We start from the raw sequence: 72,089 nt of genomic DNA on the forward strand, positions 1-72,089 counted from the left end.
AAGTTCGGCGAATCAGACTACGTCCAACGACTGTCTGCATTCATGCGAACACTGACTCCGGTGTCAACTCGTATACAACATCGACAGGTCGCTCTCCCTCGAGAGTTATCTACCTGTTCACATGTTTTCATACGAGTAGATTCGGTACGCAAACCTCTACAACAGCCTTACGAAGGACCTTTTCACGTGATTTCCTGTCACGAAAAGACCTTCAAGGTTGATCGACGTGGCCGCATCGAAACAGTCAGCATTGATCGTCTCAAGCCAGCACACGTCGATGACAGTGCTATACCTGATAAGCCGAGACCCAATGTTAGACCCATCAGAGCTTCTAGCGGGATTTCTACATCTACTTCGGATCCCACGCTAGATGCACCTGAGACCTCATTCTCACGTCCCAGTCAACAGCACGTGTCATCTGCCCCGTCTACGGACGAGACTTCCGTCTCACGTCCAGACCTACAGACCACACCGCCCTTGACTGCGGATGAGATTGCAGGCTCACGAGGTTCGAACGAGACTACCGTCTCACGTTCTGGTCGCCGAGTACGCTTACCCGTACGCTTTCTCGACTAACCTCATAACCAACTACGGATACAGTATAGGAATCTGCCCCTATACTACAAGAAAGCTACACTTTTCTCTTTTTCTATCATTTTTTTTGTTTACCCCGAGCCTACGCCTCCGACCATCGCTGTTACGGTATCGTCGACTTCAGTCAACTTTCGCGAAAGCTGGCCTGATCACCCACGCTCTGGTCAACGCACTCAGTCGACCTCTCTGGCTCCAAATACGTATGGTATACATTTGGTCCCGAACATGTTTATCCTGGTCGCATCTGGTTCCTTGGCTCAATCTGGTTTCGTCCTACGTCTGCAGCGTTTCTGGTCCGGACCTCTACGAACGCAACCTTCAGATTCTGGATACAAACCACTCTGGTGTAGCATGCTAATCCAAGCAATCAATACGGCACGTTCCTTCTGGTACCGTTCTACGTCAAAGACTTTTGGTGGCAACTCGAGGATCAACGATCACTCCCTGTTCTGCCAACGTTTTCGTCCTACAATTGCACGTTTCGCGATCAGTCCCACGAATGAAACCGCTACGTATCGAAAGTGTAAATCCTTTCTAGCGGGGGGCTCCTGTAGTGACCGGCCAGTCTCGATAAGAACACGATTGGAATAATAGAAACAATTATTATTATTGTAACCAATTGTACCAGAGATTGTTTTACTGTATTTGTTTAACTGTATCCGTTTCACTTCTTGTTCCATATACCGCCTGGTTTGGTTCGAGCTTGCTCATGCACTGCTTATTCGCTTGTACTCTTTGGCACGTCTCGGTATTATTTCGATACCACGAGATCGCCAATAATTATACTTGATCTGGACTAGTAAAGCCTTCTGATTTACGGGCTATCAAGGGAACCAAGTCATATTTGTACGCGTAATCGAATAGTAGTGGTGATCATAGTCCGCCCACGACTCGACATCCACTACAGTACCAAGGTCATCGTTTATGATACGATAAATCAATATTAGATCACCCCGTGTTCTACGGTAAGATGACGGAAATAAGTTAAGGTGTCTCAGTCTGTCTTTATAAGATAGACCAGATAGACCTTCTACCAATTTAGTCCCTCGGCGTTGGACTCGTTCCAGCATATCCGCCTCACATTTGAAACAAGGACTAGCTGCTTCAATCCCATATTTCAAATGTGGTCGCACGAAAGTCGGGTGCAATAATCTAAACATCTCCTCGTCCAAATACTGGAAAGATCTACGAATAGACCATAATACCCTATAGCATCTTGCAGTAGCAGCCTTACAATGACTGGTTGCATCACCACACTCTTGTTAGGATTCACTTCTAGTGACCACCCGTCCATCCATGCCACTAATGAGTTGAGATAATCCTGTAAAACTATTCCATCCGACATGCTGTATATGGGTCTCCAAATCTTAATGTCATCGGCGAAGAGGATGGGTGACTTAGCTACAGTTGATAATTCATTTACATAAAGTAAAAAGAGAAGAGAACCGAGGTTTGTGCCTTGGAGAACTCTACTTTTTACAGGTTCCCACGATGAGAGAGCTCCATTTACTCTTATCCTTTGTCTCCTGTCACGTAGAAAGTCACTTATTCAGTCTATGACCGTATAATGAATTCCAAAACTTTCCAGTTTTCATTTAAGACCAGAATGGGAGACTTTATGAAAGGCTTTACTTAGATCCATCAAAATCACATCTGCAGGAATATTTTGATCTTTTGCCTCAGCCCAATCTTCTCTTGCAATGAGAAGATTTGTCAAACATGATAGGCCTTTTCGAAAGCCATGTTGTTCCCTAGATAAAGGATTATGTCTTTCCACATAGTTTATAACAGCCATCCGAATAATTTTTTCCATTAGTTTTACAACTGCACTAGTAAAGCTAACGGGTCTATAGTTACTAACCAAATCTCTACTCCCAGCCTTATGCACCGGACTGATTATCGCGTCTTTCCAGTCTCTGGGTAATCTGGACTGCCTCAGGGACATATCAAACAGTATCGCTAAAGGTTCAGCAGTTACATCTGATAGGGCTTTCATAATCCTAGGATGAATATCATCAGTACCACTGGACTTTCAGGTTTGAGATGCCGAAGTACTCTTAGGACACTATCTTTCTTAATAACTACAGGGTCCATCAACAAGCCGCCACAATCACACTGAATAGTTGGTCCTTCCTCATTACTGATAGAAAAAATTTTACTGAAATATTCCGATAAAGCTTTAGCTTTTTCGATATCAATTCTTGCCAATATTAACGGATATTCTTGTACCAAATTTTATGGGATTCCATCACTCAGTTCAGTTAAACCTGTTCCCACTCGACCGCGATCAACTGATGTTTTCATCCAACCTGACCTACGATATGGCACACACGTCTTTGTACGTTGTGAATCACTTTGACAACCTCTCGAAATAGCATGCGAAGGATCCTTCAAAGTTCTCCAGTGTGAACTTAAGTACTATATAGTCGACAAGAACGGAATTAACGATAGCATCAGCATCAACTGAGTCAAAGCAGCGAATTTAGAAGGAAATCCTATTCACGTCGATTTTCCTTCGGTACCATCGAAAGACACAAGTTCTACATTTACGACACCCCATCCGATAGCCAACAACCACGATGACACTTTGGCGGTATCTGACAATAGGCTCAAAACAACACGTTCTGGAAAAACAGTAAGGTTTCCAGAACACCCAAGCGAGTACTGCACATAAGACGCTACATAAAATTTAGTTTCGTCTCGATTTTTCTTTGCACCACGTCGAAAGACAAATTATTTTCATATGCCTATACATATGTCAAAAAAAGAAATTTTTTGTTCGCTAATATGTTCGCTTATATGTGCATATCTATGTTTTCCTTTTAAAAAAACCGCAAAAAGCCATTCTGTAAAATTCGCTTTTACGCCATTTCATGTTTACGAAATGCATGTATATTAGTTTATTTTCCTTTTCTCTCCTGTTTCATGTCTTCACATACACTTATACATACTTTCTTTAAACTTTCCAGGCTGGCTGGAAAAGACGGGAAGAACGTCGACGTTTATAATGAATCGAAGTTTCCATTGTACATTGTTTCTTCGTTACTATATTTTACCATATACCCCCTTATACTAAGGAAAGACGACCAGATGCTGCCAAAGATAGCAAGCTATCGGATGAGTGTTTGCTAATAAAGACGCTAGACTGCTCATACCAGTTGAACGTCATTGATTTGGTACAGTGTTAAGGTTAGACAAGTCGTATTCCGACTGGCGGATAACTCTCGCGATAAACGCCGGACATAGATCATAACGAAGTGGCAACGGACTTCTTTTTTAAACTCATAACAGAAACGCTGTGCTCAACTTCTCCTGCGATCACTAGCCACTTTAGATCAGTCACTACTCGATATATCGACAGCTTATCAAATACATCTTCGAACCTCTCTATTTCTGACTTCTGATTTCACTGGGTAAGTACGTTTCGATTATAGGTGTTACCGGTCAAGGTGTTGTCAAACTCCAAATACTTGTGGCATCTTCGAGTTCAAATGGATGCGTAGCACGGTGTGCTCTCTTGTGATCTGGTGCTGATGCGTGATCGAGCACCCCCACCTAGGTGGGTTCAGTAAAACTAATGAGGCCATCATCAAATGCCGAGACTTTCAGAAATATTTATTTGGGTGGTTTATTTACCGCTATAAAGCCAAGTGATCTATGTTAATCCTTATGATACGTTGTGCCGCAAAGATCTAGTCTTGCCGTGGGTATATAGAATAAAAGTTTTGATACTGCATGTTGTGGCAGACCATTTTAAAATTTTGCATTTGATAAGCGAAACTAAACTAGAAACAGACGATGTATCTATGGTTTTCAAATATCTAACAATCCCCTTCCGGACAGATATATTTAAACCAAACCTACTGTTCACTAAACGATAAGCAAGTTGTAACAACTTGGGTTGAATTTCTAGGAGTTGACCAAAACGATCTAAGAAAACATTAAAACATCAAAGCCCAATTATTCATTCACTCCTTCATCTTGTATAGGGATTATATTTCCTATTATTTTACAGTGAACGTTCAAAAGCTATGTGTTTGTGAAAAGTAACCTCGTGCTCTACTATTCTCTGTCCCATGATCTAAATAAAGGCCTTTGTGCCGCTAGTCTAGTTCTTCTACCGAAAGAACGAGGGATATCCAATGGCACGAAGAAGCAAAACATCACCTCACAACCCACAGTAAGATGGAGGAAACAACTTGAGACGCCTACTTTCATGAGAAAGTTCAGTAAAACATCGTGTCGATTGAGTCCTCCTCCCCTGCACTATTAATTAAATAGTCGGTAGTCAGTAACATGTCTGTGCAATGATTGTGCTGAGGCTCTATGATATTTCACCGGTTCTAAACTAAAACCATCCGAAATTTTATCAAAGTATTTACAGTGGTCATGTAGACCATCTCGCCATTTGACTCGTAATAACTTATCCTTTCTCACTCTTATTTCTGATAATCATTTTTTTCAACACAGCCAAAACATTAGAATGTTCCTGTAGTCTTGTGTTATTGGTCAAAATATGTACGAGTGTGCACATTTAGATAGCATCCGTAGGCAAACGAAGGGGGGGAATTTTTTCATTCCTCGTAGAACAGCCACGCTCAGCAGCAAAGAAGGAAGAATCAATTAATAACGCTTGAGTTAAACGTCTTAAAACTAAATAATATTATTGTCATCCTTATTTTACTATCAATCGTAAAACTGCATCGGCTTCGTAGGTAAACGCATATAACCATCTCAACGATCCATGATGTTATGCTCATTCACCTTAAGGACAGACATGCGTTCATTGTTACCTTAGCAATTGACTGTACCATTTTATGTTTTCGTGCTAAAGCAGTAATTTAAGTGCTAGAAACAAATTATTTTGGTTAGGTATATCTATAGTTACGTTTCTAAACTGTAGTCCCGCTGAGACTTTGCACGACAGTATGTGGATTATTTATGGAGTTCGTCTTTAGGCAGATCAGACCTTGTAGTCACGGTGTTGACCTGAAAATGATGACGACTATCATGAATACCCAAATAAACTCATATTGTTCTTTTAAAAGCATCTGCCAGATATATGACGTGGTCGCCAGATGAGATGTTTCACCTGAAAATCGTTCCTATGTTCATGCATTTTCATTAGCCTTTAACTGTTATTAAACAAAAGATTAAGCGGCTGTAGTTAAAATCGTGGTGATCATTTTAATATATATATTACACCATCAATGTCCACCAGCAGTTCTAAAACTGAAGCTCCAGTGTTGAAATCATGAATGCCTTTTTACACTCAGATTTTCTTTTGAAAGGCCCAAAACAGACAATACTAAAGTCTACGCTATTATAGTTCTGAATGCTTTGAAAAATTGTGCGTCAACACCTAAAATGATAGTTAGCCATGAGGAGGACAACCAAATTCGGGACGAATAAAATATACACATTTTGACGTAGAAGCGAGTCTGTCAGATACAGTACAACAGTAGCAAAAGAGGCTAAAGTAAAATGAGGAGTTACGACCACAGATAAATCATCAACCCTTCAGCCTAAGAATTTTCAGGCCCATCATTACGACAAACATATTTTGGTCACAAGATGAACTAACTATTTTGGCAACCCATTATGCTCCAACAATTAGTCGGAAAATAAACGAAATGAAAATTTTTTTAGCAGCCTCATTTTATCAATTAACTCCTTTTTGGAAAACGTTTATGAATGAAACGCAACATTTTCCTGAGTAGCCACTGTAATTAATTAATGATTTCACAGTAACTTCACTTGCTTTTCGTGAGACTTGTTACATAGTCATACATATCTTGGTGGTAGAACCGTTTGTCTCCAGACGGTGAATTTACAGAAATATGGAAAAAGTCTTCTGCTGCGTTTTTGACATATATGTATTTGTTTTAGTTTAGTCTAGGTCACGCGCCAATTGTGTGGCGGTCATATCTGTTGCAAAAGTACTGTTCATGGTTTATGTCAACTTCGTTACATAACAGTACCGATTACCTGTTGAAAGTAAATCTCGCGCAGATATATATTCACGTCTTGCATCTCGGGTCTCCGTGAGTTTAATTTTTTATTGACTGATATAATCATGTTACTCTTTCCAAGCTTAACAAAGCTGCTAATATTTTGTTTGGTGCGAAAGCGAGACATTTTTTCAAAAAAATACGTTTTCATCACATAAATAGTAATTTATGTGTGCGTCTGCTTAAGAGATATGAATAACGTGGTGTTGTCATACTTTCGGTACTGTTACTTAAACCTTTCTTTTTATTCTCATTTTTCTTCATTACGAGATTCCTCTTTTCATTTCTTAAGGGTAAGTTCGCTTAGCGCTTTGAATACTGCTGACCAGGGCGTTCCTAACGATGGTGGTTCAGCTGTCAGTTGGAATTCTGCATTCATGTGCAAGAATCATTTGTATCCCAACCATTTGAACCATTTGCTAACTTTTTCACTGGCATTAGTAGTTACGTTACAATGTGTCCGTCAAATGATAAGAATACACTTAATTAGTTATTATGTTTTGAGGTACCAAACAAACGCAAGCCAACTCCTAGTAAAGTAATTCAACAAGTTTTCAAATTTATTATTTGCACATTCAAAACCTAGATTGTTTCTAAACTTTCCAGTCGTCAGGCTGGTATTTATTACTAGAAGTTATGGAAAAAACATGATAATGCTGCTACTCTTGCCCTGACCCTAACCCTCCAGTGCGGAGATTTTTGCTAGATTTTACTTTATATTTTACGTGTTACTGGCCTGCAATACGAATATTTCTTAGAATTATTTCCCTCTTTTACAGATTCTGCTGGACGAGTGAATTACCGTCACTTTCTACTCTCCCATTCTATGTGTCCCTGAATAGTGTTGTCAGTAAAAAAACAGCATAAATCATCCCATTAACTATAACAATTTCTTACTAAACGGAGCAGAAATTCAAAAATGGATTTCAGTGAACTTAATAAATAAGTATGCTCACTCCTCCAAAGAATGAATGAGTCGTCAAATCGTAACTCCCTAGTCGGTAGAAATACTGGATTGAATTCCAACGCGATGCGCGACAGTTTGCGTGTACTTAGCTCTCCGTGTGCTGTAACCACAGCTACTAATGTTCTTGAAAATCGATCAAATTATCCACCGAATACTTCAAATCACGGATTTTTATACTCCGAAAATGGTTTCAATAAGCCCATCTCCACTTTTTCCAATTGCTCGGTTGATTCCTGTTTTCCTGATCTCACTGTCTCAATGGAGCAGAATTTGGTTACGGATTATTCTCAGTGTCATTCATGTGGTAGCTCTCCGCCACCTCCAGCATTATCTCCTGTTAGTTCCTCTCCTACTCATGGGAGTAACAACCAAAATAACCAACCATCCTCCCCTTCTCCTCCAATTATAGTTGCCGAAATTCGAGGTCCTTCATCCATTTCATCTCATTCAGCTTCTGAGAAAAGCTCTCATCCCAGGGGTGCATTTAAAATGAATCAACATGCTTCTCAAATTCTGAGTAAACCACCGAATTCTAGTTGCCCACGGATAGCAAGCGATATGTTTATGTCTAGTTCGAGTAGTTCATCTTCGTCTACATCTTCCTCCTCAATTTTGAATGAGGCGAACCATGCTGCCAATGGTTTACCGATTCTGGAAAAAATTTCTATTGTTCTTGGTTCACCTAAACGACCAGTTGGCGAAAATTCAATAATTCGCGCAAACAACACTGATTCACCTTTAAAAAATGAAGATGCAAGACTTCCAAAGTTGGTTCTGGAGAATCATATCCATCCATCAAATAGTAAAGAAAACTCCCTAACAAAGCTTGATGAACCCCTCCAAGCTAACTCATCTGCTACAAATGAAGATGCTAAGTCAAATGTAATAAATGAGAAGTCTAAAGTAGCAACAAAACGAAAGGCATCAGCCCGGTCAAGACGTCGACCTAAATCACGCAAAATTCGAGGAGATTCTGATTCCGACTTCGAGCCATTTTCCCAGTCTCAAGCAGGTGGATCTCGTGGTAGAGCCGATGCTAGAGCTCTTATTCGTCGAGTTCAACAAAAAGTCATCAATAAAAAGTGAGCTTTTTTTACTCGTTTCAAACATATATGTGCATGGCTTTTTACATAAACATTCAATTCTATAATAATATATAGTATAATATATTTACACAGCGCTAGTGATGGCTTCTATTCTGTCAAGTTTAGCGTATTAGTTTGCCTTATTATTTTTGCTTACTGTTTTTTCATGTTCAATACTTTGTAGCCCACCATAGGGAAAATGTAAAATAATTTAAACACTAATCTTAGAACTTAAAGGTGAAGAATAAATGGACTTCATAAGATAACACAAACAATTTCAGACAGTACGTAATTAGAAATTTTCTTACTTCCATTACATCTACTTTATAAGGCTGATCTATGATAGTGGAATGACTTCAGCATGTATTTAAGTTCTTCTAGGTTTTGTCGAACCATTTAATTGGAAACCTGATGTGTCAACTGAAATAAAGCTGAAATATACACACTATAAATTCATCCATTGGATAACAAGAATTGATAAATACATTACAAATGTGATAGAATAGACTTGTCTGCATTATAACTATACTTTCATTCGTATGTTGCATCTCCTTAGTTTGAAGTTCATAGACATTTAATGTAATTAATGCCTTTATTTGTAAAGCAAGATCATCCAACAGTCAGAAACACTTCGTTTTGTAATATCTTAAGTTGAGTTCATTCTCAATCTTTTTTAGATCTATTTCTGGTGTTACATCTGACACTCCTGGTGGGACCAATGCAGATATTGCAATGCGCAGGAAGTATTTAGAATCACCCTTTTTATGTCTTTGTCAAGCTGGAGGAACAGTTTCTAGTCTTATGAAAACTTCAGACAACTTCACTAAATACAATTGTATTCCTTCTGGATCTAAAGTAGCCTGTAATAATTCAACAACTAATAATGAATTGATTGATATGAATTCGTCTTTATCTGCCCATATAATTAACCCAGCTTTACGTGATTTGTCTGTTCAACAAGTTAATGGGTACATCTCTCATTGTACCATGCCTGTTAGTTGTCCATTCAAAGCTAATGTAACTGGAAGTGCATCAATTAAAGTTGATAAACATGACGTCGGCATTGAATCTCGTAGTATCCTTGCAGGTAAGCATAAGTTTCATTTAGATAGTTTTCATAACAGTGTACGTAACTTGTGTACGTTACAACTTATGTCTGTATAAATTTTTCATCTTAGGTATTACATATAGACCTTCAGGACCTCTCCGGGTACGTGACTATCAGTTTCCAACCTCAGTAAATCCCAATAGTCTTTGGATATGTGCCTTCTGTGGTGAAGATAACAATTATACCGAAATTGGTTGTTTATATGGTCCCTATTGGCTTACAGAAGCAGATATGAAGCAATTACCTTCAGAGCTCATCTATGGTTCCACCAATGAATATCAATCTCCTGATACTGTGACTCAGTCTAATACACCTGTGACTCCTGTATCCAGACGTGCAAGAAGTATAGAAAAGGCTATTCGTTCTGGTGTAATTACTTCGACTACTACACGATCTGCAGCAGCCCAAGGACGTCCTACAGCTGCCAATACTGGTGTTCTTCGCCTAGTTATCAAAGCTTCAAATAGTATGATAAATAGTGATCACTCTTTGACAAAAAATTCACCCGATCTATCTAAGGTAAGAAACTCTTGCAGGCCTAGAGTAGGATCAAACGGTGAAGTCTGGTTTCATTTTGAATGTGTACTTTGGGCTCCTGGTACTTACGTGAATGGGAATGGTGCTGTTGGAGGTCTTGGTGATGCATTACAATTAGCCCTTAATGCAGTAAGTTTTATTTTTGCAACACTCAGTGCAATCTGTTTGGTCATATATGCCTAGAGTACTTCTTTGTAGCAGAATAAACATGTTTTTAATCGATACATAGAATTATCAAAATTTATAAACTGTCCTTTTTACTTCTGATAAGTCTTTTGATTGAACACTACTTTGTTATACCTGGTCGTCGCTAATTGTTATGTCGTAATCACTCATTACTTATACTTGTAAAAGCGAGGAAGCACCGCTATTCCTACGATGCGAAAACGACAACACAAAGACTGGTACAAATAAAGATTTATTAGCCCCAAACACAAAGACGACTCTAGTCGAAAATACACTCATTTATATATTGATTGTATACCCATTTTGACTAATAATTAGGATGAAATCACATATATGAAAAATATTTAGAGTTATAACAAACCACATAGTACATGTCATGCTGAGCATAGTCCATGTTAATTGAATACAAGAATATTGTATGTTATACAGAATAAAATATCATACGGGAAAACAAAACAAATACTACACAGAGTAATCATCACGTTGACTTAAAACGGAAGTAATGTTGAACAAAAATCATAATGAGTAAAGGAGTGTAATTTTGACTTTTCATCCCGTTATATCAAAATCCAATTGAAATTCCATCGTATTTTATTCAGTAGAACCGCTCTATATTTCTAACAAGAATAGTAGTGACATATCTACACCAATGTCACAAATTATTGTGATTAACCGCCTGTAGCTCTTCTGGAGTTACTGCCTGTTCCAAGCCCACACATAGGAGGAAGGTTAGGCATGGGGTCGGCAACCCCATCCCATAGAAAAAAATCTTGCCAAAAAACGCCGACCAGACTAAACAAATTAAACCATTTAAACACAGCCCTCCGCGTTGAAGGAAGAATTATGACGCCTCGGGGTGAAATCCGAGATTCCTCGGAAGTCACGAGGCCGATGCCCCCTTCTAACAACGGTTGCCTGTATACATCGGTTCAAGCTGCCATAACTCATTAGCACAGCGACATGAAATCCTTGGTGTAATTCCCAAAGTAGTAGAAGTAGTAACAGTATTAGCGGTAATTGAAAAGTTTAGGCATCGAAGATTCAGCTCCAGAACAAACTAACTCCGTTTAATTCTATCCTATAAAGTCAAGCTCTTTAATGCTGTTTAATTAATTTCATTTATTTTCAATTATTTAGCATTGTTCACATTGCCAAAAACCTGGAGCAATTCTAAGTTGTTGTAATCGAGGATGTAATTTGAGTTATCATTATCAATGCGCAATTAAAGCTGGTAAGAGAGTCAAGTTAGATGTTTAAACAAAATTCTAAGCAATGATAATTTCCGATAATTTTTTAAACCCTATAGTGCAGTATGCTAGGTTTTCCCATTTCTTTCAACCGGTATTTTAGAATAATAGATTTGTTGTAATTTCATTGGAAATACTTTGTCTTTGATGAAAGTATCACTTTTACTTTTCTTCTTCCCTAATCATATTTGTTTATTCATTGGTTCCACTCTATTGGCTACCAAATTAATTCCTTGTCTGGAAATATTGAAATGTCCGATCAGTAATATATTCGGTATTTCAAATAAATGAATGAATTAATAATTCTATGAAAAGAAATTCTACACCGAATTATTTCCTTACTAACACTCTTTTCTTAATGTCAAGGCTATTTGGTTGAAATGGTAGCGAATCTTCACAGGCTGAAGCGGTTGAAACATATATTTATGTATCCTCAACCAGCACTAACCTGGACGGACAATGTTTGCTGTAGGTACGATTAGGTTGAAAACAAACTAGGAGCAGCCAATCCAAGTCTTAATGTCTGTCAATGGAGTCATTGACTGTTGATAAGTGTAAGATGCATGGTTGAAATTCACATGATTATCGTAATCAGTGATTGGAGATATTTGGATGACATAGCATTGATATATTCTCTCCTTGTTTTCCCTTAGACCTTCACTTTCGAAATTGTCGTTTTCTTCCTATCCTATAAATTCTTCCTTATCGAATCATGTTGTCTGTGGTTGGTATTTTCTACTGCACCTGATACTTTTACCATTTTTTATACTCTGGCATTTGGCTTGGTACTGTGCTGGTATTGTTTGGCAACCGATGCTCATATGTCCCAGGTTTTACATTCTTTGTGGCTGATTGACTGACTGACTAATCCATTTCATTGACCTATATTAGGTAACTGATCAGCAGACATATCTAAGAGTTTATAAATCCTCTAGTTCTAGCAGCGATATTTTCAGAGATTTCATCCCAACCTCCTTCGATTTACAAATCAATAATCTCTTTTCTAACTTGGTTTACTTTAAGATTATCAGGTTAAATCTCTATAAGGAGATAATTTATAAAGTTCGCTTTTTTTAAAAATTTCATTTCGTCACTTTTTTTCATTCAACTCTAATAGATATTACAGTATTTATTCAGACTATCAATAGGCAGGAAAATGTATTTTATTTGTATCGATCTAATTCACCATATCTCACACCCATATATTTATTGATCATCATTATCTTTTGTTGTGGAATGGTAGTAACTTACTTATTCCGAGAAGTTCGATATGTATTATATTCAAGAATATTGTTGGTACAAAAAACACGACTGTAAAATAATACAATTCCACAACAACAAAACCTATATTCACTAGCCTTTTTTATCGTTTATATCCGTATGACATTTGTTATCTTAGTCACCCATACAATCAATCGTATAATCTCAGTAATTGAAATATTCACATGAATTAGTTATCTTCTGGAAATTTCTTCTTTACATCTCCGTTGATCAGGTGCAATCTTGACAATAAAGTTAGCGTTATAACACTCTTGTATGAAGCATAATTTTGATATTGGATGTTTCAAGATAATCAATCGGAGGCCCTATCGAAATATAATTAGTGTTGTTTAACAATCTAGTTGAAACGTGTACAGTGCATCGATAATTGGAAAGAATCTAGGCATCACTAAATACTGTAACATTGTTTAGCTCATAAAGAATAATGGTTTTTTGATTAGATCAGTGATCTTATTGTCCAATCGTAATAAGATACTTTCCCTCGATGTTGCAAATTCAATCTAATAGAGGACCGATAAAATAAAGCTTTTTTCCATTAACATACCAGATTGATTTCAATGTATCTTTAAATTAAAAAAAAAGTGGGTCCACAAAATGTGGAATATTGAGTTTCCACTTAATATCAGAAAGCATGTGTTTTATTCATTATTGAACTGTAGGTTCATTATAATCCCTTGGATAGAAAATCTACCCTGTATTCTCTTTCTTCAGTCAATCTCCTCTCTTAATAATTTTCTGTGTTTGTCCAAAAAATGATTGACCTAAAACCTTCTATTTACTTTTAGAATGTCATTTGGATCGAGATCAATACATTTTGCTGTGCAAAAAACACCATATCTATTCATAGTCAGTTAATCAATTGACAAAACATCAGATACCATATATACTTATTATAATGATTATGAAGTATTTGTTTTTATTACTGTCCTACGTTACTATCCTAACATATTTAGTTTTTTTAAAAAAAGAACCATTATTTTGTAAAGATATCCTGTATATGTATGTAAGTAAATAAGTATGTTTGCACAGTTTTTTTCTTTCTTCTTCAATCATTAGATCTAAAACATAGAAATAAGTAAACACTTTCTTTCCTATTGCTTCACTTCCTGTGAATAAACCACATTGTAGGAAGAAAGAACTAGTGATTGTACAGTTTTTTCTCCTTTCCTTCATTTTCATCATACACGCTCTGTTGTTTGTTTTTAACTCGTACATGTACGTATTTATGCTCTTTACATTAATTTTTTTTCTTTTCCCTACTTTGACTCAAACTAAATCAGATAATAATGATAATGATCAAAAATTACAATCAAATCTATTTATCTAATTTTATTCATGTATTTTATCAATGGATTTGTTTCTCTATGCATATGTATCTATTTATGTATATGAATTTGTTGAAAGATTATGCCTTTTATATTTATTCTTTTGAAAAAATGTGTATTTATGTCTATGGGAAGAAACGACAAATTGGTGGAAGATGGTGAGGTTTGAAAACAATTGGTGAAGATGTTCACACCTAGTAGCTTTTATGTACATGTGTGTGTGTGTGTGTGTGAATATGCCAAGTGTTACTATCCCTCTGGATTTATTTTTCCTTCATTTTGATCTATAAATAAAACATCAAAATAAATTAGACATTAATTATAATGTGTACGTGTTCTCAAATACTGAGAGAAACAATTCTACTTAGAGTTGTATATTCTGATGATTTCCAGTTGGTTTTTCTAAATTACTACTATTCTTCTATATCTTATCTGCTGGTTTTCTTTTCAAAGTAACATCCACTTGTATATGAAAGGTGTTTATTAGTTTTTTTTCGCTCTAGTTTATTGTTTTTATCATAATTGTGCTTCTCTTATTGTGTGTTCTTAATAAGATTACTTCTAACCGTATATGTATGTATAGGAGGTCATGATACTAATATATATATATATATATATATATATATATATATATATATATATATATATATATATATATATACTGTAGCAGTCTATCCGCCTATGGACTTGTAATCATGACCTTATTTTATAAAATGAAAATTTTACGTTTAGATATATTTGTGCACTAAGCGAATTATTCCTAACTTCTACTTTAATGCGGTGAACGACACTGCTTCTATCATCTTGTTCTCTGGCGGCTAACAAGAGTAAGAATTCCAAGTTTTTGTAGAAGCTTTTTTGATAGAGACCCCAGGAAAATTAATTTACACCCTAGTTAATTCAATATGTATTGATCAAATCCTATGATTATTAATTACGAAGTTTATTAAGCTCAGTAATCGTCACTGCATAAAATTACAATGGAAGTGTCTTGAAATCGACTAATTAGTGTCATACTTGATAAATCAATTCAAATAATAAAAATTGTCGAGAATCAATCGTGTCTCAATAGTTACTAGCAGCGATTGGGGTCGGTTACACTTATTTGGTCACACCCCCTCCGAGACAAACTCCCAGAGTATATCTGACTGTAAGCTCTATCATTTTTGGTGTGTCCTTTCTATTCGTTTAATAATCTTTATTTTGTTTAGAAAATAATTTATGTGGTTGTATTAAATGTATAGGATTGTTCAAACAAATAAGATTTAGTCTTTATAAAATGAATGGATCAATACCATCAGATTCAAATCTCTCAAAGAATCTAAGAAGTGAAATTAACGTCAACACTGATTAACTCTGTATATAGTCATGATTTGCTGTGAGACTAAATGAATAAGTTGTTCTCATGTTATCAGTCGTAATCTCAATGAAATGAATTCTCTAACTGGAACTACATTTAAAACAAATGATCGAGCTGATCAATACAATGATAACCGAAAAATATAAATGAACAGTGCGAATGTTAATTACTCCTTATATGTCATATCTCAAACGTGTTATGAGTAGACACCTTGCTTGTGGTATGCATACAGGTGAAAATAACTTAGAATATAGTAAGAATTGGTTGGGTGAGTTTTACTAATTGGTCTAACGATAGAAAAGGACCTATCCAAACAATTAACTAAACTGTAGTACATAAATCCGTAGGTCTCACTCGTCAGCTGCATGAAATGTTGGTATCATCAGTTCCAGTATTGTCCTAGAACACTTGTTTTGCGAACAAGTGAGACAGGGATGAAATAACCAGTTGCATCCTATAAATAGGATCAATAAGTAAGAAGCATATCGAAGATAAATAATGGTGTCCCTTAATTCTCAGATACTTAGTTTTGAACCGCCTAATCAGGTGAGGACAATGGGATTAAATCATTTCTGAATTTGTCTTTTTGCTTAGAAAGTAACTTTTATACACTATATACATTATGAGCATCTCGGAGTACAGAGAAGTTCAGTGATGAGAAGCTTAAGACACCATAAATTAACCTTCAGAGGTTTCCGACATCTGCATCAATCAAGATTATGAATTGGCAAGGTAATGCATAAGAGGCCTCCAAACCGCACAATATAAGTTCTCTTCATTGCAAATACTAAAATAAGTGGTGCAGCTGACTGGAACTCATGTTTCCCTGTAGAAAAGGTGGATAGTGCATCAAATTAATAAGAGTATCTTAATGAATATGCAAATTTTATTAACGTATAGTTAGATTTGTAGGGCCAATGAAATGTCACTGAGCCCTAGCCAAACCATCCGGCAGTTGGGTCACCGAATATCCAACAGATCATCGATACCTGTCATGGTCAAGGACACCCAACACGTATCAGTTAATCGTATGCTATGGACTGGACCATGAGGAGGTGGTCTCAATAACTTCTCTGTATTCATTCTTGGTAATATATTTCCGTAATAACGTCCTTTGATAAGTTAAAGGGGTAATCCACGTTAGATGCTGACCGCCGGGTGTGACTTCGAAGTCAGGTGGTTTGTAACACCATTCCCGTCTGACTCGGGTAGGCCCCCAATCATTCAACATAGATCGTATACGTTCAGCCAGTCAGCAACAATGTAGCACTTAGTACGTACGTACATCAGTTCAAGTTGCCATACCACAATAGCACAGATATACAATTGTCGATTCAAATCCCATAGTAGTAAAGGTAGAAAAAGTATAAGCAGTAGTCAAAAAGATTAGGGTCTGAAGATGTTACTGAAGGAGTATAATCCAGTGAAATTTGGAAAGAGAAAAAGGAAAAGGACACAAATAATTCAGAAGATTAGAATTTGGGAGAACACAAAGAGTGGATACACCTTCGCCATTGCAAACGATTTTGAGCCATATCATTCAAGGTCTCTAACCATCGGTTGATATGATCTCGCGGATCCCAACCAGGTAGTCTACACCTACCAACATGGCTCAGTCCACTTGTCAGTAACTTCATGGATTTGTGCCACATTTTGGTCTGGCCGCCCCTAGCTCTCTTCCAACCTACTCCTACACCATGAAACATTTCATGTCGGGGCAGTCGGTGGTTGGGCATACGTAACACGTGTCCCAGCCATCTCAACTGATGAAGTTTCACTACTTCATCAGTCCATTTGCCATCCTTACCTAGTACCCGTATCCTAACAACTACATTACTTACCCGTTGGTCCCAGGATATACGAGCAATGCTTCGAAGACACCTATGGTCGAATACTAGTAGCCTACGAATATCCTCTACCTTTATCGGCCATGTTTCACTGCCATAAAGTAGGACGGAACGAACTGCTGCACAGTAAACCCGTCCTTTTGTTGCTAGTCGGATATCCCGCCTACGCCATAAATGACGCATGTTGGAGAAAGCTAGACGAGCCTTCTGTACCCGTGCTGAGATTTCGTCACACACCAGACCACAAGGGCTGATGAGACTCCCTAGATAAGTGAAGCGGTCGACACTCTCAATTACTTCACCTCCCATAATTAGTTTGGGTGTCAATGCAGTTTAATCCTGAAGCAACATTATGTATTCCAAAGGGGGGGGGAGAATCGCATCCTGAACATGCTTGCATTCTTGCTCACGATTGTCAGAAGACTCTGTATTTTGTCAGTGTCTTCACCGAATAGAACTATGTCATCGGTATATTCTAGGTCTACAAGTGAATCTCCCGGTAAAAGCTGAAGTCCTGGAAGTTTAGATGAGGAAAGTGTTATCTCTAAAAGCATGTCAACGGCAATGTTAAACAAGAATGGGGAGAGTGGACAGCCCTAACAAACACCAATCGAGGTAATCAATTCTGATGACAGTTCTCCATAAGCTCTCACTCGGCCAGTTGTGTTCGACTATAGAGCCTGTATAAGGTTAGTGTACTTCTTTGGTACTCCTATCAGTGACAAACACTGCCATAGAACCTCACGACCAACAGAGTCAACATCCGCCTTAAGGTCGGGAAATACTACTATTGTGGGACGTCTGAGTATATTTCTATGTTCTAGGACTTGATGTAGTGTGTATATCTGGTCTATACAACCACGTCCAGGTCGAAAACCAGTCTGGTTTTTTTATTATGCTCTTCACGAGCTTTGGTTAGGCGTTGAAGTATTATTGAAGCTAATATTTTAGACACTATATTAGTCAAACTGATCCCTCTGTGATTGTCACAGGAGGACTTTTGTCCTTTCTTATAGACTGGCACAATCAATGGTTGAGACCAGTCAGATGGAATTACGTCCAGTTCCCAGATTCTACCTAAGACCTCAGTAAATCTCGCTGCTAATACTGAGCCGCCATCCTTAAAAATCTCAGGGGTAAACCTGTCAGGGGCCTGCTTCTCTCCCTCGCTTCAGATTTCCTATAGCTTTTTCAACCTCATAGAGAGTTGGAGGACTTACATTAACTTGCCGTTCAGGTCAACTGGGGAACATGGGAAACCGAAGTGTGGCTGAAGGCTAGTTGAACTGATCCCTAAAGTGTTCTGCTCATCGATCCAATCTCCTGGATTGAGAGTGAACAATATGGCCATCTTATTTTAAGATGATTTCGCTGACAGTTGGGTTCCTACTACCGTTTTCTTTAACAAGTCTGAATAGTTGTCTGCTGTTAACTATTGCCGCTGCCTCTTTCATCTCTCTTGATTTCGTTACCCATCACTGTTCGCGATCATTGAGTAGGCTTCTTATCAGCTTGCTCTTAAAATGACTCCGCTCTTCGTCATGTCCAGAGCTAGATGGGATGAGTTTTTGAGCATCTGTCAGTGCGGTAGATGCTGTTGATATCCAGTGTTTCTCCCTAACCTTATGGTTCACCTTACTAGTAGATGTCACTGCTATTTCCACAGCTTTTCGGATATCATTCCAAACTGCTTTGGAGTGGGTATCACTTGCATATCTGCCTGACTGTTTTTCCAGTTGTTCCTGAAATATGTTTTTGGCTTGGCTACCATTAAGTAGAGCCCTGAGAGGTTTCCTTGCAGAGTCTTTCCTACGTCCAGTAAGACTCAGACAGTTACGTGCTCGCACTAGAGCATGATCTGAATCTAAACATGTGCTCTAGGATGAGCGACAGTCTTCTATCGAGCCCCTCCATCGGTGGCTGATAGCGATGTGATCTATTTGGATCCAACGTTGGGACGAATTTCGGGGTCGCTATAAAAAAAGATGTTCTCCTTTGTGCTTAAGGTTAGTATTTGCAAGAAACTAGGGGGTTAGCTGAGCATAGCTGCAATAAATGGTTGCCATTATCTGTTCTTTGGGCCACGACACTATAAGATCCACCCAGGTGTCTTTCCCTTTCGCTTAGTTTACCTACTTGAGCAATAGTCACCAGCTACTATTACTATTTCCTGGGAAACTTGAAAAGGCAGCTGAACTAGTGTTGGCCTTGACGACCTGGGAGCGTGACCTCAGAGCCAAAAGGACAAATACTTGAGGCTGGTGGCGCACGGCCATTTTGTGGGAGGTACTTGACGTGTTAGCCCCGTTCTTCAATAGACCTTACCACTGGAGAAGAAATCCGTGAGGCAAGGTGAGGCGCGACATTTTTAGGATCGACCTTTTCTAACTCCTTCCTTGTGGGAAGGTAGAATCGCTGCAGATGCTGGTTGTCTGACGGAAACACCTTACTGATGTTACACCCTTCTACAGTCAGTAGCACGACTTCACCCTCAGACCTTGGGTTGCTGCTTTTAGTCTTAATGTTCTCCGACTGACCTGCCTGGAACGGTAGAACCTAAAGGAACATATGTTTCAGCCAATATAGCTCGATTGGGTCATCACGATGGGCAAGCCCTACCACCACGTCAAGGTAGCAGTCAGTGTCGGAATCATCTACAATGGTGATCTACAGATTGTTTGACAAAAACAACACGTGAATTTGTATAAGCCACACTTCGTAAAACTTAGTATACTTCAATCATACCGCATGAAACTACTTTCCTCTTGTGGACGAGCACTTTTCCTCTTTCCGTCTACATCACTGGAGAGATTATTTGCCATGCGGTTTTGGCTTGATATTGTTCTCTTTGATTGACAGTTCTGTCGCGGCAAATGAATCCCTCAAAATAATCAGTTCTGTAAGTCTTCGACATTTGATGACTGTAAGATCTATTTTGAAGGTTTCGTGTGTGAAAATCCCTCCATGCATACATTTGTAACTTGTTCTTAATGGTTTCTTTAGTTGTATATTGTTGTTAGTCTTTTTGATGCCATTTGAGATTGCAATGTTTCATTTCATAACAGTTTTAGCATTTTCGCTTTCGCTGAGTTTCTATGTTTCTTCCTGAACTGTATCTATGTTGTTTTAGTTGATATTTAACCTTGGCGGCAGCCATATTGACTGTTCCCACTTTGATTGTGTTGCTTGATTTGACTGGGATCGTGCATTTTGGTTGTGAATTGGAGTACTTTCCCAGAATTGGAAACACTTTGTGTTATAAAGCAACAAACTATTATGTTTTGAACGGATTTTTACTTGATCTATCTCGAAAGGATAGAATAACACTTATTTTTTGGTGTGTTCGGTAATTTTCGTATATTTCTTATCAATTTGTCTGTTTATTGTAATTTAGATTGATTATTGTGGGAACAGTCATTGGTTGAATAACTGAGTGGTAATATTTGTTTAGGTAAAATTGTACATTTGTATTTATGATAAAATTTAGAACCGTTGTAACCCCAATCACCTTGTTCTGACTTCGATTGGCACACACGCGTTTCTTCTCTTACCAGACAGTTATTCTTCAACCAAACCTAGTTTTGATTTTATAATGATAGCCACATTAGTTTTACTGAACTCACCTGTGTGAAGGTGCTCGATCACGTATTCGTACAAGATCACGAGTGGGTTCTCTGTTCCACGCATCCCTTTCAACTGTTAGCCAACTTAGACCAAACATTCATCAACATATCGACAGTCTTCCGGATATGTCTTTGAACTCCTTCACTTCTGATTCCAGATTTGACTGGATTAGCACTCTCCGATTATAAAGACGTCACAGTTAAAGGCGTTGTCAAACTCTGAATACTTGTGGCATCTTTAATTTAGTTCTCGGATCTTGTAAAGATATCAGAAAATTTCGGATACTTTGTTATACAATCTTCTGAACCCTAAATATTTCGCTAGAATTAAATGTAAAGACTACTTTTCTGAATGTAGTTCTTCATCAATCAGTCACTGAGCTACTCGGCTTGATTAAGACACAGAATACCTCACTCACTCGAAATTTTTTTCGGGAGAATGGGTCAAGAGTCGTCTAAGACTAAAATAATAAACACTCTACTCCACATTTTCATCAAAATTATCACACGTATAGATTGTAGTTCAGACTTAAATATTTCATACTTAGCACGCGAAGTAACTTATTTGTGGATTTTTAGGTTCATATTGTCATGTTTCTCCGTTTAAGTACTCACAATGAGGCAATTATCACCTTATGGATGAGAAAATTCAAGACTATGTAGCAGATAGGTCATGAAACTGAAAAAGTTTGACTATCATTCCTCAGTCCGAACAGTGTGATTTAACTACCTCAGAACGGATTACTGTGTCTGTTTTACAATTTATTGGCCTCATCCACTTTTTAAAAATACGGTCAAACTTCTCAACTCACTCTTGGAATCGTAAAGATAAGGCAACCTCAGGTACAGATTTATATACCAAAGACCATTTATAAGTTGAACGCAAACTTCTGTTCATGGCTGAATAGGAGACAACGGTTTTATAGATAAATCAATGTAACAAACTTGTGATACTCACACCTAGCTCTTTTAAGGAGTAAGCTATACTGTTCAGATAAACCACTGATTCCTTTGTATTGATGACTGCTCGATTGTGAATTCCAAATACAATACATTCTTTCGCGTTCATCTAATACTTCTTGATTAAATGACGTTTTTTCTAAGATTACTAATTCATACTATAATTTAAGTACTCTTAAACATCACCTTGGTGTCGCGATGGAGCCTGTGATGGAACAGTTGGATATACATTCAGATTTTAATGCTTTTGAAGATCACATGGGGAGGTTCGAAATCTGGGCTATGACTAAGGAAAATGTTGAGAATGTTAATATTTACTTACATTCATCCGAAAAGAAGCATACAGCTTAATAAAGATATTGGCATTTCCAAACAAAACGATTTCACCCCCTTATGCAACTCCCAAGCAACTACTGCCGGACAATGTAAATTATACAAATTCCGAATGCATATAGAGAGAAAAATTCAATAAAATGACATGCTAGAACATCAGGAATTCCACCACTTTACTACGTCGTCGCAGTCCAATACATAATGAAGGTTATTCAGGAAACAATTCATTAAATTGTGCAACAGTTCTCGAAGGTAAGCACAAGTTTGGTGAATGCCTGTTCAGTGGCAAGTCTCACCTATGTAATTCATGTGTATTTCGTAATTCTAAGTGCTTTAAATGTGGTAAAACTGGACACATTCAATCAGTTTGTAATACCATGATTCATTTCCCCGAAACGAATGCTAAAATCTGTGATTCTACTAAGTTGGATATTTCCAATGATTCACATATTTCTGATGAAATTTCTTACGACTCTGAGAATAATATGTTGAATGAGTCAAATCACGATCGAAAACCGGGTTCAGTTTCGGTAGATGCTGATTTCTCTAACAATCCGTTATTCTCTAATGAAACTGTTAACAAATTCGAGGGACAGATTTCAGAAAAATCATATCAAGTGTCATTTAACCCCGCAATGGAATTATTTTTAGTGATACCCCCAAAGAGTATGATGAATGTGTTCCGGATAAGTCGAATTCTAGTCACATTTCTGATGTCATTGTATTAGATGTTGGATATTCTCCAAACCAATGTGTTCAGTAGAATCCCTAGTCAGTGGTATGGTTAATCAGAGGGAATAGCAAGTTTTCCCGAAGTCATTAGAGATATAAGGTTTGCACATGCAGATAATCCAAACCAAGTCCAAGATTATCCTAATGAGTATGAGGCAGATGCATGTTTTCCATTTGATTGTTCCTCAGGTGAATCAAGCCTAGATGAATCACATTTGTCAATTACACATATCAATGCCTATTTATTTGCGTATTCTTATATGAATGACAAAAAGAATATGTATCATAATTTTTATGCAAGTTCAAGTCACATTATGGAATGCCTGAAATTATCTGTCAGTGTATATCCCCAAATACTCACATACAGTAATGGAAGCGTGAGATATAAGAAGATAGTGCAAATTGGGAACGTCAAATTGGTTATAACATTGCAACGTTCGGACCCAACATTATTTCGTGGGGGAGGATATTGTCGGAAAGTCTATGATGCAAACTCTAGATATCAGTGGTTTCACTACACAACTGACACGATGATTATATACAATTCCAGGACCCAGATGAGTCCATTCCAATTTCGGTTGTTCATTCTAATACTAACGAGTAGATTCTAGATAATATAGAGACTTTATCCAATACATTGTCGGACAGACACAGGATGAACTTAAGAAGAAGACTTACAATCGGTTACAGACACTCATAGTCTAGTTTATGCTGTTGCGGATGTGGTGTTTATATAAACCGATGATTTCTTTGTATTGATGGCTGCTTGACTTTGAATTCCAAATAAAATACACTCGTTCGAGTTCATCTAATTTTTCTCGATTAAAATGCGTTATTGCTGGGATTACTAGTTTATACTATAATTCAAATACTCTTAATTGCTACAATAAACTCGAAGTGTATTAAATCCGCAAGTGGTATGAAGTAAAGAATAGAAGTAAGGACTAGTGTTGTCTATACATGCATGAACAGTTGAATAGTGGTAAGATCGTTAAGCTGGCTATCAAGCGGATAGGATCTTGAGGTTACGAAGTTCCTTATTGAGAGTGATAGAGATGGCACATTTTGATGAGTCTTTTATAGGAAGGCTTGACATTTACTTTAATTCTAAAGGTATTAAAGAATATTACTCCATGTGTTATTAATTCTTGAAAACTCATACTGCCAACTAATGTTACTACCTTTAAGGCTTGGATTAAAGAATCAGACATTATGTCTCTACTAAGCCAAGAGACAGTTTCAAAGTAACGACTAGTTTGCAATCTCTTCAATGGGAAGATCGAAGTCAAACCTCTTAGATATAGGAAAATCCGTTGCAACATGCTTATTACTACAGGCTGTGAACAGTGTAGATTCACCTGTTGTAAGGATAGAAACGCTCACAAAATGTTGATAGGTAAGACTAGAAATTCATATGAAAAGCGATTGGTGGGAGATTGTGGAAATATGTGATGATTATAAGTATTCAAATTATTATACGAACTAGGAATCCCAGGAATAACACAATTAAGGTCAAATAGAACTAAGAGACCACAAACCAAGTTATTGTATTTGGAATTCGAAATCAGGTAGTCTTCAAGTACAAAGGAATCATTAGTTCATACAAACACCACAAAATAGTCTACAAAGATTGTTCTCATTTATGAAGAGACAAGCTCAGAAAAGTGATAGAATCCTAACCCTTTCAGTAAAAGAAAATTCTGTGGCACTAGCGAGGGACGATTCTGAAAAGTCCGAAGCTTTCTCCCAATATTATAGTAATGTTCCTACCGACAATTGTGAAAGACAAACGATTGATTATGAAGGCGGCTTGACGATGGATACAGTGGTTATTGAGAAAAAACCGCTTCAACATCTCAAGCCAGATGAGCTCGGTGATCCTGAGGATGCTCATCCTAGGGTTGGGAAAGCTCTGGTGTGTGTAATTTCTGAGCCCCTGACAATGCTGTTTGATATCTTTGCTGCAGTCTAACCTGCTTCGAGACTGGAAAGACTCAACTGTCAGTCCAGCTTCTTACGCGGGGAGTAGGGACTTGGCCAATACCTACCAGCCCGTTAGTCTAACCAGTGTAGTTATCATGTTGATAGAAAACATTATTCAGGTGGTTATTCTAATCTATATGGAAGGCAATAATCTTTTATCCAGGGAAGAACATGCTCCTAGGAAAGACTTGTTATGCTTGACAGTCCTGCCCACTGCAAGGGAAGATTGGGCTGCAGAAAAGAATAGAAATACTCCAGTGGATGTAATTTTTGCAGACCCAGGTAAAGCATTTGACCACCAGTATCTTAAATTAAATCTGGGAAGTTTTGGGATTCATGATGAAATCACAAACTCGATCTGCAATTTTCTCAGTGATAGAAAATAATAGGTACATGTAAATGAAGCTCTATCAACGTGAAAAACTTTGAAAAATGGAGTGACTCAAGGTGTAATCCCTGGTCCTCTTCTTTTTTTACTTTCTATATGACTTTCCAACTGTAGCAAAGTCATATGTTCTATTGTTTGCGGGCGATGTGAAGATTGGAGACCTATATACATTATATCAGTCAGAATAATATTACAGAACAACTTAAATTCACCAGTTGAACTGATTTTTAGGCATTCATTAGAAGTTAATTCTGACAGGAGTGTAGTGATGCAACCAAATAACTGCAGCTATCCATATCACTACACAACCAGTGAAATTGTGTCACAGGAAGCAGTGGACTACAAAGTTATAGAAAGCAACGACTTTAGAAATAAGAGTAACTGTAAGACTACCACCGTCAAACGACTCAGAGTCTTATGGGTTATTCGTAATTCACTTCATTACTTGGACGAGGAAATGTCTAGGGTATTATAGCCGACTGTAGAGCAAGTGAAATGCCATTGGGCCCTAACCAAATCATCCGTTGGTCGGGTCACTGAACATAGAGCAGGAGAAACAAATTAAAAGGACGAAAATGTGTCAACTAGCTATAATATTCATTACAAGCGTTGTTATAGCTCAAAATAGATAGTGCATATTGTGTCAAATATATATATATATATATATATATATATATATATATATATATATATATATATATAAGTGACAGGCATACATTCACGAGGAGCATGTGTAAAAAATCAAGGATATAAAAATAGGACGTGTGTGTAGGCTGAAGATCATGATTTTCCATGAAAACAAGAGAATTTTTATGAAAGTAAAAATGACTCCCGTCACATTCTAAGTTATTAAAGTCTGCTCAAAAGCCAGGATGAATTACATACGTTTTTATCAGTAATAGACACTAATAACTTAAAGCGACAGTCAATCTACACAGCGATACGAATTGTAGGGATTATTGTAGGTTGGTTGACTTCCTATCCTCATTACTGACGACCGATGAATTAAAGCGCCTAGCTTGTCTTTAGCGCTACGATATGGTTGTGTCGGCATTATATATTTTAGACAACAAAGGGAAAGTTCTCATTCATAGGAATTATCGTGGTGATGTCGAAACTAGTGCCATCGAAAAGTTCATGCCTGTTGCAATGGAACGGGAAGAGGAAGGCAGTCTTATTCCAGTTTTACAGTTAGGCGAAATAACATTCACTTACGTTAAATACAACTACCTGTATTTGGTATGCTTAACTCGCAAAAACGCCAATGTAGCAATGGTTCTTGCTTTTTTGTATAAACTCGTCAATGTAAGTTTTTTAGTTTTCTCATCAACACAGATATTTCTTGAATATTTTGGGGAGTTCGAAGAGGAGAGTATTCGTGATAACTTTGTTATTACATACGAACTGTTGGATGAAATTATGGACTTTGGCTACCCACAGACAACTGACACAAAAATCCTTCAGGAATATATTACACAAGAGAGCCACAAACTAGAGGTGGCTCCACGTCCTCCAGTTGCTGTTACAAATGCTGTATCTTGGCGCTCGGAAAATGTAAAGTATCGGAAAAATGAAGTTTTCTTGGATGTTGTTGAGTCCGTGAATCTATTAGTATGTCTAAATTGTCTGATATTTAAGATGCTAGGTAAGCTCCACTGGCACCGTTTTGCGCAGCGAGATTGTAGGGAGCATAAAACTTCGTGTTTATCTCTCTGGAATGCCTGAGCTTCGCTTAGGAGTGAATGATAAGGTCAGATTTGAAAACATCGGACGTAAGTAGTTTGCCTCACATTTACCCTCCAATATTTTTTATATAGGTGATAAAGGCAAAGCTGTAGAACTGGAAGATGTGAAATTCCACCAATGTGTTAGGCTGTCAAGATTTGAAAATGATCGAACAATCTCTTTTATCCCTCCAGATGGTGAATTTGAACTTATGTCTTACAGGCTCAACACGCATGTAAGTGTTTTATTTGTTGTCATCATTAGGTATTTTATTTGTCCATCATGGGACTCAAATATCCACTTAATAGATTATCATTAAATTGATGTATCAAAATAACTACGTTTTTAAGGCGTTTCGATACATGTATTTTATCTGGATTATTCCATTTGTGTGAGGAATATCTTAATTGATACGTCTATGTGATAAAATTGATCTTATCAACTAGCACACGTCGGTAAAACACATGACTGTTATGAGTGTAAAAATTAGTAAGTAGCCATTGTCCTTTAAAGGTGAATAATAAGCTAGAAGTGTGGGTGAAATACAATCGTAATAAATAATTCACTATTAGCTTGACTGTATCACTTAGATTGGCGTACCAAACTACGTTATGTTAGCTGACAGTTGTGGTAACCCACTCAAGCAATGATTACTGTTTTAATCGTATTGGTAGTTTAAGTGTGAAAGACCAATGCACCTTATCTCAGTATTGGTCCTGCAAAAAGAAATCAGCATTCCTGACAGGTTCAAATGTTATGCCTGGTCACCGGTCAGCACAGATACCCTCTAGTTGACATGTTTAAAACTTACTGTATTGTACTGAGTTCGTGAATACAAATCCATAGCAGACAACGTATGCCATATATCCTTCAAAACAGATGTTAGTGTCAATCATCGTGCATTTTTATGATAAACAATAAGTTTAAGGGAAATAAACTTCATGTGTTTACTTGGAAATAATGTGCATTTAGAGTTGTTTATTCAGGCTAGGATTTAATTATAATGGAAATGTGTAAGGAAAAGCAAACATTTGTCAAAGAAACTGAATTAATGTTACTACCATTATTTGACCTTCCGTATCTTCATCGTAGCATCGATTCAATATATAAGACAATTTATTTTACGTTTCTTGTACCAAAATCTGTACTTGAAATAAATAAATTTGATGGATAATTTTTTCTAGGTTCGCTGACGAAAAATATATCAACTTGAACTTACATACTACTGTGTCGAATCTTATATTCTAACCATCTGTCTAAACCTACATGTAGCTTAAAAACCTTATATGCATTGATATACTAGTCAACATCGTTTTGTTGTGCGAGGGATGATAATCATACTTAGTCTCTTAAATCAGGATAATGTAGCGAGACCTAAATTCATGATATACGACCTTCAAGATGAATCATTAAATTAGTAAATTACAATTTCAAATAGAACGGAATTATAAAATGTTTTCATCAGCTTCACTATTTAAATGAAGTAGTTGTTATTCTTCAGGTCCCCTACACTGTATCGTACATCGTTTATGTAACAGACAGTCATAAAAAATACGTATCTCTATAACCGATATATTTTGTCTTAACTTCTTTTCAAATCTAGGTTAAACCTCTTATCTGGGTAGAAGCAATAATTGAGAAACATGCACATAGCCGTATGGAGTATATGGTGAAGGTGAATTCATGCATATTTTACTATTTTCATATAAATTCTATATTTATTTCTCTAAATGTTGGGGTTCAGGTACATCCAGCTGACTAGTCCCCAAGTAGGATGAGACACGTCCTGAATTACATTGCTGGTCACCACCCAACTCTACTTGAAATACTTTAAATCTTATGTTGAATATTGGCTGTAATTAGTTTACAAGATAGTTTGGAGTTCTAGTCGATATATATGAATTATCAAGACTTGATAGGAAGTATAGTATTCACAATGCTAAGAAATCGTCAGATTGTATCATAAGTTCATTAAAGTGGTAAGGTATATATGGTCAATAGTGTTAAACTTTTATTTTCGACTAACCCCAGTTAGGTCGTTCATAGCAACAAATTCTCGATTAGCACCTTATTTTTTAAGTAACAAACTGTTATTCATATCACGAAACAATGCCTAAATTACAAAACCTTAAGCTAAGTATTCTGCCATATTAAATCGAGAATGTTTTGATGTATATAGATATCCTTCCTCCTTTTAAAAGAATGTTATGGATATGACATTAAGTCAAAGATACATTATACATTGAGAAAACTTATGTATTAGTTTACGATGCGGTATGAAGATAGCTACAGAAACTTTAATCAACTGCTTGTAATAATAATTTCAAAACAAGGTTGCCAGCTGCAAATTTATCGTTCATATGTTCTTATTTCAGATTGAAAAAATAAAGTGTCTTATCTATTCAAATCTTTTTTTCTATGGGATTATTTACCTTAAAAGTACGATATGGAATTCTGCTAAGTACATGAAATTTTTTAGCATAATTTTATGTAACTCGCCAAATACAGATTCATGTATTCAGATCAGGGGTACAATTTTTGTGAGGGCTAGTATTACTAACCGGTTGCTTAGAGTGAAGTAGTAGAGTGGGGTTTGAACCTGGGGCTTAATGGCTAAAAGTTGAATGCCTTAATAACTAAACCACTGTTCCATCCGTATCCAAAGTAGTTGCCATTAGATTGTGATCCTTCAATCATGTACTCAAAAATTCCTATTCAAGTTCTTACAATCCATTAATCATATAATATTCTTTATGTAACTTAATTACTTATATGTCTACTTATTTTTCTTATAAATAACATTTAAATGTATTTGTTAGCTTTATTTTTCTCTATATCTATGCATCATCCATCACTCCCTCTTAATTCTATTTGTCATTCACATAATTTCTTAATTCAATCACTTCACTCAGTTCCTATTTTAATATATCACTGTAATTTTATTCTCACTTCAACTTCACATCTGGGAATAATTATCCTTTTCATTTTCCTATTCGAAATTCTTTTGTTCACAACTGTTGTTACCTCATAACAATAGTCATTATTTCTTACTGTAAGGTTGTTGAATTGATACAACTTTGATAAGAATACATTTAAAATATCGGTTTTCATAGTAAATTGATTAATGCTCGGAATTCTCAATTGAAAATAATTGTTGAGAAATAAAACTAAATAATAATAATACATTTATAGGTTTTTATTAAATCCATTCAAGCTGTCTTCAAAAACATCAAATCAGGTATAATCTTAAAGTTTTTAAAATTTTCTAAAAATCTGTGATGAAGGTTAAAAACATCGAGTATGTATGCTCGTTATATAGTAGGTTTTTTTGAGTTGATGAGACGAAATTTTTGATTGTTGAGAGCAATGAATACAATGTGAAGTGGTGTTTGAAAACAGTCGACAGAAAACCTTGGACCTGGGTTTCGTGTTATTTGACACTCGTCAGTAAGGTGTACCTGTAATCTTGAAGGAACTGATGCTCCCTGGCTTATTTGATCCCGTCTGACTTAGCTTCACGGTCAGAGACATTACGGTTATGCTGGGCGGCGTCCTAAATCTGATACTAATACACGATGTGCTACGTGCTAACCCCCTATCTGACTACTTGAGCGAGAAGACAAGAGCAGACGAGGTCTATTGGGCTACCGAATAAAATGCACAAGTACTCATTTATATACATGCAATTCTACCCCTTAGGAAACCAATCCATTTCTTGGCCAACGAAATGCACTTATCCTTCAGGTCGCTTCTGATTACCAACGATTGGCCTGATTAGGCTACTTCTAATTTGCTTACCACATTAGTTATCATTGATTTATCCGGGTCGCGACTGACCTCCTGTAGGACAGATGTATCTACAATTCACTGATCATTGTGTGGTGACCAATGTCATGTGTTTCAGGTCCTTCTTAGTGCAGATCTCAGTCATACAGCAGGTCAGTCGCGGCCCGGATAAACCAGTTGTAACGTCTCTGACTGTGAAGCTGAATCAGAGAAGATCGCACCCACCACTGAGCATCAGTTCCTTCAAGATTACAGGTACATCTTGCTGACAAGTGCTAAATAACCCGAAACCTGGGTACAGGGTTTCCTGTCGACTACCCCCAACCACCACCTTACATTTGAACATAGTGCACGCGATGTCGTGTTACGTAGACTAGTAGCCAAATTTCAACTTGATCGACAGAATTTGAGCTACATTAAGAAGAACCTGACAGATTTGAAATTGGTCACTTTTATTTATTTATTTGAACACAAACATTGGTACAAAGGGACACCAAATACACATGCTCCACGCAATAACAATGAGGTTGTAAAGAGATAGAGAATGTAAAGTGCGTATAATAAGAAGAACAACAACAGACAGAAATTAGTGAATGAGAATGAAATAACAATAGGAGAAACAATTCAGTTAGAAAAAACACAAACATAAAGAATTCTTTCAGTAAAAAAGCTACATCTACTTTTGTGAAGAAAGTAAAAAAAGTCACAGTAGGATCGTCACTGGTTTCTATTCTGAGCCATGTCTGATAACGTCTCTAGACACTGTTGCACTATCCCTAGGATCCCAACCAGGGAATCGTGAAGGACCACCAGAAGCCAGTTCTGTACAGCTATCTTTCATACCATAACACCATGTGGCACACTGACCACCTCTCCGCTTTCCCCAAGCACTACCAGCGTCGGCAAATTATGCACGATGTGGAATTCTCTTGAACGAACATGTCCAAGCCACCGAAGTCGATGTTTCAACATAGTGACACCAATCGAATTATCGTCCGAACACATGATACCGAATATCTGCATTACTAACATAGCGTTGCTACCTGATGTCAGCAATCGTCCAGAAAAAACGATGCCCAACTCGGAGAGGCTAGGTCTTACAAGCATAGAGCGGAGCTGCCCTCACCGACGCGTTGTAGACCCGACCTTTTACAACCAGACTATCATCAAGAAGTCGTCAAAGATAGCCCAGATTGGCATAAGCTGCTCTGGCTCTCACTATACGTGAATCGATCTCATCACTCACGCCACCACCAGCGCTTACGCGGCTACCCAGATACACGAACTTCTCGACTACTTCTATCTGCTCACTATCCAGGGTGAGTGCGGATTCAGGGGCCTGTCAGTTTTGTAGAATTACTTTGCACTTGGAAGGTGCATGGTATACGTCATGCCTAAGGACACTGGCTGCCAACTGACTAAGTGCGGATTGCATGGCTTGGGTATCATCACACAGTGAGACAATATCATCCGCGCACTCAAGGTCGAAAAGTCTTTCTCCAGGCAACAGGTCAAACCACCATTACCTATATTTATCAGAGCCTTTTCCAGAACGTCATCGATGGCAAAGTTGAAGAGAAATGGTGAGATTAGGCAGACCTGCTTAACCTCACTGCTTAAATCGAACAGTGGAGAGGTGGTCGTATGCCCTCACTCTGCATGAAGTGTTAGTATGTAGGGTTTTCAAGATGTTAATAAACTTCTCAGACACACCCTTCTACGATAGACAATTCCAGAGAACAGTCCTATCTAACAAATCAAAGGCGGCTCTAATGTTAAAGAACATTATGACTGTTGGCCTGTGATAAGTATGACAGTGTTTTAACATTTAGTTGAGAGTGAAGATATGGTCAACACATCCTCGACCAGAACTAAGACCAGCTTGTTCCTCGCGAGTCAATGTTTCTCGGGTTTTGGACAATCTACGAAGTACGACGGATGCGATCGAAGGTAGACTTATCCCCCGATAGTTGTTGCAGAAACGATGTGGGCCCTTTTTAAAGACAGGGGCAACTATTGACTCATTCTGTGATGTTGGAACACTCTCTAATTACCAGATCTTTGTGAATAACTCAGTCAGTTCCACAACCAAAAGGTCGCCATCATCTTTACAAAAGGTTAGAGGTAAGTCATCTGGGCCTGATGATTTGTGGCTCTTCAGGAGTTGAAGTTCTTTGCGGACTTCCACCTCGTTAGAGGGATCAATAGTCACCGGCAATAGAGGGAAGAACATTCTAATCGATGTTGCTGGGGTAACAAACCAGTTGGACTCCTCCTCGAAAAAATCTTCACATCGTCTAAAACCACGGTGGATATTATTGATATGCATCCCGTCATCTCCACATAATGTTTTACTCACCCAGCGATCAATCAATTGTAAACGAATAGAATGTTAGTCAGTAGATGAAAGCAATGATATAATGTGACTAAATTTTGGCTTCCTTACGAGATTGTATTGTCGACTTAAGACCCTAAATGACTTGAAATGAAAGAGATTACTAGTCAGCTGATTCTTATATGAACGCAAAATAAGCAATAAAATGCCATAGGCGGTTGGAGGAATTCGGTTTGTGGGTCACTTATTCTCTATTTGATTACGTACTGGTTATTAGGTCCGATTTTCGGGCATTGGGTCAATATGTTAGCGTGATAGAGTCTTGGCTAATACACACTTAAACCAAGATCATGCCGAAGCACATTGATTAGTTGATAATGAACCAATCAGTGCCAGTGGACACTAGACCCCTGTATACATTTTGTATAAACGCTAACTTTTTTAATATGTTTTACTGTTCGGATTAGCTATTCCCGTTCTTTTCCAGTTTATGTTCTGGTTCAGGACTAGTCGAGTAAAGTATTGTACCCAAAAAATCCTAAGCGATGGTAACAAAACAATACGCTATCCGAATAAGATAATCCTTTGGAAGTCAAATAAGTCGACCAACATTTCTATATTAGTCATCGTTGTAAAGAAGGCTTTTGTCCAATAAAATAGCTAACTCCGATTGTCTGCGATACTTATCTGTGTTACATGAGCTCACCTTGACTATTTGCCCGAAAAATGTTTTTATAAATTCGAGTTATCATTTCCACAAAATATTGGGTAACTGTTCTCATATGTTTAGAGTAAATGTCAACTCAGCTTGTTGACTATTTATAAAAGAGGTATTGACCACCCTAAATGAAGCCTCCCAGTTATTGATAACTATTATATTTCACTCGTTATTTCTGCGGATATACTTAACTGACTTGTTGGTACTGAAAATCCCGAATCCACCAACGCATAGGGAACACACAAAGACTATCGATGTATATATATTTAACCCCGAAAATAAGTTAAAACAATTTATGAATACACCATTTTTCATATGATTTCTTTACAGTCAGATTTGTATAATTTAATTTTGTGAACACATTTACAATATCATACAGCTAACCATTCCTTCTCAAAGTATGTTTACTTGTCACAGATCTTTGGAAAAAAATCAATTCATATGTCATTTTCACTTCAATCGATTAAGTCATTGCTCTCCCTATCAATATATATATATCCATAGTGGCTAGTTTTATAGTTGATTTTGCTAAGTAATAGTTTTCGATGTTTCTAACTCTTTCAGCTGATTTCGTTTAACACAATGGACAGGATTTCGACTTCAATAATAGTCCAATAAACCCTTATCGATAAAATGAAGAAATATATATAATCTAATCTTAAAAATTGTCCACGTAGTCTGAATAATCAAAATGCTTTTAAAAATTTCAAGTTTTGTTTTGTGAAGTGGTGGCTTATTGGTTAAAGTATTTGATTTTCAGTCGCTAGTTCTCAGATTTGAGTCCCACGCCACCTCGATTTATGCAACTGGATAGTGCCATTAGCCCTCAAACACGAAGTGTACCTCAATGCATCAAAGTTTAGTGTTATTAAAACCACAAATTATCTCAACTGATGAATCAAATTATCCATAGACCTGACTTTCAATATACGCTTCGATGAATAGTCTCAATTATTTTAATTCCTTTTGGGAACTTACTACTTTTTACATTCCCATGTTTAAGAATATACAACGAAAGTATCTTTTAAAATCTTAGTTTAAAAGTATTTTATCGGTTAAGGGCTCCGGCTCGAGACTGGTAGGTCCTGGGTTCGAATCTCGAGAGGCGTGATAGTGGATGCGCACTGCTGAGGAGTCCCATAGTAGGACGAAACGGCCGTCCAGTGCTTCCAGGTTTTCCATGGTGGTCTAGCTTCAATTGACTCATTATTTCAACTGTAAAAATATTTTGTCATTTTTTGTCATCAATCCATTGTATACAAAAAAGATTAAATTGCATAAGATTTTGTTATGAAGTGCTCCTCCAGCAGCATATATGATCAAAATTAATCTTATACTGTTTATTTGGTAACTTTGTAACCATGTACAACTTGGTCTACTAGACTTTGAGTTACAATTTTTCAGTTGCCCGAAACCCCAGAATAAGTGAATTGAGATTGGTAGTTAAAATTAGACTTTCAACCATTCAATCACTACTGCCTTACCTCACTACAATTCACCTACAGAGCACTCAACTTTAATGCGTGATGTTCTGATAAAACGTTACTACTACCAGACTTCCCAAGCCGGAGTTGAAACCTGTGACCTATTGTATTGTGGTTAACAACCAAATGCTCTAACCACTACACTGAATCAGCAGTACTACTTCGTTATCATATCTAACCTACTTCGTCCGAACACTTACTAACTCTTCCTTTGTTTTATTTTTCTACTACTTTTTTATAACTTAAAAGGCTAAAGCACAATTCAAACGTCGAAGTACAGCGAATCAAGTTGAAATTCATGTTCCAGTTCCGTCGGATGTTGACTCACCACGATTCAAAACAACAATGGGTAGTGCAAAGTATGTTCCAGAGACAAATGTTGTTGTATGGACAATACGCAGCTTTCCCGGTGGTAAAGAATACATATTAAGAGCCAGTTTTGGTCTGCCTTCTGTGGAAGGAGGTCAAGATGTGGAGTCTAGACCGCCAATAACTGTGAAATTCGAAATACCATATTTCACTGTGTCTGGTTTACAGGTTTGTGATCGGATCTTTTTTTAAATAGAAGTACTCTCATCATATTATAAATAAGTATTTTCATCCCTTGCCAGACTAAAAATATTTATCTGTATACTCGGTTTAAAGTTAGCAAAATAAATTTATATCTTGTGATTGAAATCCAACCATTCAGATAATCACTAAGCTACAACTCTTAGGTCACCGACCACTACGGTGTTTTCCTACTTATTAGACTGTGAAACTATCAGTAAATAATTGTTATGCAAAGACTGTCAGATGTATCCTTTGCCTGGCTAAACATAAAAACATTTTTTTATGAATTCATCAGACTTTTTAAATTCATATTTTCATAACTAATATACCTTGGACTCAATCTTCATTCAAAAGATTTAGTGATGAAATGAGACCACGCTGTCTTTCTTAAAATTTTCAATTTTGTCAAATACCACATGGTTTCTGACTACTAGACTGCTATAAAATAGATCTTATCTGTCTTGCTTGACATCTTTTTATATAGGCAATTACAATTGGTTGACTAGGAAAAAAAACGATTGAAGCGTTTCAATGTTTTAGATCATACACTTCAACTGGAATTTCACTCTTATTTGTGTTTAACAAAGCCTCATCACAAACATGTTTATTAGGAATAATTATTGTTGTATACTATAATTTTTCTATCGATTGATTTTATATTGATTAAATCATATTGAAAATTTGTACACCTTTTTGTGCAATAGTGTTAGGGGATAGTCTTGCATAGTTTTAATTTTCAGATATTTTTTAAAACCAAATTTTGTTGATTTTGTTTCAATACAATAGTAAGAGCTGATTTATGTAAACTGACATTTGAAAATGGGCTCGTTTTACATATATATCTCCTAATCGAAACATCGTCTTTTCTACATTATGCAACACTAAAAGAATTCACTAAGTTCATTGTCATTTTGTAACTATGATTTCGCTAGCTTGTTTTCCTTATTTGGGGTAAATTTCAAAGACTACGAATGTTCACCGCGAACTGACCCCAACTGTGGTAAAAGTGAGTGCCAGGGATCATTGAATAGCTCACTCACCCTAGTATGTGACTCATTAGCAGTATACACTTGTGGCCATATCAGGGGTTGGATCCAGGACCTTAGGGTCTCATAGCAAGTCCTTAACCATCAGACCACTGGTTTGCCGTCCAGTTGAACCCATTTTCAACTTGAGTTGGTTTAAAATATGGAGCGATGGTCGTCCAATGCCATTAGTGACAACTTTCACTCATAGTATGTCTAAACTCTACTGGTCACGACATCCCACTAGAACTTCAAGAATTCATCTCAAAGCAACTAGAGGGCACTCGGTTATCGTTATGTTAGAGTGGTTTTGTGGAGATTAGTTTGATTTTCAGGTAGTATTTTTCGCAAAATGGAGACATCCTATGGGTCCACTCCCGATGAGTCCCATATTAGGGCCAAACACCTTTTCAGTACTTTTTGGCTTTTAATGATACCGTAATTAATGTCAGTCCCTCCAACGAAACTGATATTATTGAGTTTAAACTCCCAGTTCCCATCAACCGATTATACTATGTTAACATGTCCATAGGAGCTTAAATAACCTTTGATTTCTTCACAGTCCAGAAACTCAGAACGTTACATATTTTAAGAGAGGGTTTTGTGAAGACGGAATACTTTTCCGATTTATTCATTTTTACTGTTACTGCTTTTTGAAAACCTTGTTAAACCTTTATTTTTACAACATTCACAACAAAATTAGTGGACTAAGACTTAGCTTTGAAGATTTTTGTGACTGAAAAAAATGATTTGAAGATCTACGACAAAATTTGTAAAGGGTTGTTCACTTTAAATACTAACTTCACAGATGCTTAGAGTTCAATATCTCGTCAAATAAAAAATTGAATTTTAGTTATTTGTATAAACAAATGTCATTTATTAACAAATAACATATATTTGCTCTTGCTAAATCTAGCAGTCACTTACCCCAAGTTCGATTAATGTGTTATATCCAGTAAGTTCGGTCATTTTCCCATTCATACCACTGAAAGTGAGAGAGCCATCAGGCAGCTTTTTCATCTTAGTGTAGGATGAGATCACTAATGCTTCCACACAATCCTAGCAGACATCGAACCCATGGCCTTCATGTCACGTAGTGAACATTTAAGTACTAGAACTGTTGGTTTGATATCCAATGGCACAATTTAAACTCCAATCAATTCGCGATATAGCGCATTAATGAATTCTGAGCAGTTTCGTGCTGGTAAGAAACAGATATCCAGTACTCTCTATTTTTCAATGGTGCTTAATCTGAAATCAATATTTAATAAATTCTAGAGTTATTTGAAATGATGGATATAGTCACACGTGGTTAATGTTCGATTTTTTCCATAAAATTGTTATCTATTACGGGATTGGACTCTGAAGAAGTGACTTACATTAAGTCACGAAACGTCATTGGGATATAACAAAAAATACATTTTCCATTATTATCATTATTATTATCATTACTATTATAATAATAATAATTATTATTATTATTATTATTATTATTATTTAGGTTCATCACTTAAAAATTATTGAAAAATCTGGTTATCACGCACTCCCATGGGTACGTTATATAACACAAAACGGTGACTATCAATTACGTACTTTATAAAGCATGAACACAACAATCAGCATGAAGATACAATGTGATTTTGTATCATTTCTAGTTCTTTTTTTCCTGTTCCTCTTAAATCTTTCTCGCTAACTACTACTACTTCCGGTTATTTGAGTAGTAAAGTTATCGTTTTATCAATTTTTCTTTCTGTTTTAATATGTGAGATCTACTTCCATCTCATTTTAACTTTTTACTTCATTTGTTCCATTTTGAACATGTTTATTTTGATGGGTGACGACAACAACAAACAATAAATCTGTCTATCTTGTATAATTTTACAAATCATCTTATTAACTATTTTGAAATTCAATCAGTTAAACCATAATTTACCACATGGCTGTGAATTATCTCTTATATACTACTATTACTACCATTACTACTACTCTAAGACTACAACTATCGCCGCAGTTTTTATGAAACATGTTTATATACATGATAATATTGTTACTACATTCTTATCAGTTTCTATATTTGGGTTATGATTTAAACGAGGGAAATTTTCACAGCTTCTATTATATGCACCAGTCCGTTTTTGTTCTACTTATTTATCTGGTTTCTTTTTGAGAAGGGGAGCAGCAAAAGGTGTTTAGTGTGGGGTAGATATATGTCACTTTATTATCGGTGTATATTATGGACTTCCTTTTTTGAATACTTATGCTATTTAACATATTCTTGGTTATTCTAAATCATTACGTTGGTTTCTGAATATCCATCACTCATCATGTGTATATGATTGGCAGAGATGTTTCCACTGAGCTACGCCGACCATGACCGAAATATACCTACAATTGGTTGGTCATTGAATAGTGACCAAAGCCACGTACTTCAAGTTCTTATAGTGTTGGATGAACTCTATCGGTCAAGTTGCCAGAGTTTCTTCGAAGTAATGTAGAAATACGGCATAGGGTACTAGATAAAGAGGGCAAAGAGATTGATGAAACTGTGAACCTTCGTGGACATGTGTTGTTTCTGGGTCAAATCATCTGGTATAGGGAAGGGGGTAAGTGAGGAGGAAGCCATGGACAATCGGACCAGAACATCCCAGTGTCTGTCGGACTGATCCACATCAGGTGCAGACTACTTGTTCGGGATCAATTTAGCTATCGTGATCAATGGGTAAAATGGGTCACAATGCTCAAAATTTGTCACACACACAAGGAATATAACATTAAAAAAGTAAGAATTCACCGTTTGGAAAGACTTTGTTCATAAGTTGTATTGACTGAATATTTGTCACATGTGAACAATAATGTGAATCATTTGATCCTAACAAATAGCATAATCAGATGTGATAGCATTTTAGGGTACAAAATTATTACCTGAATATACTAAAGAATAGTCGTCAATCTTGTGAGTATAATGTTTCTGATAGGAAGACGTAAGCATACTGAGAAAAATAGCATCGCTACAACGTGCTTTGCAATATCTAGGGTCCAGTGTGTTCTTAGTAAGGGAACTGGAAAGTCATCCTTATCAATTAATAGTTTGATAAAAGGTGATTCCAGCCAGTTGCACTATGAGCCACTCGTGGTGGGACGACAACTTATGAACCAATCAGATGAAGAGTCTTGAATATTGGCGCGATGTTCATTTATCCATATAGCTAACCAGCAGTTTGACATTTTAGCGGATGTCAGCTTGCGACGAAAATATCAATTCTAATTCCTAACCCTGACTCTTGATTCCTCACACTAATTTATAACCCTACCTTGTACCTAGTAAGTGCGTGGGGTTTCCCAAGGTCACTTCAGAGTCCCTTAAAGGTCGTCCAAAAATCGTAGTCTCGGCGATCCATCGCCACACATAAGCCCATTTCTGTTCTAATATTCGGTGGTAGTTAAAAGACTTGTAATCATTAAATTACCGATTATATATTTTTATGATCTTTTTTTATTTCGAAATAGGATAAAATCTAGAATAATTAAAATAAAAATGACTTCAAAAGTTTGTCTGTAAAGTGGTTAGAAAATAAAATTAATTTGGTTAGTGACTTTAATTTAATACTGTGTTACCAAAAAGAATGAATTTTTTACTTCAAACTACTCAGGTGACCTTAAAACTAAATCTTACTTCAAACGCAACGCTTTTTACTTTCAATGAATAGTTAGTTTCCGTATAATCAATGATTTCAGTGTAAAACATTATATATATGTATAACTGACACTAGGTATATCCTGAAAAAGTGTAATTACCTTTAAAACCTTTATTACAAGCAATCGATCTTAACGATATCAGTAGTAATGGTCAGCTGAATAAAAATGTGATGTTAACTATTCGTTAGAATTACCTATTGTAACAAATTCGATTGTTTAAATGTAGATGTTTCCTGGAAATCAAACAATGAAAATCAGTTTACACATTTAATTTGAGCTAATAACATAGGAAATAAGTTGAAAGTTATTAAAATAGTAAGTTATCAATCCCGTATAGTATTTCATATTACTAATTGTATATCAGTGTAAAGATTCAATGAAGTAAACAAAATTAAGTTCGAGATTTTTGCGGTCTTCGATAGTTGGAGGCAATTTCCAGGAAGCCCTGTCTGCTCACTTTATCACTTATCATCCTTCAGAGGATTGATGCCTCCTGTGAGATTTGAACCAATGTCAACAATCCGGAAATACTGTCAGAGCTTCGTGTCAATCTTCTCTAATTAACGTCTAAGTATGGTCTATGAAATGTTAAGTCACTTAAATTAATGACCAGCACATTGTAGCTAGATCGATTGAAGTCAATCAACCTTAAGGATTAGGCAAACATGAGATCAGTTATTATTCAGTAATTGGTCCGTGTTGTCACACACTTAGTCAATTAGATAGAATACCAGTACCGATCTACCAAGTTATTATTTTCGATAAAAATCAACGTCATTATCATTTTCTTGAAAAGATACAATCTATTCACTTATTTGACTTACATACTTAAAACGAATTATTATTACAACTTAGTCGATAAAATTTAATCAGTTTATACGTCAGCAATATAATTGAAGTCAAACTAATTCGTAAACTAAAACTAGAAACTGAGACAATATGACATGTTAACTCAGGAGAGTAAAGACAAAGTAGAAATATATTTAACACCGCTGAATTCCTCAAGGAGGTTGATTTATTTGTGATATTTTCCCTGTTTTTTTAGACAATACCATCAAAACAAAACTCTTCTTGGTAAATTAAGTGAGCTAATTAAAATTTCTCATCAGCTGGCAATCGGCTTGTCATCCCAGTGCATGGAATATCCCTGTAAATACATATTTTAATTGCCTTAATGTCTCAACTAACGGTTGATGACACATTTTTCTCATTGGTCGACGAAATTTACCTTAAGATATCTACTAATTGTCAAATGACCTAAGTATCGAGCTTCTAATTTAATATGGTGATTGTGGTATATTTACTAGTTAGGAATCAACTTACTTTAAAATCTATTAGAAGTGAACATATCTAACTGCTTCTAATTTAGGCATGAATCCAGCGATTTTAAGTTTTATGCCAAAATAAGTTTTATTGTTCACATGGAGAATTGATCATAACTAAATAACCACTGAGAATCTCTAAACAACAGTTTCGGCTAATATAAGAATCTTCAGCAGTGGGTTTCCTCAACCCTGACTAGAATTGAAACTATGACCTATGAACTTCATCAATGGGGTGGTGTTAATCAGTCTACATATTTTACACCAACCAACTATTGATATCATGTAACTATCCTTCAGTGCCATTGGTGGACGAATGCCTCACAAATGACAGAGTTGAACCCCATAGACCATGGTAACTCACTAGAACTCTATAAATTACCACTCAAAATTAGTCAGTAATTGGAATTTCTGAGATTATATTTAATGTTTAAAAACTAAAGAAAGTTTGAGTTACATTGTAAGTTGATTTGTGTTGTACAATATCGATCAGTCTATCATTATAAATCGAAACCGCAGCAGTAATTATGTTCTTAGTATAATACTTGAAGAATTGCCTTGCAATTTTTTTAATACATATTTTGTATGAAAATAGTAGATTTAATGTTCGTGACATATATATTCGCACACAGCCAATAGGCTAATGGCTGTGAGCTCAGATATTGATTTAGCCAATGGTAAACTTATCAGTTTGGTTGCTATATTAATTTTAATAATTTTTATTCTATTAACTGAGCAATCATTACACTGAAGATTGAAGTGATTAAATTGAAAAAACCGATGAACTGGTTTATATTGTCTTTAGTATGGAATTGAATTTTTCCGTTGTTGATACTCAAGATTAAATTTTGATCATTCTTGTGTGGTATCCTGTGTGTATTATTGGAATATCACAAGTTATTTGAGAAAGATAGAATGTGGCTAGTTTTGGAATCTAGGACATGAGATTTTTACCGTTTGAAACTCATTAATCGGACGTATCTGCCTTATCCAAGTGTGGATGTTTACACTACGACTCATACCCAATACCTGTCACTCTAAACACTGATGCAATCCGCACTGAGCTACTAAGTCCAGATAGCCACTATCTTGTTCAATGAATATGATTTTTATATCATTATCAATGTCAGTTATAGAAAATGGACTGTTATTTTGTCCTAAAAACGACCAATACTCAAAGACGACCTGAGGCAACAAAAACGCATCAAGGACGAAAGAAATCTATACTCTGTACATGACAGCTGGCCTCAAACGAAGAGGAATAACAAAAGGCCAATGATCACCAGCTCAAGATCGTTCTTATATTTCAAACAGATTTAGTTTTTATACAAACAGACCAGAGTGCATCGAACCATAAAGTAAGAAATAACAATTATACGAATTGGTCTCTTGTAAGGTGGTATGTAATGATATTCGTGCTCTTTCCTACTCAGTACACTGTAAAAGACAGTATTTTCATGGATCTTCAATTCCTCAGTGTTATGAATTTAAAAAATAAAGAAGGCCGTATGCTAATTCGTTATTGATTTTAAGTCCGGCTTTTATCACATGAATTATCCACCAATCGAAATATGACTTTTCTGACCTTAACACTGTGACAAATCAATGACGTTCGACCAGTATTGGTAGTCTAGCGTCCTTATTGGTCCTTTGCCCGCCTAGCCCTTCCAGTTGAGTCCAGAACACCGATTGCAGCTTCTGCTACGCTAATCTATGCGAATCATTTATTTCAAGCATACTTGGTTTATATACCAGACAGAGGGACCACATCAAACCTTGAAATAGAAAGTAATATTTGTACAAGATCAAGCCAAATGTGGCTGTGAACGTGGGAGACAGTAATCAATAAACTGAGTATAATTTAGGAACAGTAAATCATATAATAATAATCAATAGGTCAAAATGAAGCTTATAATAAGATGAATATAGATATACACAATCTAATTGCTCAGTAGTTAAACAATAAGAATATATATAAAATAATCGTCCATTAATAGGTTCCCGGAAGTTACCCGCATTTATTTCTTCACTAGGATATAACAGAATTTTCCTATCTAACTGACTTATTGGAGAGTAAATTTTCATGAGAAATTGACGTCATTCACAAAACATCTATAACCAGATAATAGAAGACAGTTGTTTAGTCCTAGATTGAAACTCTTCAATAGTACACATTCGTAGCTTTATTTATCTTAAAACTAGGTTCACTGAATGAATTTTCCCCGTTTCTTACCATTTCAATCATGACAGTTTATTAGCAGTACTACTCACTTCATATTTAAATTCTAAAAATCCTTTTAATATATTCCAGTATATATAGTTGAAATCATGAGTCGATTGAAGCTAGACCACCATGGAAAACCTGGAAGCACTGGACGGCCGTTTCTTCCTATTGTGTGACTCCTCTGCAAAGCGCATCCACTATCACGCCTCTCGAGATTCGAACCCATGACCTACCAGTCTCGCGCGCGAGCACTTAACCGATAGACCACCCAATTCATCGTTAATATGTTTAATCTGGTTGGCGTTTTTTTGCTTCTACGGAATAGGGTTGCAAACCCTTCTCCTTCACCCAGGCTTGGGACCGGTAGTAACTCTAGAAGAGCTACAGGCGGAGTAAGTAAGTATAAATAATTCATAGTTATGAGGTAGTGTTATTATCTTCTAAGAAATACACGTAACATTAAATGAACAAATAAATATTTGGCTTTCAAAACTCATTGTTTTAATTGGTTTATGTACAATGTTTCAGTTAGCAAATCTAAAACTAACTGTTAAATAGTATTATTATTGAAAGTGTCATGAAAATGAAATATATAGAGTTGAAATGAAAGAACTATATTGTACAATATACTCGGTCAAATGAAAATCAATCATTTATAGGGTGTATATATGGTATATCTTCATTATTCTTGGAAGTGTTCATTAATTCAATGTTTATTTGTAATTGGGTAATTAACAATGAGGAACAGTATAGTTTAGGTATTTATATGTACGTATATGTATATATATTGAGTAAATGTTTAATCTACCTTTTTTCTGTCACTATGTCTGTGTATAATTCACCTTTTTTATGTATAGATCACTTGAATATAATTTAACGCACACACACACACACACACACCTATATATATATCTCACAAACACATATTTGCATGTACTCACATACATAGTAGAATAGTGTACAACGTACATACGACAAATTCTTAGTACAGTGAATCTTGTCTAAACTATTGCAAAATAATTATCTTTTTTTTTGAAATAGCAACCATAAATGAATAACTCTGAAATCATTAAGGCAAATGATGACATAACAACAATGAAACATAAAAAACATGGAAAATTCAGTCGTTTTCTTTCACATTTTAAACATAAATCACATTATGATCAAGAATCAAAGATGAAAGTAGTTATACCTCCACCTACACTATCAATATCTTCTATCAATCCTGAATCATTAGAGACTATATCTTCTATAAATCCTCATTCACATGGTTGTTCAACAATTTCAAATTGGTTTACTGGTAAAGGTAAAGAGAATGTTCATGATAAACGATCAATTGTAAAACGGAGAAAATATAAAGAAATTCAAGGAACTGTAATAGTGAGTTTATTGAATTTTCTATTTTTTTGTTCATTGTTCATTATTTTTGTAAAAAAAAGGAGTAAAAATGATGAAGAAAAAACCAATTTACTTGACTATTATTTATTTTCAGTATAGGATTTTGTAGAAGTTATAGAACTTTTGTAGTTTTTAAATTTAAGTTAGACAACCACTGAAAATAAGGAAACATTGAGCAGATGTTTCATCTTAGTATGGGACTCCTCAACAGTGCTCACTCACAATCCCTTAACTGAGAATGGGACCCATGACCTCTGATCTCGTGTACGAACTCTTAACCTCTAGACCACTTATCTGGTATCCAACCGTATTAATGTTTAACTTCAATCAATTCAAGATATGCTGTGTAACCATCAACCGTTGCCTATGTTGGATAACTGTTTCATACTCGACATGATTGAACTTTAGTGGTCACAATTATTTAGTAGAATTCCAGGAATTGTTTCTTGAAGTCAGTCACTAGTGAGCACATGATTACTCCAAATATAGAGTTTTGCGGAGATTATGGATCGGTTATTTGTCAAAAAGTTGTCATCGTTGACTATTTACTAAAACTATTTTTCTATTACCTGATAAGTTTGTTTTCATATCTCCAGTAGCCAACATACTGTAATGGCTTAAGGATTAAGGTAGTCAGCTTTTAACGAGATCATGTTCTCTACATTTGCTACTCATTAACCATCACTACTACTAATACTAATACTACTATTTTCATCACGGTAAATTCATGTCACTGTGCTGATGTTGTGTGACGACTTGGGGTAATGCATATCGGTGCTAGTTTCTTACGTTGTTTATGACTGACTGAGGTTCGAACATCTCTCTGTTCATGTCAATAGCTTTCAACCTCCCAAAGTAGTATTATTAACCTCCACACCTAGTGTATAGCTCAAAGTGTTGGTAAATAAAAGAATGCTTGCCAAATATCGATATTGGTAAGTGCTTAAGTTATCCCAGAAAGTAAAAAAAATTCTTACTAGTTAGGTTAATTAATACTTGATACTCTTCAAAGCCTATCAATGAATTTCGTAACTTCGTCACATTCTTTTATCTAATGTTCTATGACTGAAACAGAATATTACGAGAGCTTCCTTGGGAAGTGTGAAATTTAAGTCATACTAACAAATGTAAACATCATACCTGTCAAATGAGTTAGTAACCAACTGGATTTATCAACTCATTGGATAACGCGTTCGCGTTATGAGAGAAAGGTACTGGTATGACATTACTAGGATATTGGTGTATCTAACTGAAGAGTCCTAAACTGAATAGAACACGCATCTAGGATTCTACTCCTAGTTATAATCCATCTATTCTAAGTATATTTAACAAAATACATTATAACTCACTTAGTATTCTATATATTTACCAGGGTATCTAAGCATATTGTAAAAACTTTCGAAAATCATTGGAAAGACAAACAACTATGAAATCAGTTTATTACGTCACTTGTTGGCAACTAGAATTTTTTGTGCTAAAATATCAAGACGCTAATCCTCCGAATGAAACAGTAATATACTGACTGTTATCGAAACGACTAAATAATCTAGCATAGATATAAAAAAATCAATAAGCAAAACAGACAACGATATAATACTTACATAGCAATCCCAATAAATTGAACCAAAACTTTTTATAATGAATTTTTCCAGTTGATTTTAATTCACAGTGAAACACTAAATTCAGATTGAACAACCTTTATAGACTCCCGCTTTAATAACAATCATTTTCCCACTACTCATTAGTTTCGGAAAAAAATTTTCAAAATTCTTTTGAGAAGCTATAACAGGTAAATATCCTACATACTGTATGAAGTTGTAGTTCCACACATCTAAAGAGTCTCAAATATAAAAGAAATAGTCGTCTGATGTTTTCTGGCCTTCATTAATTCTCTAGTTGATACCAAACTGTAATGTTTCAGATAAGGAATAGTTGCGATTTATAGTAATTTTTATTTTCCTGTTATTGGCTTTAAAAACTTCAGCTGATCAGTCAATTTCAGTATACATGCATCCTAATTGGATTGTCTAGATATATTTAGTGAAAAGTTTTTTTTCTAAATTTGGATAGTGGCTAGTAATGACATATCAATATAGGAATATACTTACACCCAACTGACGAGTCACATGTAGGACGAAGTGCTCGTCATTACTTTTCACAACTAGTTTTTATCGAAATTTAATTGGGACTAACTAATTTTATTCAAAAACGAAAATAGGCATTTTACATATTTAATTAAAGCAGATTAGTTAACGAAACTAATGTTATAATAGGGGGTTGTTTTTGGAGATTTTTAGTAATTTTTTATATATAGTTGAAATCATGAGTCAATTGAAGCTAAACCACCATGGAAAAACTGGAAGCATTGGACGACCGTTTCGTCCTATTGTGGGACTTCTCAGAAGTGAGCATCCACGATCCCACCTCACTTCAATCGAATCATGATTTCAACTATAGATAAAAATTACTAAACATCTTCACAAAACCCCCTTCTGATAACGATCATATGCTCACTAGTGACTGGCTCCATCAGGTACTTCCTGGAGTTCTAGTGAGAAGTAGTAGCCAATGGAGTTCAACCAGGTCTGTTGGGAGATATCAACTCACTGAAGATATTGGTGAAATGGTTGCTCAATTTCGTGGATTGGTTGAGGTTAGACATTAACACCGTTGGGTACCGGCTCTGTGATCTATCGGTTAAGTGCTCTGGCGCGAGACTGGTAGGTCCTGGGTTTGAATTTCGAGAGGCGGGATCGTGGATGCGCACTGCTGAGGAGTCCCACAATGGGACAAAACAGCCGTCTAATGCTTTCAGATTTTCCATGGTGGTCAAGCTTCAATCGACTCATGATCTCAACTATATATAAATAATATTATAATAGACAAAATAATTGATTAAAGTGAAAGCAACATACAAAATTAACTTTCTATTCAAATGCTTATGACATTTAATCATATTTTAACAAGTAGTAGTAAAAATGAACAAATTAATTATACATACTATTAATTTATTGATTATTTCAATATCAAGCACTATTCAATTTTAAATTCCATTCAAATTTAACTATTAATAATCAATATAAAATCAATCAATTAAAAATCAATATATTTAAAATATTTGTTTGAATTTGATTTTGATATCAAATAAATCCTCATCTATAGTCTTATTTACAACTTATACCTTGTATTGTTTAATTTATTACTTTTCAGTAATAATTACCAATATTTTTAGCCCCCAAATACCCTGATACGGCCGAGAGTGGGGAGAGTCCGCTCTCCCTCGAAAAATGCTCTCATAAGGCCACGCGTTTACAGCCTCTGCCAGGGAAGTCCTACTCACTGTCTTCTCGTGGCATTACTGTTGTTTACGAAAGTGAGAGGACGAAAAGCGAATGCCCGGCGCTTTAAGCGGTTTGCTGGACACGGAAAGTCCACCTTGGGGGAGTTGGGATAGCCTGATTCCAAACCAATAGTGCAAATAATAGTGCTAGCTCCAGTATCCTGAGGGAACAAATGGCGTATGAATCAATCGTTGGTCACCGGCTACCATGGGACTGCATCTCCTCACGATGCTCCACTGCTTTATGGACTAGACCTTCAGGTCAAAGGCTCGGGGTGTGGCTCCCTAAGTAAACCATCTGCTTCAGTTTAAAAAAATACCCAGATAATGGGAATCAGATAACTGTACCACTACCAGTATTTATCTTTACCGGAAAGCAACAAAATTCTGTGTTATGACTATGTTTTCGGTTGATTTTATGATGATGAAGACTGATGTATCTTTTATGGTTGAAAGTAAACCAATTTATTTTAATTTCTCTCAGACAGTAAACAATTTTCAGTTTAGGATTGTAGAGATTGTTGAATTTTATTGTTTTTATAAGCCGATCTAAGTTACACATTCACAAATTCACAGCTTGATTCCCGATTAGTGTTGTTGTGGATGTTCATTGTTGAGAAGTCCTATACTAGAACGAAACGGTTGTCCAATGGTTCCACGTTTAAATGTTTTTCATACTAAATTCAATTGTTGCTTGGTACTACTAACCCATTACTCTGTGTATTTAATATCATTCTCTATTACGAAACGTTAAAAACTGCTTTCCTATAGAGTTGAGGTTAAAAGTAACTCACCATTTTAATCTATTTATTAGCTATTCGACTGGAAAAATTAACAAAATATATAGTTCTTAATTTGTTTGAAATAATAATAGTAATAAGTTCTTAAACAGTAGCATTTATATCATATCAATGTTTTGATTGTTTCTTTCTGTTTGATCAAAAGGTATTCACTGAAATAGGTACCTAATAGCTTGTATCTCAGAAGTAATTGAAAGTTTCTTTTTTCATGATTACCATGGTTACAAATAAGTCCCGGGATGATTATATATATCATTTAAATGAAATGATTGACAATCTTCACGGTTATACTATAAAAAAACACATGTGGAGGTGAATAACATCCGTGAAATTTTCTATAGTTTTTCCAAAAGATTATCGATTAATGTATGAATGTTGTTGAATATATTTAGGTTTCCTCACAGTTTAAATCAAGAATTGATCTCAGCTAGAACACCATTGAAAATTCGAAAGCATTGGACAGCTTTTTTGTCCTAGTATAGGACTCCTCAGTGGTACACATTCTCGACTAATTTCTTAATAAGAACAAATCTATCTATTGCGATCAGTAGATTGCAAACCGACACAACGTCTTAAAAAATAAACATACTGATTAACAATAACGGAATGACTCAAACCCATCTTAGTAGCAATGTAAACATAACACCTATTACATGAGCAGAGATGGATAGTGGCTAGCAGTGGAATCCAGGACGCGCATTTCGTCCTATTTGGGACTCGTCAGATGGATGTACCTGCATCTCAGAGTTGATGTTCACTCTGGGACTCGAACCCAGCACCCTCGCTTCAAACTCCATCGCGTTATCCACTCGGCCACTGAGTCCTGATAACCACTTGCTTGTGCAGCCACTGCTAGCCACTATCCATCTCTGCTTACCATGCTTGTGAATTAAGGCTATATTGAGGCAATACGCACAGTATGCACATATGCCAATTAGAGACTGACCAGTTGAAGTCCTAACAAATCGATGGGAAGATTCAAACAAACAATACTGAATGAACCTATTACATAAGTTATTGTCTGTCTGAACTTCGTAAATCAGAGGATAACGCATTATGAACTTGGGGGTTAAAAGTTCTGAGCTCAAGTTCCCATGCTAAAATTAACACTGGGGTATGGTAGGCACATCCAGCTGCTAAGATGAAACGCATGCAGATTCCACAGCCGATTTCAATCCATCTATTCTGTAAATAATTTTTAGTGCTCGTAGAAAAAATAATATCTAATATTCTACTGTACAACTAAGGAATCTTTTAATTATTATGGTTTTGTGTATAATGACCTAAAAAGTTGTGTAAATCCCTATTTTCAATATATCTGGTTGAAACATTGAAATGATCGGATGAATATTAAAACAAATATGTGCTCGAGCGCGAGACTGATAGGTCCTGGGTTCGAATCTTGAGAGGCGAGATTGTGGAAGCGCACTGCTGAGGAACCTCATAATAGGACGAAACGGCCGTCCAATGCTTCCAGGTTTTCCATGGTGGTCTAGCTTCAACTGACTCATGAATTCGACCATAAAATTACAAACATATGTGAAAATTATATTTGAAATAATCTCAGCGACTGAAATTTAAATCATTCCAAAGTTTCGTCCAGCAAACTTGTCTGGACTTCTTCAGGGTGATAATCAAAATTAAAATCATCAATGAAACAAACCATGTTGAACAATCAATTCAAATCTATACTGCGCTTGTCCAATCATATTTGGATGTTGACCTTAATAAATAGAATAGCATCATCCTACCTGCTGAGGAGTCCCACAATAGGACGAAACGGTCGTCCAGTGCTTCCAGGTTTTCCATAGTGGTCTAGCCTCAATTGACTCATGATTTCAACTACATAGAATCACTAAAATCTCCACAAAACCCCTTTTAAGAATAGCATGAATCAGTGAAATGCGAATCATGTGAAAAGTTCACAATGTGAAAATAAATGAATGAATTGTGTGTGTGTATGTAGGTGTATGATTGATTTATTAATAGTTAATGTTTTGATATAAAGGAATAAATAAAATAAAACAAAAGTGCAAGTTGAAGGAAAAAAAGTCGTTTCTGAATAACCGATGTGCATGTAAAATGAGAATCATCGCATACATAATTGTATTGCTAAAATAATCCACATCAATGTCAGTCAGAATAACGATGGATGTGAAATAAACAGGTTGGATAATGGATGGATCCAATCGTATAATAATAATCTATAGGTCAAAATGAAGCTTATAATAAGGAGAGTATATATACAATCTAATTACGGAATAGTTACACAATAAGAATATATATATAATAATCGCGCGCTATTTAAAAGGACAGTGGTATTTTTGCTCGATGATTAAATTTTATTGTTTTGATCGTCAATGACGTATCTAGACTGCTATTTGCACTTTGATTGAATTTCTTTTAGTTAAAGTATTCGATTAGAGTATCATTTCTGTTTCTAAAGTAGTTTATCGTCGGTAATTTAGAGTACTTTGTTTTTTCTATTATATCTGTTAGTACTTTGGTCCTAACAATTTACAGTTTTTCACTTTTTTTGGTCATAGATCATTTCTGTCTCTGAGTATTATCGTATCTAGTTCTTTTTTTAAAAAGACCTCTGATGAATGGAAAGTTTAGAAAAGCAATTCCCAACGTCCAGGCTGTCGATATCCCGTTGACAGCGGCATGCAGTGCGATGAGTGCAAAGGCTGGTACCACGAAGTCTGCACTAATTTAACGCCTGCGGCTTTAAAACGGTTCAGTAAAAATGGTTGCTTATGGCTTTGTCAAAAGTGCTGTTCGGATGCAAACAGCTTGTTAACCGAGGCCATCTCAATGATAAATGTTGCAAAAAAGTACCTTGGTAAGCGCGGTCTGGACACATCGGACAGAACTCAATCTGTCGACACTCAAATTGGTGTGAGGCAAGCTCAGGTGAGTTCGAAAGGTGCTGACTCACATCGACCAACGGAGGAAAGACACTCTCCAAAGAGGTCCGTCTTAGCCGAAATCTCAAGAAATGAAGTTTCTTCTGTCCCCCGCCTTCCAAATGGTATCCAGCAGGAAACATCTAGAAGCCGCAATCGCAAGTCTCGGTCTGTTTCCAGCGCGAAACATGACCCGACTTCCCAAGTCGTCTACAACCCTTCGGAATCCCATGGTATGCTTGACGCGACTGTGGTTACTACTCCAGCCAAAGTTGACGAATCGGTTCAGGTTGTAAGCGAAAAACGATATAACGATGTAAAAGGAAATCCTGCCCCCATCAAAGCAGTCGAGAAATTGAAGACTGATCACAGCGACAGAACAGTTATTCTTCATAGAATCAAGAAGAGTGAAAGCTCTGAACCGAAAACTCGTTTTGAGCATGACATTGTGCTGATAAGACATCTACTTAGTCAACTTATGTCTCAAAATATCTCCGGAGTCACCTTGCTAAAGGTGTATAGACTAGGTAGCCTGGCGAATTTGAAGCCTAACCAATCCAGACTGCTTGAAGTAGTATTCAAATCTTCTAATGAACGCGACCTGATTTTACAAAATGGACATAAATTAAAGGGTTCAGGAATTTTTCTTCCGTAAGGACTGGCCTCTGGCAGACCGTGTAAGAAGACGGGAGGCCGAAAAAGAACTACAACTTAGATTAGACGCTGGAGAAAAAGACCTAAAAATTGTAAATTTTCGAGTTGTGAGGCTTCGACAGAGAATGATGCCGAAGCCACTCTGGGTCAAGCACGAAGCCATTCAAATAGGCTTCGGATCTGCAACTCCAGTGCCCAAAGCTTGTTCAATAAGCGATCGGAACTAGATGTACAGATTGAATCTACTAAGCCTGACATAATCGCAGTCACAGAAACTTGGCTGACACAGTCTATAGATAATAGGGAACTTGATCTCGAGGGTTTTACATTAGTAAGGGCCGGCAGAATACAAAAGTGTAAAGGAGGGAGAGTAGCTCTATTCATTAGGAATGCTATCCCATTTACCATTATCGACAGTGTATCCCATGAGAGTGGGACGTGTGAATTAGTTAGTTGCCGCTTGAAATGCAAGGGACAAAAGCTACTGATTGGTTTGGTCTATTTCAGTCCAAGCTGTGAGGTAAATGCGGTCCTGCTAAGCAGTCTCAATACTTGGTCACAAAGTGGTCGATGTCTAATCCTAGGGGACTTTAATGCACCCATGGTAGACTGGGAAAATCTGCGAACTGAATCGTCGGATAATTATTTCGAGCAGAAACTAGTTGATGCGGTTATCACATGTGCCCTAGTGCAACATGTGAAAGAAGCGACTAGGTACGACCCGGGCTCTGCAACATCCTTACTAGATCTTATATTGACTCACTATGAGGATGACGTTGCGAACTTCGATTACATGCCACCCTAGGTAAAAGTAATCATGCAGTGTTAACCTTTGACTTCCATATAACTGTCGACCACGAGCGCTTACTTACTTACTTACTCCTTTTACCCCTCGTCGAGGAGCATAGGCCGCTCACCAGCATTCTCCATCCAACTCTGTCCTGAGCCTTCCTTTCCAGTTCTTTCCAGTTGCTATTCATCCTTTTCATATCTGTTTCTATTTCCCGGCGTAATGTGTTCTTTGGCCTTCCTCTTTTCCGCTTCCCTTCCGGATTCCAAGTTAGGGATTGCCTTGTAACGCACATTGGTGATTTCCTTAATGTATGTCCAATCCACTTCCAACGTCTTTTCCTAATTTCCTCTTCAGCTGGAAGCTGGTTTGTCCTCTCCCATAAAACGCTGTTGCTGATAGTATCCGGCCAATGGATGTTGAGTATTTTGCGTAAACAACTGTTTATAAATACTTGTACCTTCCTGATGATGGTCGTATTAGTTCTCCACGTTTCAGCTCCATACAGTAGGACTGTCTTGACGTTCGTATTGAAGATTCTGACTTTGAAATTAGTTGACAGTTGTTTTGAGTTCCATATGTTCTTTAATTGTAGAAATGCTGCCCTTGCTTTGCCAATTCTCGCCTTTACATCTGCATCCGATACTTCTTGTTTATCAACGATGCTTCCCAGGTATGTGAATGTTTCCACCTCTTCCAGAGTTTCATCATCAAGTGTGATTGGGTTGGTGTTCTCCGTGTTGCATTTGAGAATCTTGCTCTTTCCTTTGTGAATGTGGAGGCCTATCGATGCGGAGGCTGCTGCTACATTTGCTGTCTTCATTTGCATTTGTTCGTGTGTATGAGAGAGGAGGGCTAGGTCATCTGCAAAGTCCAAATCTGAGAAGTCCATTGTATTCCGTATTTCCCTTCAGATGTCAAAGTCTTCATAATCCAGTCAATCACCAGAAGGAAGAGGAATGGGGAAAGTAGACAGCCTTGTCTGACTCCGGTCCTTACTGGAAATGCATCTGTCAGCTGTCCTCCATGCACCACTTTGCACTGTAGTCCGTCGTATGAGTTTTGGATAATGTTGACAGGATAATGTTTTCAGGAACTCCATAGTGTAGAAGAAGTTTCCATAATGTTCTCCTGTCCACGCTGTCAAACGCCTTCTCATAGTCAATGAAGTTGACGTATAGTGATGAGTTCCACTCAACTGATTGTTCAACGATGATCCGTAGTGTCGCAATCTGGTTTGTGCACGACATATCCTTACGGAATCCAGCCTGTTGATCTCGAAGTTGGGCGTCTACTGCGTCTTTCATCCGATTCAGCAGCACTCTGTTGAAAACTTTTCCTGGTACTCTGATAGCAAACTGATGCCTCTGTAGTTTTCACATTTGCTCAGATCTCCCTTCTTTGGTATCTTGATGAGGTATCCTTCTTTCCAGTCCGTTGGCACTTGTTCCTCTTCCCAAATCTTCTTGAATAGAAGGTGAAGCATGTTTGCAGTTACTTCAATGTCTGACTTCAGTGCTTCAGCTGGTATATTGTCAGGTCCTGCCGCCTTCTCACTTTTGATTTGTCTGATGGCCATCTTGACTTCTTCGATCGTTGGTGGAGTGATATCTATAGGAAGGTCAGTGTGTGCTGCTTCGATGTCCGGTGGATTCAATGGGGCTGGTCTATTCAGCAGTTCCCCGAAGTATTCTGCCCATCTTTTCCTCCGTTCTTGAGTCTCAGTGATTGTCTTTCCTTTTTGTCCTTGATTGGTCTCTCTGGTTTGCTATATCTCCCTGCCAATTTCTTCGTTGTATCATATAGTTGTCTCATATTCCCCTCTCTTGCAGCTTTTTCCGCCGTCGTTACTAGTTCTCCCATGTATTTCTGTTTGTCGACCTTAATGCTTTTCTTCACTTCCCTGTTTGCTTCTGCGTAGTCTGCTTGTGCTTTGACTTTCTCTGCTCGTGTTCGGCTGTTGTTAATTGCTAGTTTCTTGTTTTTCCTTTCTTGAATTTTGTCCAGGGTTCCTATAGAGATCCATTCCTTATGATGATGCTTCTTAGAACCAAGAACCTCCTGGCACGTTGAAGTTAGTGTTTCTTTTATCCCTTTCCAGTTGTCCTCCAAAGTAGTTTCTTGTTCTTTCAGTAGATCCTGTAGAGCCTGGAACCTGTTGTTGAGTGTTATCTTGAATTCGTTGAGCTTGTTGGTATCTCGAAGGAAGGTTGTATTGAACCTTTGTGGTGCTGTTTGCCCAGCTATAACGTTCATTGTGATCCCTTGCTTCTTTGTTCTGAATGATGCTTTGATTATCCTGGGTCCATGAGATTCCCATCCTACAAGTGCATTTCGTGCTTCTTTGGACAGCATTAGAGCAACTCCCTGAGTGTGTGGAGCATTTTCTCCTTCGTGACCGGAGTACAGCAGCATCTCTCCTGTACCTAGCCTTTGTTGTCCAGTTTGTGTCCATTGGGTTTCGCTGATTCCGAGTACTGCCAAGTTGTATCTCCTCATTTCCATTGCTATTTGGCTGGTCTTTCCTGTCTCCCACATTGTCCGGACGTTCCATGTACCTATAAAGAGTGTTGCTCTGGTTGTTAGAAGGTGCATCGGCCTCGTGACTTCCGAAAAATTTCGGCTTTCATCATGAGGCGTCATAATTATTCCTTCAACTCCCAGGTCAGAGTTTAAATGGTTTGAATTATTTTTTCTGGTTAGCGTTTTTTTAGCGAGTTAGCTTTTCTACGGGATGTGGTCGCTAACCCCATGCCCAACCCTCCTCCTTTACCCGGGCTTGGGACCGGCAGTAACTCTAGAAGAGCTACAGGCGGAGTTCGACCACGAGCACACGTCAGCTCAATCCAGACCTAACGTCTGGAAAGCAAACATACAAGGCATCATGCGCTCAGAATCGTCAGTAGATTGGACAATAGACCCAGAGTCCTCAATTGAAACGGCTTGGGACGTATCTTGAAATTTATACTTAAAAGTTACCGCACCCCACATCCCTTGAACTACACCTAGGGAGCCGAGAAACTACCCACCTTGGTTCAGCAGGGAGGTTCGCATCCTTCTCCGTAAAAGAAGGGAAATGTGGGATAGATTCAGGTTACTGGGGACTGATGAGACGAAATATCAGCATCAAAAAGCTCGGAATACCTGTGCCTCGGCCCTTCATAAGTCTAGAAAGGTGTACGAGGAGAAAATTGTTAAGGAATCCATAGAATGTCCTGAACACTTGTATTCCTATATCAACCAAAGGACAAAAAGAAGAAGAAATGTTCCTTCACTATGGGGAGATAGTACTGCCTCATCATTGGTGGAGGACGACTTTGGCAAAGCTCAAGTATTCTCAAACTACTTTAGCAATGTATATACCATAGACACACCCTTCCCACCAGTCCATGAAAATCCCCCTACACAAACACTGGACAGCGTGACCATTAAGGAACTCGATATCTTTGGTCTGCTAAATAAGCTTGACATAGGCAAATCCACTGAATCCGATGAACTGCATCCTAGCTTGCTAAAGGAATTAGCGAACTTTGTTGCGAACCCTTTAAGTATATGTTTTAATCTATCCCTAACCCAGGGTCGTTTACCAAAAGACTGGAAGAATGCCATAGTAAGTCCCGTCTTCAAAACAGGTACGAAACATAAGCCTGAGAATTACCGACCCATTAGCCTAACTGGAGTGGTTGTTAAAATCTTAGAAAAGATTATTCGGAAGGAGCTGTGTAAGTACCTCGATGACAACCGGATCCTTTCGGAGAAGCAGCATGGTTTTAGTACAGGTTATTCTTGTCTCACTAACTTATTAGTCGCTCGTGAAAGCTGGTGCGCTCTTAAGGACCCAAAGTTACCTGTAGACGTAGCCTACATCGGTTTCAGCAAAGCTTTCGACAAAGTTCCACACAACTGGCTGTTATATAAGCTATGAAATGTCGGGATTGGAGGCAATCTATTGATGTGGATAAAAGACTTCCTAGTTGGGTGCCAACAAAGAGTACGGGTGAACTCCAGGTTGTCTAGCTGGGAAACTGTGCTTAGTGGAGTCCTCCAGGGTACAGTTTTTGGGCTAGTGCTATTCCTTTTATACGTAAATGACCTCTCTCATCCACTATCGTAATCGATCTTGCTATATGATGGCGATGTCAAGATATGGAGATCGATACAAAGTAAGGGTGATAACTTAGAACTCCAAAACGACCTGGAGAAATTATCTGAATGGTCCCAAACCCGGCAGTTGCCGATAAATACTTCCAAGTGTATTGTGATGCATATTGGCCACCAGGGTATAGATACATACACGATGAATAACACTGAGCTACCTATTGTCCAGACACACAATGACTTAGGAGTCATCGTTAGCCAAGACTTAAAGAATACTGTACACTGCCGTGCAATAGCCGCCAAAAGTCTTAGAACTTTACGGTCAATACGTAGGGCTTTTAGTCATATCGACGCTAAAAAGTTTTTAACTTTGTATACAGTGTTCGTGCGTCCTAAACTTGAGTACTGCATACAAGCGGCTAGCCCCAGCTTAAAAAAAGACAGTGAGTTTTTGGAAAAGGTTCAGAGAACAGCAACTAAGCTGATTCTCGGAATAGCGAAGCACCCGTACGTGCTAGATTGGCCAAGCTAAACCTATTCCCGCTGTCATATCGAAGAACCAGAGGCGACTTGATTACAGTTTTCAAATTGCTTAATGATAAATTTGCACCTTATTTGCCCTCATTTTTCTTGTTTTCCAAAACAGAAAATTTACGAGGCACTCCAAAAAAGTTCACAAGCCCATAACAAATTACTTGTCAGCTGACTATCGACTTTCCCATCGTATCATCAACGAGTGGAATTCATTACCTCAGCACGTGGTTGAGGCTCAATCTGTCGACTATTTAAAAAGAAAGTTGGATCAACTGAGCTTTCTAGTTTACATAATAATAGACTGATCTTAGACAAAATATTGAAAACCGGGAAGCAATAGACAGATGTTTCATCCTAATATGGGATTTCTCAGAAGTGTAAATCTAAAATCTCATTAGGGATTGAACTCAAGAACTTTGGACCTCGAGCCAAGCTCCCAACCTTTAAATAGTTTAATCACCGTCTAATGGGTTAAAGTTCTAACTTCAGTCATTTCTCGTTATTAATGCAGGTGTGAGGTAGTTATTCACCAATAACATTTGAAGATGGTTAAGCAGTATTCACAATTGGTTGAACTTGGACATGTGAACCACTGAATGCCGATTCCTTTTGGCCCTTTTCCGTTCAATTCCATTAGAATTTTAGTTTTCTGAAGTGGATGGATAACATGATTTTAAGTGATAATTGATCTTTTAATTTCTCAACTTTATTCCCCAATGTTCAGTTGATGCGTTCTGTTTAATTGATGATGTGTATTACGGTGTTTTTGAACAATTGTAAAACTTGATAGTATTTACTCTTGATATACCTTTCAATCGAAAAACCATATAATACTGAAGACTTAATCATAGATATTAACTTTTTTGAATGTCGGCTCAGCGGTCTAGAGGTTAAGCGTTTACGCACGAGACAGACGGTCCTGAGTTCGATTACTGTGTACGGGATCGTGAATGCACACTGTTAAGGAGTCTTGTACTGGGACGAAGTGGTCGTCCAGTAATCCCAAGTTTCGATAAATGATTATAATGAAAATGAACAATCTTCACAAATTTATACATAGAAATGAAATAGTTGTTACTGTTTACAATTAGTGTGAATCAATACCTTAAACTGATAGATATCTAACTAGATATTCTTTCCTGAAAAAATAATCCCAGAATGTTCTAGAGCGATAGGGAGTGTGCAACAAACACTTATTACTGATATCTAACATGCTTACAAGTGGTTAAATACAAGAAGTAGTGATAGGAATTCCAAAGAGAAGGCATGACGAGTGGGGTCCAGCTTTTTTGCCCAATCAGAATTCTGATTGTCGATTAATTCACCTACAAATATGCCTATAGGATCGATGAGCGACTCATCGGCCAATGAACAATAAGCAAGACATTAACTCTGATTGGTCCTTGAGCTCCTTGAAACCCAGTAGTCAATTAGACGAGAACAGAAATTAGATCAGTTCTCTACTGTGATCAATTCAACCACGAAATCGTATATTAAACATAACCATATCGTAAGTATTGGACAGCAAAGTGTACGGTATATAATTGATTAATGTAAAAATGGTTGGTAGGTCCACTGGAATCTTACAATAAGACGAATATAGAAATGCAACAATATAGTTATCTACTAATTTTACAGCAAAAATATAAACAATAATCCAAAAAAATAATTCTAAAAACTTCATTTTTTCCAAAATCCGTCCTCTTATAATAAATATCATCAATGACAATGAATGAGAGTTGGGCAATATCCGAATGACGAGATCTAGAAACGTAAACCAATGGATGTAAATTCAGTAAATTGGATGTTGGCATAAGCTAAGAGGTTTAAAGTTACTGAGTTAGATCTCTGGATGAATCTTACAGTAAAATTCTTTTGGATAAAGTGCATATCGAATGACCTATATACCTGGCTCCACATCAGCAGATAGATTCATAAATATACACAGAGTTGGTCTAATGAAAATCTATCATTACGATTATTGATGAACATTGATCGGCTGGAGAACACTATTCGCAAAATGAATGTGAACGTTTTTTCAGAGAATCGGAAATTCTTATATTTGGGACGTTTGAAATCGATGTTCATATAAGGTGTTTTCTTTTCAACTGACGTTAAGTGTGATCTAAGCGGTTTAGGTCTTAAATTCTTGTCTATACATATCATGCGATAACTATTTTTGATAAGTGTTTTCTTCAAGATGCTCAGCTAGTTGTCTAAAACCTCGAAAATACGACTTCTTTGTATTCGCGTAGCGATTATTATTACTAAGTTTGGCTTTCGACTAATGAGGACCTAGGTGTGTAAACTTGATAGTCAGTCATCCCGCAACGGTTTCCTCTGGATAGATCCTCCTGGAGTTTCATCGTCTTACCTAATTGAGCCTCCTTAACACCTATGCTCATTCGACCTCACTGTTACCATGTTTAGCAGATTTTTATTATCACTCTTATTGTTATTATTATAATTTTAATCATCCTGAAAAATAAGTATATATATTTGCGATTGTACAGCATTGAATTCTCCGAAAGAAGAACTCTTTGCTGAACCAATCTTTCTTATTTTATGTCTCAATAGGTGTATTCCGTTTACTTCAATAAACATACACTGACAATTTCCGAAGAAATTAATCGCATAAACGTTCAGAGTATTCAAACAGGATATATCCTCTCGCAACTAATGTCATTATATATTTGTGTATATTGTTTTACAATACTTAATGTAAATTATGCAATGTAACATTTATAACTGAGCAATCAAGTACATGCTGGTATGCTCACTTATGACCAATACATTTTTGTATTACAACAACTGATATTATCCACTTACTATAACTACGAAACTTATTAGTTATAAGATGGATGTTTTAACTACTAAGTCAACAGCTAAAACGTCTGTGTAAAGTTTAAATTGATGTCGGTCTTGATGATGAACAATTAGTATATTTGATATGGATTAGACATTATTAAATTGATTTTCTTTGTACTTTTAAATACCTTCGTTGAAGTTGTGAACAAAGATATACTTTAAACTATTATAACTGATGACAAAAATATGTATTTTACTTTTCATTAATATGTAATTAAAATAAGAGTAAGCCATTTCGTTAATAGTGACTGGTTCTATTAGTATTATAGTAGAGGAACGGTTGCGGAGAATGGTGAATTTCAAAGTTCATATTACAAACTGATCCTGGTTAATGAAACATTAGAAATTAGGAAACTCATGGATGAACCAGCTCTCCAGAGGTCGCTAAAATTTAATGATTGTGTAACTAAGTAATTAGTCTGTGATGCAAGCTTTGAGACTAGTTTTGTGTCTAATCTTTGATTTAAATATGAATTTTCTAGTTCATTACTATGATACGATTAATATTAGAGTATTTTGAACTTTTCAATCAATGCTAAGTAGAAAATGGTGCTATCCGTTTCAGATGACTAGCACAGGTGAAATTCTGGTGAGTTCATGATAAATTATTAAATATATACAAGGAAAACTTAATTTCGTTCGGCTAAAAATTTAGGTTAATTAAACTCCGGAATTAGTTCAATAGGCTTCGGCTATAAAGTATTAAGCCAGATCGGGTTTAATCAATCATCTGTCAGTTGATATGTTTCATGTACAATTCATTTTTTAGATTGTTTGATCTCAACTAATTATTTTAAGGCTAAACTTGAAACCAAATATTGGCCAATGTAGATCCTGAAGATGAATAAATTTATCTTGGGTTTCAAAAACAAATTTTTAAAAGCTTCCAACAGTCAGATAGTATTTGGAGATTGGTGAAATTTAAATTCATTACAACTGAATTGTAAGTTTGATCTCAATGCTTTTGGTATTAATTAAAACATCATGAGAGCTTCCAGAGGATACCTGGCTATCATTTTCAAAATCGTTATTCCTAACTATTTTCTAAGTCATGGACATTTTGTAGTGAAGAGTCCCACACTAAGATGAAACTGCCATCAAGTGCTTCCAAGTTTTCAATGGTGGTTTAATATTGATCAGTTGATGATTTCAATGAAAATATAGAATAGGATTTTTAACTGGCAAACTGATAAAGTTGGTTTTTTCATAAGACGATAACTGTATATCTGAGTTTATTCATAACTTGAGTTCTATTTATTTCCTCCTATCATATAGCGTTTGCCAATTATTTCAAGTACGTATGTTGCTACTCAAATTGAAATAAGTAGTAGTTACACTACTCATTCAAAAATTCATAAAGTTTCGCTAAAATCAATTGACAAAAGCAATATAATTCCTTTCTGATGTAGAAGGCGATAATTAAGCCTAGCGGTCATACATATTATTCATTAACAGGTGAATAATGTGATAAATCCTCGCCCTTAAATAAAATGTTTCACATAACATTTGACCGTATTTTGTGCCATTTTTTCGTTACTGACCGACATCTGGTGTGAAACCATTGAAAACATGGAGGACTAAAGATTCGATTTGTCGTCTTTGTTGAATCTATCGAGGCGTCTCAATCAAATAATTGTGACGTTTACCGAATCTGTAAGTCTGAAATGAAAAGGGATTCCTGAAATAGTGACATAAAGAATGATTACAACATGCGATAGTACAAATGACAGCTGTGTCTAAACTTGATAACAGTTTATGAACAAGCAAAAGCGGAACCAAGAGCAAACAGTATGGAAACCGTCGCCGTTAAACGATGATTAAACGACGGTACAAAAACCAGTGATAACTGCTACAGGGACTAAAAGAAAGTAATTACAATGATAAATAGAATAAACGTTATCAGTATATGTAAATATTTTATAATATTACACAGCAAACTTGCATCACAGCTTACACGTAGAAATTTCTAGGAATACAACTATTTACTGAATATTGATAAGTAGCATAAAACAATACACAAAAGAGTTGAGGAGAAGAGAATAAGGACTAAACAGACTGAACACTCGTTATAGATTTTTTTTCAACATCACTCACCCCACACGCATTCTGATTCTCAATAGTTCCCCAGCTGGTGACAGAAATAGTCTTTGCACTGAACTAGTATTCACTGTTCACGATACCTAATTATTATTCTACTCATACGTCATTTTTCCAGAAGAAAATGACTGTTCTGCTTGACAGTTGTGATTTATCTTGAAATGAATTCACCAGGGTGTTTGGATTACCGATATAATGTTTTGAAAATCTGTCAGCTGACCATGTTGTATCACGGTGCGTTTCCACTGGTCATCATTCCGCTTATCATTTGAATAATGTTGTTAAATATTTGATGATATTTTGTACCGTATAATGTTAACTATTTGTGAAGTATTATCCCTAATAGTAGTAGAAGTAATAATAGTAATAATAATAATAATAATAATAATAATGGTGAATAATAGACATAAGTTATGGTTTCAGAAGGAATAATGAATTCATACAACAAAAACTGTGAAATAATTTTGAAACTCAGGATCTAAAGGGCAAGCAAAATGTACCTGTGTCATTAATATGGATTTTCAACCACTTTACTCAACTACTCCAAAAGCTGATCAAGACAGTCACAATAAACTTAATCAGTCAGTGTTCACCTCCTAACATAATTTAAACTAAAAGTCAACAATTTCACAAACCGATGTTAAATTCAGATTCTATTTACTTCTAGCTTTCTTCCAACATACACTTACACCAGCTACCTTTAAGTGTTATGATAATTAATTATCAGGAACTAGAATAGTTTAACTTCTTGTTTTTCACTACATTATTTATCATAAAAATGTTGTAGTTAATTCTTTTTTTAAATGTTTTCTGCTTAATACTAGCTTTTTATGATCACGAGCATAGTTATTAGGTGAATGAGATTAATAGGCTTACAATTAACTCTAATTTGAGTTAACTTCTAAAATGTAAACAGGGTATTGTGTTTTTTTTGTTTCTAAGCATATTAAGATTTTAAAAATCTTTTTTTTTGTCACTTTTACTATTTTTAACCCATGACTATTTTTAATGTTTGTTTTTCTTGGAAAATAAATTTAATACTTCTTATTTGACATCGTTAACATTTTACAAAACCAAAATTATGAAATGTGTAGGAAAAAACTGCTATTGTAGTGAACAAGAACACGACTGGGGACAATCGAATGTATTAAAGCACTGACTATCTCACTAAATTCTGATAATCATACAGCAAACAGTTAATTTGCAAAATAACCATCAATTGTCTCAATCTTAACTGTTCCTTCTGCAAATATCAGTCCTTCTTCCCTGGTTTCATTGTTCATGCATTTTCGTACCGATTGCGTTTCATTCATGTTCTTTCCTTATCGATCTTCTGCCAAAATACATTTTATATCTGACCATCACTATATACTACTTATATGGATAAAAGTAGACCACACCACACTATTACACTGGTAAAATTCTAATGAAATATTACATTTTGACTTTAATATTATCTAAGTGATTCACAGTGATAAACTTGTGCAACAGATCACTAAAAATGTGAATATATTGATTACTGATTGAATTGTGTTGTCTTTCGGTTCTTGTTATAACACTTAACTATTGATTAGATCGAATTGCTGTGTACAGGAAATTAAAATACAACGAAAAACGATCGTATATTTATTGACCGTAGAGTAATAGTAGCCTGTTTTAGGTTTATCTAGTCCTTCTTAATAGTGATCAAATTTTATCACTTAGTATTGTGGAGGTCATTAGTTCTTATAATTCGTCACTGCATGAATTGTGTTGGAAAGTTAAGCGGTTAGAGGTAGTCAAAATGAAACCTTACATGATCTAGGTTTCGAGCTATTTGATATTCACCGACATGTCTTATCTGTAATCATGAGAGGACTGGTGTTCACTGTGATATTAGCACCTATGTCACCCAACTTCAAAATTTTTTTCACGTTATCTCTGAGCTATTCGGGCGAGGACTGATATCTTGTTGGACTGAAAAATTTCTCATTGATTGACCAGCAAGTAGTAGCAATTGGTGTCATGTTTATCTAGTTCCTAGCTCTAATTGAGTTCTATTAATCAAGTTACATTTCGCTAGTCACTAGTGTAAGTGACTTCAGATTGAAGGTATGCCTTACTAGTGAGTCCTCACACCAAAAAATAAAAGGTCTAGAGGTCCCCACCCTCAAACACCTAACATCTAAAAGCTCTTGTTTTCTTGTTCTTCAAATATCAGGGCTAAAGATAGTTTTTTTTTATGATGGACAAATCACATCTAAAATATGGAAACAAACAGAGTTCATCTACTTTTGAGAGCCACCCAGTATTACTAAGAGGATTGTTCTGAAGACTAAAAAATGTTGAAAATAGTTCGATTAACCAACGCTCTTCAAAATATTTTAAAGGAACTCTAGAAAACAACCCATCATGTGTCATACTGATCTGACAGATGTCTACTGTGTTATGAAATATGGTATGCATCCAGATCTTATAATACCGATGTTACACATAAACCTACAAATGTCCTTGTGTTTCTCTGCCTAAACTAACGCTCAAAATAAAGCCATTTTTAAGACTTTTTCACCTTTAGTTTTTCATTGGGTGCTTAAGTGTATAGGATTTTTGATGGACTTGGAAATTGTTAGAGATTTATTGTCAAGCATTTAAGTACCTGACCTATTATTCACTATACTAATAGGGGTTGGAACAAAAAGATTGTGACATCATGTGCTTAACCGTAAGAAATCGATCTATCAAAGTTCTGATAAAAATTTGTGACCACTAGCGTTATGCAGTATATAACAATTCGATTAAAGTTGTGAACAATGTCACTAAACTTTACCTCAGTGACTTAATACAATGGAGATCATCTGAAGATTTGAAGGCTGTTAGTGTCATTTACACGTACTACTATTTGGATTCGATCTATAAAAAAAGATCATTGTAAATGTTGGGGAGACCCAGAAAATTCCTTGAAGAAAGTCCAGTGGTGTCCTAAAAAAAGCTGGGAAACATGTGATTAGTATTCGGTAGAAGTTTTCCAGAAAAATATAGAAAGTGAGAAGTCGAATGTCACATTTCTGACTGGATGATTACATATCCTGTTACTATGCTTAGAAGGGTTCCAGAACTTTACAGAGGCCCAATGTCATCTAAAATGCTATAAATACCCTAGGTTTTCTGTACATAAACTAACCTTCGAATAATTTTTCTTTCCATATTTCGCGCCTTTTCTCTCGTGTTCAGGTCGCCACGTAGATTTAGCCTGGAGGTTACTAGAAGAGCTTAGGAAACCGATTCAAGCATTCAATTAGAAGATTTATCAGCTAAATATTTTCTTCTTTGTCTGGTCATATGGATGATTTCAGTCTCTATAATAAGTATATTATTTCGAAATTACAAAAAAGTTTGATCTCCGGTGGAATTGTGATCGCCATTAATTATTTGTCCCATATTAGAGTGGAACAGATTTCAAATGCTTTTTGGCTTTCAATGATTGTCTATCTAAGATTAGTTCATGATGTAAACTTTGAAATTCAATAATCACTACAAAATAAGTAGGGGCTAGATACTGTCCGAGTGCCCAAACCGAAGCAGGTGGTTTTCTTAGGGGACCACACTATGAGCCTTCGACATAAACGTCTGATCCACATGGTAGTGGAGCAACGTAAAGAGATGCAGTCCCATGGTAGTCGGTGACCAAAGATTGGTTAATACTCAATTTGTTCCCTTGGAATCCTGGAGTCCATGTGCACCATTGGTTTGGAATCAGGGTTTTCCTACTCCTCTAGGTGGACCCTCCTTTTGCACCAACCTAGTTAAAGTGCCAGACATACTCTTTTCATCCTCTCACCTTCGTAAATGACAGTAACTCCGCGAGAAAGCAGTGAGTAGGACTTCTCTGGTAGTGGCTGTATACGCGTGGCCATGTAAGAGCATTTTGAAAGGAAGAATGGACTCTCCTCACTCTTGGCCGTATCATGGCATTTGGAGGCAGTAAATACCAGCAAATTTCAACAATTCAAAATAGGCTCAATGTATAATATTTTCAACTTATAATGATAAGAAGTCAGATAAAAATTTGTTTTAGTTCACTATAATCTGTAATGTGAGATATATGATATGATCTAGTATAAGTCATAGATTAAACAATCGAAATAAACTAATACTTTTTTTATTATTAAATATAAATACCTCCTCTGTTACATTTCACTTTTATTCAATGATAAATTATTATTATCAACTTTTTTATAAAAATCCAGAACACACATGAAGTACATCACTGGTACAACACAACTGATGAAGCTTAAATATACACATTAAATTTTGCTAATATAAATTGGAATAAACTAACATATCACATATATCAGAAGGGGGTTTTATGGAGATTTTTAGTAATTTTTATATAGTTGAAATCATGAGTCGATTGAAGCTGTCCCAGTGCTTCCAGGTTTTCCATGGTGGTCTAGATTTAATTGACTCATGATTTCAAATATATAAAAATTACCAAAATCTCCGCAAAACAACCTTCTGATAATGATCATATTCTCACTAGTGACTGGCTCCATGAGGTATTTCCTGGAGTTCTAGTGAGAAGCATTAACCGGTGAAAATCAACCAGGTCTGTTGGGAGATATCAAATCACTGAAGACAATTGGTGAATGATTGCTCAATTTTGTGGATTGGTTGAAGTTAGATATTAACACCATTGGATGACGGCCGGCTCAGTGGTCTATCGGTTAAGTGCTAGCGCGCGAGACTGATAGGTTCTGGGTTCGAATCAAGCGAGGTTGGACCGTGGACGCGCTGCTGAGGAGTCCCACAATAGGATGAAACGGCCGTTCACTGAGTCCAGGTTTTCCATGGTGGTCAAGCTTCAATTGACTCATGATTTCAACCATATATCACATATGGGCTGTTTTAAAAAAATTATCTAACTAGCAAACAGTTACGTACTCAGGGACAATTCCCTCTTTTTTTCTTAATTCTATTGTTGTAAACATTAAAATTGAATTATGCACACAATAGTCATCTTTTAAACTGTAGCGTTACAACAACAATAATAACAACATATAAATTAAAATTCTACATAACATGTAATTTGGATTATTATTATTGTTTAGCCCTCGAAACTATTAATTATGCAAAATGAATTTATTTTGTTACGTTTTTGGGTTCATATTCTCTACTACAGTCAAAGTGTAATGATTAGTTTATTCTTTTTTTTGGATAATGTTCAATAGATGATGTTCTTTTCTAATGAAAATTTAAAACGGATTAAATTTAAGTTTTGCTGAACTAAAATATTTCTATTTTTCTTATTACAAATTAAAACATATTTATGTGAATATACTGTGGTACACAAGCTTTATAAGCAAAGATGGATAGTGGCTAGCAGTGGAATCCAGGACGCGCGTTTCGTCCTAGTTAGGAATCGTCGGCTGGATGTACCTGCATCTCAGAGTTGATGTTCACTCTGGGACTCGAACCCAGTATTGTTAGCCACTATCCATCTTTGGTTATAAAGCTTGTGATTTCAGGCAATAGCGAGGCAGTCCGCATAGGATGCACATATGGCAACAAGAGACTGATCAACTGCAGTCCAAAATAACAATGGGAAGATACTAGTAAACAACAAGTGAATTGACTATGATACAATTCATCCAAATTGATTGTTTTTTTATCGTTAACTTTTTTTAGCTTTGCTATATTAACTGATTTTTTTGTTAACTTGAAAACTTTGTCTGGGTTTCGAATCCCTGTTACCCAATGTTAGTTGGGTTTGGTGCTACTGAGTTACTTAGATCCTAACTTATCTACTGTACTGATGAGCCTGTTTTTACTGATTGATCATATAAGTAACTAATGTCATATGAAATATCCCCTAGTGCTGATGGATTTCGTTGATCGAATTGCAAGGTGTTGGCTTCTGGTCTAAGGTACCAGTGATTTTATTTTTCATGGGGTGATTGGATACAATTGTTGGAAAATTCCACAGTTTGATCTCATGTTAGGTGCCACACTCCTTAAAAAGGCATGTCTGTACTTCTTGAAGGAGTTGGTGTTTTTACATTAGATAGTTGGGAGAAGTCGGGGGTAAACCCTTTTTGATTTAGGTTTCATATTCGTTGAATGTCTTCCACCAGAAATACTGTTAAACTTGAAAGAACTTATGCTACCTGGTGAATTAAAACTCACGTCACATCAAAATATACTCTTCACAGTGTAGAGTGAATTACAGTAGTGGCCAATACAGTGCGAAGTGACTGACAGAAGTCGATCAGTACTTAATGCTTACTTCTTCTTCATTATGACCTACTATTTTACTTTATATCACACCTACTGAGGTATTTCTACTCGATGTGATCATTTACTAACATCACCTCTGCATTATCTACCTATGCTAATGTTATTGTGATCAAGAACTCATTCTTTATTTTAAATGAACATCGTTTTTATCTGAGAGGGTTATATAGAAATTAGTTTAGTTTGTAGGTTATATCCATCTGTCCACTACTGAGTTTCTGAAGTCCTACTGAGAAATGATGACCAATAGAATTTAATCATACCAGGAGTGAGGAAATTTTTTAAGTGGGACTCTAACTCAGATTATAGCTTTTAACAAGTTTTAGAAGTTAAAACAATGACTTCTTCAGGTTAAATTGGGTTTCATCAAATCAGTCGCTACATTAAATTCCAATTAAATATACATCAGGTTCAAAAGCAGTCTCAGTGGTACAGAAATAATCATTCTCTGTCTTTAAAACGTTGGTTTTAGGCCTATTTCATACATTTACTTGAGCGAATATATTCTCTCTTCTGAAATCATTTTCTTTATGCCAAATATATCTTTTAAATATCACTTGAATTACTACTAATAATACTACTTACACTATTACTACCACTACTGTTGATGTATTTTTCTTCATGATTTTATATTTCCGTGTTGTATAACAACTTGGTCCGATACATTTACACACAAGGCTCTTCTTATGAATGACCGACTACTTGAGTGACTTAATGTTATTTAGTCAGATAGCACAAACAAAATGGCATAATCGTCTACTAATTATCGTCTAGTTTCGAGATGAACTTTGTTGAATCCTAACATCAAACCATTTTATAACCAAAGTTATAGTGGATTCATTACTGATGACATTTCAATTCAACGGCTAAATAACAAGATGTTAAGCGTTAGACCTTAATGTTTAATGGTTTCATTTCTATGTAGAATACTTCAATGTACACTGTTAATAACTGTTCAGAACTAAAATCAACACCATTTTTTGTATATTATAGTATACTTGGTTAATGTCACTTTATCATGAGTACTATCTTGAAATTCTCTTTTGTATTTCAACAACTGGTATTCATAAGTAAAAAGCAACCAAAATATTTATTAAATAACTGGTAACAACATTATTTTTTTTTTACAAAAACAATATATGGAATCACTGAAACAAACAGATTTTACTCACGTTACTATGGTATCTTCTAGGAAAGAAAACTTTTTTATTTAAAGTTACTAGAAATTTGTCGACCAAATGTTGTTTTATTACTTTCTTTGTAAATAACAATAAAACCGTATCAATACAATGGTATATACTGTGAAATATTAAACATTGAACAAAAAAAAAACAATGATTAAAACAAGAGGAAAGAGATGATAAGCTACTGCTTATTCACTGACCTGTTTACCTCACCTCTGCATTAATTTATTCTAACTTTGAATCTTAAATTATCGGTTTTCAGTACTTAGATGCCTATTATAAATGGGCTGCCTATGCGGATATTTTAACTTATTTCAGTATTCATAAAATCAACAATTCACTAAATAGTTTTGAGTAGTAGAAAAGTTATCTTGTTTGTCAGTAAGAGTGATTCGGCAGGAAACCTTGGTCGATCTAGGTTTCATGCAGGTTGACACATTTTTACAAGGTGTAATTGCAGTCTACCAGGAGCCCATGTTTTTTGGGCTATTTAAACCAGCTTCGCTATCTGAGACGTTGTCACTAAGCTATTCTGGTGAGGACTAATCTGCTGTGAGAACTAATATAACTATTCAGTACATTTTCATAGTCGAAATCTGGAGATCAATTGAAGCTCTACTACCGTGGAAAACCTTGAATGTGCGGGATCGTGGATGCGCACTGCTGAAGAGTCCCACAATAGGGCGAAACGGCCGTTCAGTGCTTCCAGGTTT

At 36.3% G+C, this 72,089-nt stretch overlaps 2 protein-coding genes across 2 annotated transcripts; both read left to right on the plus strand.

Moving 5' to 3' along the window:
• Window positions 1-7,408: 7,408 nt before the first annotated feature.
• Smp_064250 (hypothetical protein) lies at window positions 7,409-11,745 on the plus strand (the record flags this gene model as incomplete). The annotated part of the gene is made up of 4 exons (XM_018794360.1): window positions 7,409-8,654; window positions 9,335-9,744; window positions 9,836-10,431; window positions 11,626-11,745. Exons 1-4 carry the CDS (start codon window positions 7,573-7,575, stop codon window positions 11,743-11,745), a joined length of 2,208 nt encoding a protein of 735 aa, XP_018648781.1. The 5' UTR covers window positions 7,409-7,572.
• A 14,830-nt stretch (window positions 11,746-26,575) lies between these two features.
• Window positions 26,576-39,373, plus strand: Smp_064240 (putative clathrin coat assembly protein ap-1). Its single transcript, XM_018794361.1, has 7 exons — window positions 26,576-26,872; window positions 26,903-27,178; window positions 27,213-27,339; window positions 27,385-27,527; window positions 28,896-28,967; window positions 35,865-36,152; window positions 38,694-39,373. Exons 1-7 carry the CDS (start codon window positions 26,606-26,608, stop codon window positions 38,790-38,792), a joined length of 1,272 nt encoding a protein of 423 aa, XP_018648782.1. The 5' UTR covers window positions 26,576-26,605; the 3' UTR covers window positions 38,793-39,373.
• The last annotated feature ends 32,716 nt before the right edge of the window (window positions 39,374-72,089 follow it).

This window comes from Schistosoma mansoni, chromosome 1, assembly GCF_000237925.1.
Source record: "Schistosoma mansoni strain Puerto Rico chromosome 1, complete genome".
Classification (NCBI taxonomy): Eukaryota; Metazoa; Platyhelminthes; class Trematoda; order Strigeidida; family Schistosomatidae; genus Schistosoma; species Schistosoma mansoni.

What these genes read in the sequence shown, in the direction of transcription:
- Smp_064240 (XM_018794361.1), top strand. Translation starts at nt 26,606, where the DNA reads ATGGTTGTGTCGGCATTATATATTTTAGACAACAAAGGGAAAGTTCTC. An exon ending in TTGAGTCCGTGAATCTATTA is followed by an intron (nt 27,179 to 27,212) that starts GTATGTCTAAAT and finishes TTAAGATGCTAG; the next exon opens with GTAAGCTCCACTGGCACCGT. An exon ending in CTTACAGGCTCAACACGCAT is followed by an intron (nt 27,528 to 28,895) that starts GTAAGTGTTTTA and finishes TTTCAAATCTAG; the next exon opens with GTTAAACCTCTTATCTGGGT.